This window comes from Vitis riparia, chromosome 4 (assembly GCF_004353265.1).
Source record: "Vitis riparia cultivar Riparia Gloire de Montpellier isolate 1030 chromosome 4, EGFV_Vit.rip_1.0, whole genome shotgun sequence".
Lineage (NCBI taxonomy): Eukaryota > Viridiplantae > Streptophyta > Magnoliopsida > Vitales > Vitaceae > Vitis > Vitis riparia.
Window position 1 is genome coordinate 14644624 of NC_048434.1, and position 60948 is coordinate 14705571.

General features: G+C 35.2%; 2 protein-coding genes and 1 non-coding gene across 3 annotated transcripts; all 3 read left to right on the plus strand.

Moving 5' to 3' along the window:
* The first annotated feature begins 14722 nt into the window (after nt 1-14722).
* TRNAD-GUC lies at nt 14723-14794 on the plus strand. Its single transcript has one exon. It is a non-coding gene; the product is annotated as a tRNA-Asp (tRNA).
* Nucleotides 14795-16685: 1891 nt separating this feature from the next.
* On the plus strand, nt 16686-18688 carry LOC117912282 (GDSL esterase/lipase At5g33370-like). The gene is made up of 5 exons (XM_034826811.1): nt 16686-16968; nt 17048-17175; nt 17265-17507; nt 17826-18078; nt 18265-18688. Exons 1-5 carry the CDS (start codon nt 16719-16721, stop codon nt 18495-18497), a joined length of 1107 nt encoding a protein of 368 aa, XP_034682702.1. The 5' UTR covers nt 16686-16718; the 3' UTR covers nt 18498-18688.
* Nucleotides 18689-40516: 21828 nt separating this feature from the next.
* Nucleotides 40517-60644, plus strand: LOC117913259. Its single transcript, XM_034828215.1, has 6 exons — nt 40517-40607; nt 41087-41321; nt 41577-41672; nt 41760-41869; nt 59659-59915; nt 60471-60644. The coding sequence occupies exons 1-6, from the start codon at nt 40517-40519 to the stop codon at nt 60642-60644; spliced, it is 963 nt and encodes a 320-aa protein (XP_034684106.1).
* The last annotated feature ends 304 nt before the right edge of the window (nt 60645-60948 follow it).

A 60948-nucleotide genomic window follows, 5' to 3' on the forward strand; every position in this document is an offset into this window, starting at 1 on the left:
ATAAATTTCGATATCTATAAGAAAGTCAAAGGAAAAATACAATATTTTTCTAATTGATATCTCGAAATTTGAATCATGGTGAATTTCATTTAAATGTTTGTTAAAATTAGGTCATGTTTGGTTGATAAAATAAGGTAATAGAAATGTGTTAGTTTTTCCTAATGTAAATCTAAAGGACTCATTTCCTTCTACCTTTTGGTGATTCATTTGTATGGGAATGGAAGTCATACATGTTGAAATTTGAAAGATGAATTTTTCAATCCATCAATACCATATGCATCAAATATTAAAATTAATATCTTATATTACAATCCAAATACCATATTAATTAAATGATATCAGTTATTATATGTATCTTTAAAAAATAATGGATTATTTTAAATCCCTCTAATGTTGCATTAATGGCACCCTTAAATATTTAATAAAATTGTAAAGCGAAAAAACAATTAAATCATTTATATTATAAATGAACAAAGAAGTGATATAGAAATTATGATTATCACACGAAAAAAGCATGCTCATTTGAAGTCGTGGCATTAGGGTTTGTTTTTTCTTTTTTGCACAAGTATTGATTAGACTTATGAAATGTTTTTATTTTTTTGTAATTCCGTGTTTCCAAATGGTAATCAACATCAATGTTGGATTTTTCTATTATTCATTTCTAAAGAAAAAAAAAACTATTTTATTTTGAAAAGACACACAATTATGGCATAGTGTTCAATTGCCTCATCCGGGATTGGTCATGTTTGATTAAGATATTGAATATAATTCCTAAAAATTTAGTAGATGTACTTAGAAATGAACTTAGTTTAATTGGAAGCAAACTTGTCTGATAAGATGTATAATTCATTACTAAAATAGTAATGATCAAGACCTAGATGAAAAGAAAGAAAATAGATCTTGTAATGGACTAAACATTATTTAAATATATATAGAGTCTTGCGTAGGTTTCAATATAAACTTGAATAGGATTAATTCTTAGTATAGCTCAATTCCACATATAGAATTCAAGTTCCATACTAAATTTATAGCTTTGATGATTCTTAACCCGGTCAAATATCTACACATAATGGATCAAAATGAATCACCTCACCATACGGAAAACATTCAAAGTGATTTTAAAGAATGAATTATGTCAGATGCAAGAGAGATATGAAGAGATCTTTGAATGGAGAGCCTCCCACCACTATCATCGACTAATTTCTTTTAATAACAACATCATTTATGTATATTTACTTAGAATTTATATTTTTACTTCTAAATTGATAGCCCATATAATCAAGAGCGCATATTTGCCACACATATCACTTCAATGACTACTCTAAATAAGATTTCTAGAGAATCACATAAACAGTTTGTTTATTTATTTATTTGATCTAAGAATAGACAAATATGCAAAGAGTAATGTAAATGATTGGTTCTTCTTAGTGTCTTTTCCTTAGACCTTAAACTGATTCGTCATTCTAGTCATGTATTGGATTTGGACCTGTAGGTGTTTCTCGATATATTTTAAAAGCGTTCGCTCCCATATGACCCTTTATTTTCTGATGTATTAGGTCTGCACCTCCCGAAGATTCTCGATAGATTCCATAAGCTTCACTTTTCATTGGATCCTCAATTCCATGATGTATTGGGTCAGGACCTGCAGGTGATTCTCGAAGATTTCGATGAGCTTGTGAATAGGAACACACAATGAGTGTTAGGAGGACAATAATCAATGGTTTTGGAACTTGCCCCATGGTGTTACTGAAGATTAACTAAATTTGGATTTGAGTGGAATGGTAACAAGTTTCTCTATTTATAAGGCAAATTTAAATGATAATAAAGGGATTTTTATTGAGAATATAAGTTTAGATTTTTAGATTTGACAATTAGATGGGAAACATTAAGAATTAGATCTAAGAATTCAAGTAGAGGATATCTTTGTTCTTCTACTATTTTCTTGTAATTAAATTTTAAATCCCAAAGAATCCTAAGTAATCCATTAGGATTTGGACTTCTATATAATGTAATGTTCCCACATATGAGAGATAATTTGGGAGAAAATCAAAATCTAAGTGATCCTTTTCAATTAAGACCATATGATATGATATGATAAGAAAAGAATTTTAGGGAAGATATTTGCAGGGAATTTTTTTCCTTTTTTTGCTTCAATTATGATATGCCGCTTAATTACATAACAATTGAAGATAAGAATAAAAATGTGATTTTTACAATAAATAAAATAAAATTCCATTTTTCACCATAAGTTTTAAACTAGGCAATTATTTTACCTCTCACACTCGAACAAAATGCAATTAGAAAGTCCCCTTTGGCAAGATATCCCTTCTTTTTTTTTTTTCATTTTTTCCTCCTTGAATACTAATTACTTGATAATCATGATGAGTTATTTCTATAAATTTTGATATCTATAAGAAAGTGAAAGGAAAAATACAATATTTTACTAATTGATATCTCGAAATTTGAATCATGGAGAATTTCATTTAAATGTTTGTTAAAATTAGGTCATGTTTGGTTAATAATATAAGGTAATAGAAATATGTTAGTTTTTCCTAATGTAAATCTAAAGGACTCATTTCCTTCTACCTTTTTGTGACCACGCTGATGCAATGAAAAAGTCTAACATCAATGAATAAATGCTTAAACAAGACTATACATCACATAAACTAATCAAAGAAAAACTAAACTAACAGACTAGACAAATGCTGACCAAGGCTCCAAGTCTGAGATGTAAGCAAAACAAGACACAACATATCAATTATCAACATGAAAAAATCATCACAAATATATCAACAACCTAATAGACCCTGCCGTCATGGAAAATGTTGAACCTAATGTCCAAAGGCATGTGAAAACTCAACCAAAAAGCTCAAGACTAATCTACATCCTCCTCTGATCAAAAGAAATGGATAAAGCCATGTAGGATGATAAAATTTGTGGGCTCAAAAGATATGAGACTCTGACAAGATGGATGCAAGCATAATGGTGCTGAATGTGGGATGTATGAGTGTGTAACAAGGAAAGTGGGTATCTAAGTCGAACCAAGTATGTTGAGAAGTCTGAACCTAAAGTGTCAACGACTCTATGATCCATCAAAAGCAGCGATCATAAATAGGAGGTGGAGTCTCAATGTCAAAATCAACAAGGTGGCTATGCCCCAGTATGAATGCATCCCCTCAAAATGGGTAAGCCCTCAATGCAAGATAATATCCGAAAAACATGTGTCTGGCATAAACCGTCATCTCATAAAATCCATCACCGATGGATGGGCAATGCCTCAATGTAAGCAGCTCCAAAGCAAACATCGATGAGAGGAGTACAACCAATCATACATCATCTAATCAAAATGAATCTCCACTCCTCAAAGTCATCATGGTGGTGTAAAGAGAGTATCTGACCTCATCTAAAGAAATAGCATGTCCCAATATGAAAAAGATCAATCAAAGTGATATGCCTCGACAAAAATGCGCTCTGACATGATCATGCCCAGATGTAAGCTGATATCTCTAAGATCAATCACCAATGAAAGGATTATGCCCCAGTATAATGCAATCTTTGAAATGACTAAACTCCGCTGCATGCTCTCATAAGTGTCAGTGTCTTGATCCAATCATCGCAAACATCTGTCAACAATGATGAGAAGGCTATGCTCCTATAAACACATCCAATCAAAGCACCCAATCATATCTCATACCCCAATGTGAAAGGAATCTAATCACCTCCAAGGAACAGCTACGCCTCAAAAACCAACATCGACAGAGAAATATGCCCCTATGCAAAGTACACCAGATGAAATATACCAATTATGCCTCATGCTCCAATGTGAAAAATGACGTCTGATCTCCTCCGAAGGATGGCCATGACTCAAAAAAATCCAACATCGACTAAGAGAAGTATGCCCTGGCTCTGGCATGATGGCCATTTAAAAAAAATCAAACCTCGACCAAGAAAGGTGTGCCCCAATGCAATGTATCAAACAGAATGGCTGCATACCCGATAAAAAAACCCTCCGAGGTGGCTATGCCCCAGTATAGGGTCATACCACAACTCCTGACCTATCATAATCAAGATGCTCTCCAACCAATCCCAAGTATCGCCCACATGAGAGCTATCAAAACACGATGCATGATATCATGGCCTCAGGGTGGTCTTAAGACCCAGGACGTAACGTAGGCTAAGGTAATAAGGTGAAAGAAATGAAAGGAAACAAGACTCAAATACCCAATGATCATAAACCCATGTCCTCATATATGAAATGCATCATGTACAGTAAATCCCATGAGCCATGGACCTGAGGATGCCTAACGCGAATATGATGTCGATGAGGGGACGAATGGAGCAAAATGAACTGGCAATGATATGTGTAATGATGACGCGAAGAGAATATCAAACTCGAGATGGGTTGCTGTAAGAAAAAAAATAAGAAGTGAAGTGAAAATGATGAATCAGAAGCGAAAGCGAGGATAATGAAAAAAACAAATAACACAAAGAGGAGTAGTGATCAACTCAAATTAGACATGGAGTGAAGTCACATCAACAATGAACGTAATGATGGAAGGGACAATGACCCAGAGCTCCTAAGAGAAGGTCACTCATCTCGCTCTCAAAATATACAATAAGATAAATACAAAGCATGGAGGGCCTCAGAAAGCTCACATATGAACTCCTATCAACAAACATACTCAATCAAGTGACCCTCGAACATCAATATACACACTCAATGATAGAAAATAATACACACATGCATTTTTTTTCTCATTTTTTTCCTTTCTTTTCTTTTCACTTTTTTTTCCTCTTTTTCCTTTATTTTTTTTTATTTTTATTTTTACATATATACAAATGTACACACCCCGAACATGAACAAAATAAGCCCCTAAAGATGATATCAATAATGGATAGACATGCTCTCAAGTGCTAAGGTAACAAAAACTCTCTCTAACAAGATGACCTTTTAAATTGAGGAACCCTGGACCAATGTCCGGGGGATAGATAGTGGAAATGACATGACTACCCTCCATGTAATGAATTGAGGAGGATCACCACTCTGGGTGGGAGAAGATGATGCAAAGCAATCAACGGATAGAATAAAGGAGATGAGACGAATAACACAACCAACGAGATGAGATGAAATGCTATGATGCAGTGATAGGAAAATGTAATGAGAAGAACGTGCCCCTAGGTCCAAGGCTCATGAAACTCCCAAACAATGAATGCATATACTAAAGGGCCCCTATCCGGTGTGAAAAATGTGAGCAAGGCTATAAGAAAGAAAGGTTATAATGCACGTGCGAGGCTCAATGGGCTGGCAACGGACTATACATATCAAAATGGTGAAAGGGTACATGGCTAACCGAAATGAAGGCCACCCATCCTGCAACCACAGTCTCAAACATCGTGCTCTCAAACCCTTAAATGATTGATACTAAATATCAATGTCCATATGATATAACCACATCAACCCTCTAGAATCGTGCGCCGAACCATACTGCAAATTCTCCAAAATAATCTCAAAAGTAATCCTCTCAAAGCAAAGTAAATGACGATCTCATCAAGCATAACTGCTCATCACAAGCTAACTCTCATCATACAAGATCAATCTCTATACTCGTGGCAGAATAAGTGACAGTCTATCAAGTAATCGACCAATCCTCTAGTCGTAAGCCACCCAAAAATCGTAAGCCATCCCTCGCCACGCGAGATCAACCTTGGGCTCAAACTCCTCACACTCTACCTGGTCGGATCAAAGAAATTATATGCAAAGCTAGAACAACTAGGGATGGAAAAGTCATGTAATGGTCTCAAGGGTGATGCTGTGCAAAGCTTGCAATGGGTGGATGTAGTTCAAAGCAAAGTCAAGGTGTGAAAATGAGTAAGGTACTGCTCTGATCATAAGAGGATGGGTCATAGTCTCAAACTCTCTAGGTCAAATTTCTGATCCTAAGCTAATAAACTCAATATTTTCCATGATAGGTCATGCCCCAAGACCACAGTGTGCAAGTGAAAAGATGTCTCAAATCAAAAGTACAACACATCATATGACATATGGTTCTGTGGTAGCAATCTAAAACTGGATAAATGACAAAAACTCTAAAGTCATAGAGGTGTCCACTGTGAGATGGCTACAAATGTGACTAAAGAATCTTTATCAGTAATCTAGAAAATGAATGAGGTGTGAAAAACAATAAAACCCCTAAGAAAAAAAGTATGGCAAACTCAATGAGTGACAGGAAGAAACCAAAATCATACAACAAGGGGTGGTCCAATTGATACTCAAACTCGCACCGATATCTAAGCACTCTCAACTGGAGACCAAAAGATGGAGTATGGGATCCAAACTGTAACTAAAGAGGCTCTAAAGGTCCTCACATGCACCCACGTGTAGGGAAGAAAGTCCTAATCTAAGGATCTAAGGCTTAACCTATAAGGTCAAGGTGGCTCTAAAAAGAAAATTGGTGGACTTTAAAGGATTCCTAGTAGAAGCGATCGTACCCTCCGGTAGTACGTAACCCTCTGCATGCCTTCAAAGAGATGGGACGCTTCCATGCAAGGTGGTCATCACTTCAACACATGCACTACCTCGACATCCCAGAGGGGTTTCCTATGGTGAAACCTCTTGAACTCCCAATGCTCAATGGTCAACTAGAGTGCACAGTGAATGGTGTGGGTGTATCCGAAAAACCCTAGGAAACTAAAACAGAAGAGGAAACACACTGGCCGCACAAATATTCATGAAACATAGCTCAAGGCTATACAGGTCTTCAATGATCGGACTCCAATCAACATCAAAGTGTCGATTATCTCTAGAATGCTCTCAAACATCGATATAGCTCGTCGATAGACCCTACTTCTAATATCTGGCTCGGTCAAAAATAACAAGCACACAGAAGGCCTCACACTTGTAATAGTGAAAACAGGAATGAAAAGAATGATTGAAACCAAGAGAGTTGAAGGTAAGGGGATAGATGTGCGGCCCACATGGACAAGCAACATGAAATCACGCAAAATGAGGGCAATCATGCAACATGCAGTCAAGTAGAGTACAAGATATATCACTCAGGTCCACATACAAACTATGACAATCAGATGAAAAGTGATACAAACATCATGCTCGAAGACGATCAAGATAATATACAAGCAAGTGAATCAATATGTCGAATCAAATGGTATATAACAATGAATCCATACATGCAAGGTGATCAGAACAATCATGGAAAAAATCAAAATCACTATGCTAAGCAAATCAAGATAAGCAATCAATGTAATCAACATGTCAATATCTCAAACAAATATAGCAATGAAGTACTAAAGAAATAGCTACCTCAGAATCCTCAATCAAGACAAAGCAATCATCACAATCAGCATGTCAAATATATCAAACAAATATACCAATGAAGCATAAAGAAAATCACTATATCAAAGTCCTCAACCAAGATAATCAACCAACACGATCAACATGTCAATGTCCCAAGTGAAAACAAACAACCAAGCATGCATCCAATGGTATTGGGAACTCTCAATGTGCAATCAAGAGATAGGTGCCCACTAATCGACTCATCAAACGCCACATTTGCTTCATTTTAAGTTCAAACTTGACCCTCTAAACGATCCCCAGTGGAGTCGCCATTTTGTGGACCCCGCATTTCGGCTCATGCGTTTTCCACTCAATGGCAAGCTCGATTTTTATTTGAAAATGATTTTATTTATTAAAAAAATGACTTGGAGTCACCACTTATTTTTGTTTTATTTTTAAAAGGGTAAACAAAATAAGAAAGAAAACCCTAAGTGTGACTCCTTATTTTAGAAAATGTGGTCTGTGAAAAACCGGATCGGGCTCGGGGGTCAGGTTACTTATCAGGAAGGTACGGTAGAGACCGTAGCACCCCTCTAAGTCCTTAAAGTCGGGTCTCTACTAGTAAAATGAAGCTGACGTGACAATCAATAGGGAAATCAATGGATACTCAAATCGATCATGCACATATGAGAATCAAAACATGCATAGAGAATGACCATAATGGGAATGGATGCGTACCTGGGCCACGAACAAGCAATACGCTATCATAAAAATTGGGTCAGTGTACAATAAAGAGCACAAAACATATCACATGCATCACCAAACAGAAATTAAAAATGTTCGAGGGAAAACTGGATTTTTGAAATTCATTTGAAAATTGGAGTCTTAGAGATTATTGGAAAATTAGATTTTTAGGAATTAAATGTAAGAATGAGAATTTTAGAAATTAAATTTGAAATAAATTGGAATTTTGAAGAATTACTTAGAGACGGAATTTTACACAAATGAATAAGTGAATAAATAAATGAATTGAATAATAATAATGGTGAAATAATAATGATTGGATAAATAATTGCGAAAGTTAGAGTTTTAGAAATTGGAAATTGAATTTAGAGATTGGAAATTCAAAGGATTATTTAGATATGGGATTTTAAATGTATGAATAAGTGAATGAGTGAATGAATGGAATAACAATAATAATAACAGTTGGATAAATAATTGTGAAAATTATAATTCTAGAAATTGGAAATTGAATTTAAAGATTGGAAATTCGAAGGATTATTTAGAGATAGGATTTTAAATATATAAATAAGTGAATAAGTAAATGAATGGAATAATAATAATAACGAAAATAACCATTAAACAAATGAATGTGAATAGTGGGATTTTTTAGATTGAAAATTAGATTTGGAAGTCAGATTTTTGAAGAGTTGAACTTTAATGATTGGAATTTTTAAAAGAAATAAATAAATAAATATAGAATAATAATAAATAATATTTAAACGGATGAAAGTGAATAGTGGAATTTTTTAGATTGAAAATTAAATTAGGAAGTCAAATTTTTGAATAATTGAACTTTAATGATTGGAATTTTTAAAAGGAATGAATAAATAAATAAATGGAATTATAATAATAATGACCAAAATAATATTTAAACGAACGAAAGTGAATAGGGGAATTTTTTAGATTGAAAATTAATTTTGGAAGTCAGATTTTTGAAGAATTAAACTTTAATGATTGAAATTTTTAAAAGAAACTAATAAATAAATATGGAATAATAATAATAGTGATGAAAATAATAATTAAGCGAATGAACGTGAATAGTGGAATTTTAGAGATTGGAAATTTGAAGAACTATTTAGAGATGGAATTTTAAAAATAAATAAATGAAATAATAATAATAATGAAAATAGCGACGATTAAATAAATAAATGCGGAAAATTGAGATTTTGGAAATTGAGACATTGAATTTAGAGCCTAAAAAAAATTTTAACGGTGAAAAGAATTGTGAACTTGAATTATTTAGAAGCCGAATTTTCAATAATCAATTTTTAAAGTTTGTGGGCTTTGGAAATGGGTCAAGAAAGGTGGTCATGCATAAGGGAGAGTTTAGAGAGAGAAATGGGTATGAGGGATGGTTAGGTGTGAATACGTGTATGGGAATGAGAATGAGCTTGCATGGACGGGAATGGGTTTGCAAGGATGAGAGTTTAGAGAAAGAAACGGGTATGAGGAATCATTGGGTGTGAATATGTGTATGGGAATGAGAATGGGTTTGCATGGAAATGAGAATGGGCTTGCATGGATGAGGGTTTAGAGAGAGAAATGAGTATGAGGGATGGTTGGGTGTGAATACGTGCATGGGAATGAGAATGGGTCTGCACGGGAATGAGAATGGGCTTGCATGGACGAGAATGCGTTTGCATGGATGAGGGTTTAGAGAGAGAAACGGGTATGAGGGATGGTTGGGTGTGAATATGTGCATGGGAATGAGAATGGGTTCGCATGGGAATGAGAATGGGCTTGCATGGATGAGGGTTTAGAGAGAGAAACACGTATGAGAGATGGTTGGGTGTGAATATGTGCATGGGAATGAGAATGGGCTTGCATGGACGGGAATGGGTTTGCATGGATGAGGGTTTAGAGAGAGAAACAGGTATGAGGGATGGTTGGGTGTGAATATGTGCATGGGAATGAGAATGGGTTTGCATGGGAATGAGAATGGGCTTGCATGGACGGGAATGGGTTTGCATGGATGAGAGTTTAGAGAGAGAAACGGTGGTAGGCATGGTTTTGGGTATGGTGATGGGAATGGAGTGTGGGAGAGTGGTGAGATGGAATGGGTGAGTTGGATATTAGAAGATGAAGGTATGCATGAATGGTAATGGATGAGCACGTGGTGTAGAGAGAGAAAAGGTGGTGGGCATGGTTTCGGGTATGGTGATGGGAATGTGTCCATGGGGGTGGCCATGCATGCATGATTCCCATGCATGTAGGTAGTAAATGGGTATTGGGAGAAAATGGGTATGAAGGATACAATTATGTGAGGGGATTATGGGTATGATGGTAGAAATGGAATGAGGTGGGGTGACTGTGATAGTGGGTAAGGGAGATATAGAGAGAAAGGATGGTGGTGACATGGTCAGATGGGGGGTGAGGAGTAGTGGAACGTGCATGGGTTTCATGCACACAGGAAATGAGAAATGGGTATAGAGGATGGTGGGCAGAATAGGTACGGGAAGAATGAAGCTTGGGTAGTGAGAAAAATGGCATGAAGAGTGTTGATTCTCAAGGATGAAACGGGTGGTGTGAGAAGCAAGTCCACTAACGAGAGCTTCTATTTTCACTCCATCTATAGCGCAATGGGCATTGAGTCTATGGTATGTGTTCACATGAAATGATGTTCTGATGACATTGTCTTTCTCTAAAGCTTCCTTAATAGCCTCAGTAGACCAGTGTAGGGTAAAATAATTTCTCAGAGCATTACCCTCATCATTGACTGTTCATACTTTCAACCTCCGCGTGGAGTGCTTGTTCATTCAAATGCATTGTTGGCTAAGAAATGAAAGTGACATCGGATGCCTTGTGCAAGCCATGGCTGCATAAAGGATCGGTCCCTAACACACACTGCTTTGATGAGGAATATCCCATTGATATAATATCATGATTTGATATACTCCTATTGGCTAAGCATTCCGATACTTCTCCAAGTATTTCATTTGTTGAACCACATGTCGCTGAAGCAGAGGAGTTCTATTTGGAGTGTGGAGGTTGACAACATCTTCTTCTGCTTAATGAGCAAAATTCGATGGAAGGAGCCTCGTTCTTCAGAATTAAAACAACTTTTACCCAACCAAAAGAACTTCAATAACCTTCAACACCCACAAACTGAGATTTTCTTGCATCAATACCCATGAACTGAGATTTTCTGGCAACAAAGCTCACAACCCATTTTCAGCATTCTCACAATCTAAAGAGTCGTCTCAACCCTTTTTACCCTCAATCCAAATATTTTATGCCTGCGGTGTCCAACTTTCTCAGGTGGAGGGATGTAAATTGATGTGTGATAAGGTAAGACACTAAGAACAGAGGAATATCTAAACAAAAACAAAGCATAAACTGACAAAGCAAAATAAAGCAACCCAAACCATGCTTCGTGTTTTGGTCAACAGATTTAGCTGTAGGTGGGTGAACCTGAGAGCATCTCATAATCCATGAAAACAAAGCAAGACTCCTACATAATGTATGGTAAAGCTAAAACAGAGCGACATTGCTCTCAAAACAACCCAGAGAAGTGAAGAAGATAGCAATAATGAACCCATAACTCAAACATGAACCATGAAACTAAACATATAATCAGATAATCCACAAGAACCGCTAAGAGAAAAATAATGAGACTATATACCGATAAAGTAAGTCCCGGGATCCATGGTTGCCATACCTTTCCTTTCTCCTCTCCCGAGCTCTTTGCCCTCTCTGGATGTCTTTCCTCCTGAAAATCCCTCTTTGCTCTGTTTGTAGCCGAATACCTTCCTCTCATACGCTCCTCCCCTGCAAAAGGAACCCATCGAAAAAAATCTCTGAAGCTCCCAACCTCCTCCCCCCGCCTGCAGCCCGAAAATCCTCTCCTCTTTCATATCTCTCCAAAAACCCTGTTTTTGTCTTCCCCCGCAAGCCAATACCTGCTTTCCTATGCAACCCTCAACAATCTCCATCTCCAACCACCATCATGGGCGAGCTACTGGTGCTCACCACACGTCCGCGCATAGAGCCTCATGGAAGGCGTCCCCTACTTCCAATGAAAACGCTCTCCAACTCCTCCCAGGTGGTCATGAAGTGCCATTTGATTATAAAAAAAAATGGTAATAATAAACCATAGCAACAAACCATTAACACTTGGCTTGAAAAGAGGGGGTGTACAAATACACATCCATCAATAATATCAAAACTATAATGGTTTTGATAATAATGATGTCAATATTTCTAAATAAAAGAGTTTATTTAAATAACAATTATATTTAATAAAATTGTAAATAAATGAATATTAAAAAATAGGAAGTTACTTTTAGGGATAGCAATATGACAGGTTTCATGACGGGTAACCCCCATCCCAACCTCATCCCATTTATTTAAAATAATTTACATTCATATTCTATTAAAAAATAAAACGAGATGGAGTCCAGCGGGCGGGTATATGAATTACCCATACTTGACCCGTCCTATCTCCTTAACTCCTTTGTAGAAAAATTTTTATTTTAAAATTTTTTAATTATATTCAATTAAATATATTTAAATATTATAATTTTTATAACTTATTTTATTAAAAAGTATTTATTATTATTATTATTATTATTATAGAAAAATAAAAATTAAATTAATTTCTAAAATTCATTTTATATTTAATCAGGAAGGAACGGAGCAAGACAAGATAATACCCGAATCCGTCCTTGATTTTTTTTTTTAAATTTCAAATACATCCCAAACCTGTTTATTTTAATTTCAAACCCAGTTTATTAGGTACGGTACATGGTGAGTATCGGAAAAAACTTGTCCCAATGGCAATTGCTAGTTCCTTTTTGTAAGGATGACTTTTCAATAAGAGTTCTGAGAGTTCTGAATGTTGAGGTATGAGCTCTATCTCTAAGTGTATACTACTGTGCACTTCAATAACTTTCAATGTGAAAGACATTTACTTCTTTGCATTATAATAAAGATGACTTTTTGTTCATTGTTCTCATCTAGTCAAATTGTAAGAGCAAAAAAAATACTCGCAATAATATCATAAATATAAATGGAATAAAAGAGGAAGAATTCATAAAAAATATATTTCTTAGAATCATATAATCATACCCTTGAACTCGTTTTCTTGCTTTACAACTAGATGAATCACTATGATCTTGGGATCATATGCATGTGGATGATGTAATTATTGTCTTACTATTGATCGGATGTTTCTTCTTAGTAGTTGAATGTGTATCTTACTGGTTACTTATATGTATATCTTTTTAATTTTTGGGTAGTCACATCTTAATATAATAAAACTTTGATAAATGAATGTTTAATAAATCAATAACTTTGTTTAAATAATAAAAATTTTGGTCTTTTTTATTATTTTTATTTTATTTTATCTTTGAGAGCATTAAGATAGGACATCATATCTCTTCTTTTTAAGATTTTTTTTTTTAAATCTCAACAATTACTAATCATTTTTTTCATTTTTAATTTTTTAATATTTTATTAAGATTTTATGTATTAATTTTCTACCGCATTCATTATTTTTAGATTTAATAGTATGATATATACAAGTACTTTATAGTAGAAGTATAATACTCTTTATGAATTAATAAACATTCATTTATCGATAAACTAATAAATTATTTATATATCAATAAATCAATACTTTTGGTAAGATTATAATTTCTCTTAAAATGTGTCTGGTAAAATTCAATATTTATTATTTAATAACTTAAGTTGATTTTAAGTTAAATTATATTTAAGTTGTTGATTTAAATACTTATTACTTAATTCTTATTTTAAGTATTAAGGTTGTTTGATAAAATTAATTTAAAATTTATTGTAAATCATCAAATTAACATATTTATTATCATAAATTAAAATTAGGATAAAGTAGGTTGAGTAATAATTGAATAGCAAAAGAGATTGTGGAAGTAATTATAGTAAATGAGAGTAAAAAAGTAAAATAAAGATGAAAACTTAAAAATAAGTTAATTCTTTTCACTTATTAATTAAAAGTTATTTTTTATTTTAAATCATATTATTAAGTTATTTTACTAAACATACATAATTTACTTAATAATTTAAATTAAGTTATTAAGTCACTTTAAATTATTAAATTGATTTAACAAATACCCACTTCATCAAAAAAATATTATTTTATAGCAGGTATTTTGTTTTTTGTTTTCTTTCTTTCTTTTCCTTTTGCCTTGAACTTGTAATGTACACTATAGAATGTATAAGTTTGTTTTTTTTTTAAAAAATATATATATATATATATATAAAATTTATCTTTCAGTAGTTTACTTCATATTTTTAGTTTATTAATTTTAAATTTTATAATTAAAAAATTATATTGCATATTTGCTCATGCCAACTCTTAAACTCTATTTAGAGTGATTCCTTTGAAGCCAAAAAATAAATTTAAGTAAAGGTTTTAATTTTATCAAACAACTTATATTTAAAAATGGAACTTTATTAAAAAAAGAAAAAAACAATGTAAAAATGGTATTGCTTTTTAAAAAAAAAAATTTGGGATAAATCAATTTAAATTTAATAAAATTTTCATAATACATTATGACTTTAATTGCAAAGCAGAAATTTTTCGATGACAAAGCCTTTATAAGATTGATTTGTTTTGGAGAAATTATCAACAATTATGAAATATAGAATTATAATGCCAAAAACAATCAATAAGTCGTTGTAGTATAGTGGTGAGTATTCCCGCCTGTCACGCGGGTGACCCGGGTTCGATCCCCGGCAACGGCGACTCTTTTTGCCCCTTTCCGTTCTTTTTTTCCCCTCCTCATTGAAACGGCGTCGTTTGAAAATTTGAATTTCATGCTATTCCACTTTAAAAGCTCATAAAATTGGGCCAAATCAGAGAAGCCCACCTCCGTGGCCTTCTAGTTTGTGATTAAAGCCCAAATCCAGCCATTTGATTCAATCTAAACAATCTCGTTAACATTGCACTCTAAATCTTCACTATAACCAAAAAAAAGAAAAAAAAAAAAAAAAAACCTGCTATAAATCAAATATTCAAAATATTGAAGTTTTCTATTTTTTTTTAGAAAAATTCTAAGGTATACTTCCTTTCCCACCTCATCTTTCTATGATCCAAACAGAATCCTGTCGATGAATCACTTTGAAAGAAAAGCTTTGGCCTAAAGTTACAAATATGCTAACAACCCATTATTATTTTATTCTATACGTATATATTGGTTAATTAGGTGAATTTTTGTACTTGCTACATCACAAGAAAACTGTGAAATAGAAGAATAATTAAAGAGCCTGAAAATACAGGTCTCAAAGAATAATGTTTCATCCATGGGGAACAGTTGATAGTTCAACTGTTTTTCCACCCAACCAATAGCTGCTTTCAGTAGATTTTTATGCCAAAAATGGCAACAGCTTTTATTATTATTTTTATTTTTCTTTGTTACCAATTGTTTTTGGGCCTTTTATATTCTAATTTATAAATTATTTTTATAACTTTCAAAATTGTAAATTTTTTGTAAGATTAAGAATATTTATAATTTATATTCATTGAAAGGGTTGATTTTTTTTTTTAAGAATATGTTTTAATAATTTACTTAAAATTTTTAATTAGATCTCTAATTGGGTGTTTGGTAAATCAATTTAATAACTTAAAGTGACTTAATAACTTAATTTAAATCAATAAGTAAATTAAGTATGTTTAGTAAAATAATTTAATAGTATAACTTTTTATCAAAAATAACTTTAAGTAATAAGTAAAACCAATTAACTTATTCTTAAATCCACATCTTCATTATACATTTTTATCCTTATTTTTCTAGTTACCTCCACGATCTCCTTTGCACCTTTTTACCCTTATTTTCCTAGTTACCTCCATGATTTCCTTTACTATTCTACAACCTCCACCGTTACTCAGCCTCATTTGCCTTAATTATAATTTATTAGAATAAATATATCAATTTGATGATTTAAAATATGTTTTAAATTAATTTTATTAATACTTAAAGTAAAAATTAAGTAATAAATTTTAAGTTAACGATTTAAGTAAATTTAATTTAAAGTCAACTTAAGTCATTAAGTATAAATATTCAATTTTATCAAACAACCCCTAAATTTTTAAAGTAGTATGATTTTTTTTTTTTTTCCCTAAAAATTACTTCAAAATAAATTTAATTCTCATGAAAACTTCTAATTGTTTTGTTCCCTTTTCATTATTTTCTATCCAACCATCAATTTAAGAGAATTGACTGGTAGAAAATTTTAACTCGCTTCTTCAAGTAGCTGCAGTTTTTATTATATCACATAAATTTCTAACAAGTCGACTATGACTCCTATTATTTCTGCCTTCATCTATGTAGTTCTACTCAGCGGGTGAATCAATAAGGGATAAAGCTGTATGTTTCACCAACTACTATTTCACCTCTGAGTTGTTCATATTCATGTACATTAAAAGGCAACCCTATTCTTTATTGCATCAATATGATGATCGTGTGATATAATGAAGGTGGTTGTGTTCAGCAACTACCTCTACTGCTAGCTAGCTTCCTTGTTTCCAAGCTAGCTCTTTGTTGTATCTAGGTACAAAGCCATTAATACAGTCACAAGTGATCAAAACCCTAGCTCAACACTCTGTATATATAAATGGTGAACCCTGTTCTTGATAGTTGCATCAAAACCGATTTCGATCTAGGGTTTCATGGATAAGATCATTTCAATGGCTAACTCATCAGTTTTGGTGATGGTACTCATGGCATTGTTGGGAACCCTAGCTCCTCTCACTGAGGCTCGGGCTTTCTTCGTCTTTGGAGACTCGCTCGTTGACAGTGGCAACAACAACTACTTGGTCACCAGCGCCCGTGCTGATTCGCCACCTTACGGCATTGATTATCCTACTCACCGTGCCACTGGCCGCTTCTCCAATGGCCTTAACATTCCTGATATTATCAGTTAGGTTTCTCATTTGGGCTCTTGGTATTTCTATGTATAGTTGGTTTTTCCATGTTGATGTATAATGTGTATTAACAGGTCAGACAATTAAATCGGAATCTACATTGCCATACCTGAGCCCGCAGCTTACAGGGAAAAAACTACTAGTTGGTGCCAATTTCGCTTCTGCTGGTATCGGAATCCTCAATGACACTGGGATTCAGTTTGTGAGTATTCGTAAATAATGTTTGTGTTCAAAAATAAGAAAAATACGATTTAAAATTTCTGTCTAAATAATTATGGGGCACATTTGCAGCTTAACATAATCAGAATATATAGACAGTTGGAGTACTTCCAACAATACCAGCAAAGGTTGACTGCACTAGTTGGAGCTCAGAAGGCTAGGGGAATTGTAAACCAAGCACTCGTCCTCATCACTCTAGGCGGCAACGACTTCGTCAACAACTACTACTTGGTGCCCAACTCTGCAAGATCTCGCCAATTTGCTCTTCCCAATTATGTTCGCTATCTCATCTCTGAGTACCAAAAAATTCTAATGGTAATTCTCCCCAGCATGTGTTACATTTTGGCCTAATCTGCATAAAATATTCACTATTGAATCTAACGAGGAACTGGGGATGAGTTGAGGGCAAATGCATTATGGTATTGCATATATGATAGTCTATCACAAGAGACTTGTTTTGGTAGGTAGAGCCACTTGTTACATTAGAGCCGTTTCCAGTGCATATAAACTTTATAAATGAGCACTGTTACTATTTTGTGCGTTGGGTTGTCCCATTTTCTAACAAAATACAATGTATTAATGTTGTTATGTATTTTAGTGACTTATATGTATGGTCTAAACTTATGGTTGCAGAGGCTATATAAGCTTGGAGCACGAAGGGTTCTTGTGACGGGCACTGGACCAATGGGGTGTGTACCAGCAGAACGTGCCATGAGGAGCAGAAACGGCGAGTGCGCAGCTGAATTGCAGCAAGCTTCAGCCTTGTTCAACCCACAACTCGTTCAGATGCTACAAGGACTCAATAAAAAGTTTAATGCAGATGTCTTCATCGCTGCCAATACACACAAAATGCATATGGACTTCATCACTGATCCTCAGGCATTTGGTACGTTCGCTTCTATATATGTAACTATATATTGATTCTCTTTTCCTTTTTTTGTTGAAAAAGACTTCCATCATGAAAAGGGTATGCTTGGAATTTAATTAGGCATGCAACAAATTAAAAGATAATTTGTTAATCATGGTAGGACTAAATGTAATGGCATTATTCATGTATGTTATGACTGGACAGGGTTTACAACATCAAAGATAGCATGTTGTGGGCAAGGACCCTACAATGGGCTCGGACTTTGCACGGTGCTCTCAAACCTGTGCCCCAACCGAGGCCAGTATGCGTTTTGGGATGCATTCCATCCATCCGAAAAGGCAAACAGACTGATAGTACAACAGATCATGACCGGCTCAACCATGTACATGAACCCCATGAATCTCAGCACCATCATGGCCTTGGATTCAAGGACTTGATCATTTGGAAAATAACATAGCATGTATGCAGTTGCTCGGTTAATCACTATGTATTAGTTTCCCTGCCTTGCTTTTTGGAGTACCATTGTCATGAAACTGTGGACTGTTATGTTAATTTCAAATTTATGTGTTGGTTGATGAATATCCATGGGTAGATTTATTGATATATAATAACAGCTGGTTTATGGGCAGCCAGGGCATCAGACTACGTATTTACGCTTCTTGTATGTGGAGGAATAATTTGCAAAGAAAGGGTTATGCTAGCTTCTACATTTCATAATATATGAAACATGAAGTGGCAAACCCGTTAGTGATCTTAGCTATTTTCCCAACTCTTTTCTAGTGTTCAGCTCATCTCAATTGCCTCTCCACCATCAAAAGAAAAAAAATTTACAAGGGAAAAACTTTCATTCTCAAATTCAAGTTAAACACGGGCTATGCATGAAGTGATATTGAGAAAAAGAAAATACAAAGAAACTTTTAAACAATATGGTGCTTAGCAGCCAAGGATGAGGACAACTCAGCTGACCATGAAAGAAGGCATTTTACTGCATCTAAAGGCACTTCGCCTCTGATATTAGTAGAAAAATGATTTCCGGTATGTCACCCCCATTTCAGTTTCTCAATTTGTTCCTTTTATCAGATTTGGCTCTCAACATTACCTCAAATCTAGCCATGGCGCCTCTCTTCATTATGTCCCTTCATATCGAAGTGGCAACGATGAGCTAAGATTTCTTCTTGACGGTATTTGTAGAAGATTGGTGTGTTCTATAAGGGGCCTACTATTCAAAGCATTAGCAAATTATCTCAACTAAAAATTTAGTTGTGGAACTTAAAAAGGGTCACATCCAGTAAGCCGAAAAATGGATTTGATTTACTTAAGTTAAGTTGATCATTAGTTGATATGATTCCAATATGTCAGAATTTTATCTTAATTGAACTATTCAAATTCTGTGGTTTTGGATGGTATAAATCAAGTTGACCTGAGAAAAACACCAAGACACAAGATACGATCCATTCACTTGGTTTATGCAAAACTACAACAAATTTTTAATTTTTTTTTTAAATATCGTGTTCCCCAAGCTTTTTCTAAATTAAATAGAGATGATTTGGTGTAAGTAAAATTCCATAGGGATCTTGTATTTTAAAGATATGACTTCAATATAAAATCAAAATTTGTCTTTTGAAGAGACAAGTTCAATGTAAAATCTAAACTTATAAAATTAGAACTCATCTTTTAAAAAGATGGGTTCAATGTAAAATCAGAATTTGTTTTTTGAACAAACGAATTCAATATAAAATTAGAACTAGTCTTTTGAGTAGAAAAATTTGTTATAAAATCAGAATTCATCTTTTCCATAGAGATAAGTCTAATATAAAATCAAAACTTGTCTTTTCAATAGACGATTTCAGTGTAAAATCAAAACACTAACTACAAGTAAAATTAGAATTCATCTTTTGAACGAACAAATTAAATATAAAATCAAAACTAGTTTTTTGAATAGATGAGTAGTTAAGCATAAAATAAGAACTCGTCTTTTCAATAAATGAGTTTAATATAAAATTAGAACACATCTTTTCAACAGACAATTTCAATGTAAAATCAAAACTCATCTTTTGAACAAAAAAGTTTAGAGTAAAATTAGAACAACCAACTGTAATTTCTTAAATATAATATAATTTCTTAGGTTTAATATAACTGAAATTTCTTAATGAGAACCAACTACAGGTTAATTATAAGTTAATATCAATGTTTGAAATCTAAGACTACGTCATAAAAAAATGCAAATGACAAACCTTCAATTTTCATTGAATGTAGATTATTGCTATTTGTCAAAAACAAATTCTTTAGATAGCCTAGTTATACACCTTCATTGCATTACTTTAAAGTTAAGACCAAAGAAGAAAGAAATTTCATGACAGCGTGAGGGTTTTCTTGAAGACGTTTTCTTTGATCTTCTCTCCTAAGTACCAAACAGTATTAAATATATCCTAAACATCAATCAAGTCTTTTTATTAATGTTAGACCAATGAAGCAATTTCCTATGTATTGACCATCTGTTACCTATTTTACAAGACTAATTTCTATGCATACATAAATAATCAAAATTCAACCCATGTATCAAACAATATGCTAACAATTATAAGCAACCTATATATAGAAATAATCAAAATTCAACCTATTATATGTTCAAATCAACATATAGACACAAAAAATTAACTTATAATTTGTTCAAACTGTATTTAGCCCAAAATCAAGATATTTAAACTATAACCCAAAATCAGCATATCCAATCAATCTAAAACAAAGTTTACCTGGACTTTTAAAATCACCTTATATTTACTACCATGAAATATAGAAAAGAAAAGAAAAAGAAAAAAGTCTAATATCAACAAATTACTCCTATCCATGCATTTTAACCAAGTTTGGGAACTTGTAGAAGCGCTTGAAAGGATAAAACCCATAGAGTGCAAGTGGGTTTACAAGAGGAAGAGAGGAGTAGATGAAAAGGTTAAGACATATAATGTTAAGCTTATAGAGAAGGGTTATAATCAAAAACCTAGTTTCGACTATAAGGAAACCTTCTGTCCGATACCCATGCTCAAGTCCATCATAATACTCCTATCCATTGCAATACATCTCGGTTATGAAATATGACAAATGGATGTCAAGACTACATTCTTGAATAAGAATCTTGACGAGTGCACCTATATGATGCAACCAAATGGTTTCATAGCAAAGAGCTAAAAACATATGGTATATATGCAAGTTGCATAAATCCATTATGAATTAAAGCAAGTATCCCACTTAGGGAATAAACATTTTGATCAAGTGGTTAAAACATTTGACTTTTATCAAAATGAGGATGAACCTTGTGTGTACAATGTGTAGGGAAGCATAGTGGTTTTTATGGTTTTGTACATTGATGACATTCTACTCATTGGTAATGATGTAGGGCTATTGTCATCAGTCAAGATCTGGTTGTCTACTCAGTTTCAAATGAAGGATCTGGGTGAAGCACACCATATTCTTAGGATTAAAGTCCTTAAAGATTTCTAGGAAATTGGTGCTATCTCAAGCTACCTATATTGACAAGCTCTTGGTTAAGTATGTGATGTAGGATTTCAAGAAGGGTTTGTTACCCTTCATGCATGGAATTCCTCTTTCCTAGGATTAGTGTCCTGAGACAACTAAAGAAAAAGAGCACATGCAAGTAGTACCTTATGCCTCTACAATGGGTAGTCTTATCTATACAATGCTATGCACTAGGTTAGATATTTGTTTTATAGTAGGTATAGAGAGTAGATATCGGTCAAATCTAGGCCCAGAAAATTGGACAACCATAAAGCATATACTTAAGTTGTTGGGATTGAACCTTAGAAAACATAACATGATGTAATAGATTGAGATTCATTTTTAAATTTATCTATGTTTCTTAGTTTCCCATTTATTATTTCAATGCATTAATTGGTTATTTGAACATACACTCCCACATCACTTGCATTGTACATGACTTGGATGCATTATGAGTTGCATAGGAGATCCAAGTCATGAATTCCTTGCAAAGTGATAAGTCATTCACAGTCGGTTCATGGATTTAGACTGTATATGTAATGCACACTGGACAGGACCTATGGTAAATCATGACGTAAGGCTATTAGTTATCATGATTCACCCAGCTAAGCAAGTTGACAATGCAAAGGCTCTCGATGTATCATATGACAATCCTGAAGATACAAGTGAATGCCATTTCAAATGTTGAAAGACTAAACCTAACCATGTGTACTATGATGAGGCTAACTCTCATCCTCTTGATGTAGGTGTCTTCTTTGTTGACATTCCAATCTCTACTCAACTAATGGAACTTGTTGGTGGAGAGGATTTTTTTTTTTTTTTTTGTATTGATACTAACAAAAATAAATATTTTACCTTAAATGGATGGTGACAACCAACTTGTTGATGAAGATGATGAGACCTGATGTAATGCCCCAAACCCAATTTAGGTGTAAAATCATAATTTAGAAATTATTAATTAATTAAAGTAATTTAATAAGGGTAAAAAAGAAAGTATTTTCATATTTAAAACCCTAGATATAAATTAGATTTTTCTTATTTTCTCTATTCAGAAACCCCATTTACATAGATATCAAAAAGATTAGAGAGCATAGCGTTGAAGATTTGGAGGTTTAGGGTTTGAAGATCAATTTTTCAGGTAAGATTTTTAAACCTTAAATTAATATTTTATATTCGTTAATTAGTTTTGAACACTTTAGATTTTCTTTGGAATATCTCAATTTTGACTAGAGTTTGTTTAATTAATTTCTAGGTCAAAAAGATTAAAAATTTATTAACATAGTTTGATTTATTAATGGAGATTGATAAATTTTGATTACTCAAATGAATAGATCTAGATAATAAAAAAATTATATAGTTTCGAATGTGAAAATTACATAAAATTTGCAAGTATGGAGGTTAAAAGTTTTGAATTTAGAGAGGAAAAAAAATGATGAAAGATGTGTAGGAAGGATTTGGCATGTTGAAAAAAAAAATAATAAATAAATAAATAAAATAAGAGTAGCATGATTTTCTTGAATGGTGAAGAGAAAATAATAATAATGTAGATATGTCATAGTAGAAGGTTTTAAAAAAAAATCCAAGGATGCATGTAGACATCCAAGAAGGAAGAAACAGAAGAAAAAAAAAAGTGTTATTATTATAATAATAATAATGGGTGTAGTTGGTGGCTTGGAGTAATGCTGTTGTTGGGTCTTTGAAAGTAATAATATATATATAATGGGGAGTGGGGGTGGAATTGTGGTTAAGTGACAGTTGGATTATGGGAACAATAATAATAATAATAATAATAATAATAGTTTCATGTATAAGTTTTAATTTAATTTAAGTATATAAAGAAATAAATAGGAAGGGTAAGATTAGAAAAGAAAATGAATTTTACAATAATTTGGAAACTCAGTAAATTAATTTATTATTTTTTAGTAAGTTGAAAACAATATTGGGTAGTAATAATATTAGCATGAGAAATTAATTAGGATCCCTAATACTAAATAAAATATTTTTAGGATTGTCAAATTTTTACCTTTAGATAATTGTGTATGATATTATGTTAGGTGAAGAGTAAATTTGTCAAACTAAATACTTCAAGTTTTTAAGCGCTTCTTCAAGGTAAGGGAAATTAATGCAGATTTTTATAAAAGAAAATAATTTTCTTTTTATATTGTATTTTGAAATGTGTAAAAATATTATTTTTATCTTTACTCATGGATCAAATATGTGTTTTGTATGGAAAGTATATTTGAGAATTTTCTTTGTTTATTAAAAATGAAAAATTTTGGAGATATGATATTTTATTTTGCAAGTTTGAATTAATGAAATAAAGTGTTTGATTCTGGTTCCTATGGCCTTAGTCAAGGGGATATAATTGTTGACATTTCTATGGCCCTAGTCAACGGGTTATAATTGTTGACATTTAGTTTTGTTCATCATAAATGGAACAAATTTGAAACTAGTTACTCAATTGTGAAGTCCTACCTAATTGGGCACCATTTGTCATACAATAACCCGAATAAAGATATTTTGAATGTATTCGATTTGGTTTTGATGAGAAATTGTTTTGAAATGGATATGAGAAAGTTTTGTTGAAAAGTATGAATGTATTAGTATTTTGAACTCAAAAGTTTTTATGAAAATAAGTATATGTTATATCTCTTATTTGCAAGCATGATTGAAAATGTTTGATTCATGAAACTGTATTAATGTTCCTTATTGGGCTTTGAGCTCATCCCCTTTTGTTGATAATCTTTTAGGTAACCTCAGTTTGGGCAAGGAGTGACCGTTAGGAGGGAAATTTGGCTTTATTATGACATTTGTTTAAATTCTCTTTATTTTGGACATTGTTTAGATGTTAAAACTTAATTCTTGTTTGAATTATTTTGAGTTTGGAGTTATTTGGACAATAACACTTTGGTTGATGTATTAGTTTTTTTTTTTTTTAAAGTTGATACTTGGAGATTTTACAATTTTGTCATACTACTCTGAATAGGAATTTTACAATTTGATACTTGGAGATTTTACAATTTCTAGTTACAATACGAATGTTTATGTCATTTCCACTTTGAACCTTTGGGTTTAAGGTGTGAAATGATCTTCATGCCCTTGGAGTGGGTTTTAGGGTGTGACACCTATCCTAAGGATCGGTTTGAAAATCTTGCTGCTACTAGGGAGTCGACGTCCTTTAACTCGACTATGTGACAAAAGAATCCCTTTGTCATCCCATTACCTTTACTTCATTCCCATTTGGGTGATGAAGGTATTACTAACATCTCAAGTGATGTTCTAATCAAATCTCGAGGTTGAAATACCACAATTGGAAATACAACATATAATGAATTGAGACTTTTAACCATTGTAGGTTTAATTGTTGAACAACAATCTTCATACCTTACTACCCTTCCTTTGACTCCTCCTAATCCTACTCACACATTTGGCATGGAACAAATCATCCTTAATGCCCAAAACCAAGCATCACTTATAGCACAACATCAAACGACAAGTATGATAGGAGAATGCATTAAAGAAATGATTTTCAAAACTTCCAATGAGTGTCTTCCATTACTAAAAGGAAAAATGAATGAGTTTTTTAATGTTATTATGAAGATTGGAGTAAACCCTTCACCACTAAAGTCTCAGATTGAGAAGTACATGGCAGGTGTAGATTGCCTCGATATAACACAACGTGCTCACTCTATGGAGACACCTCTGGAAGAATAAAGTGAATGTTTAACTATTTTTGCATCTCAGATTGCTGATACTTTAAACTCTGAGAGCGTAGGAGTGAACCATCCCTAATCATTAAAAGTTAAGTTAATTATTCTTGACGCTAAGCAGGACACACTTAAGAGAGAGTTGGAACAATTAAATATACAAAATGAGTGACTTCATAACTCACTTTTGGAGATTGATGAGAATTTAACTAAAAAGCAAAATGGCCTTTCTCGTTTGAGGAAAGAACGAATCACCATCACCCAGACCCTTGTGCTTACTAATGTCAATGTTAAGACCTTGGAGACACTTCAAGAAGCCTTAGGGACTCAACGTGATGAGCTTACACACTTGGTGTAGATGTAACCATTATGCCTTCTTACTTTGTTTTACTTTTTATTTTTTTCTTTCATTTTTTTATTGAGATATTATAAGTTTAGCATTTGTTAGCCAAACTTATTAATAAAAATGATTATTTATTTATTTATTTTTGTGGTTATGACTGAAGTCGAGTAGTTTCCTTAAGTTGCCTACATACCCTTCAAAGAGGGATGATCAAGTCAAACATAGTTGATTTTTATTTTTTATATTTTTGTGCTCTAACTTTTACTAAAACTAAAAATTAATCTTACGAGATTATGTCATAATTTTTGCCTAAGTTGCCTTTTCAAGTTTCAACTTAGTGTTTATTTATTTATTTATTTATTTTTTATTTTTGTATCGTATACAATTTAAGATCATGTAGACTAGGAGCATAGTGTGACTCAAGTGTAGTAACGCTTTAAGAATTTGTCATTGATGGGGCCAATTCTTAATCCATCTTTAGTGACAATGTACCGTTGGTGTAAACCTTTTGCACTACATAAGGTCCATCCTATTTTGATGTAAATTTTCTTCCAATCTTATGTGTGGTGATTATGGGTCTACGAAGAGCAAGAATTAGATCACCAACTTGAAAGAATCAAAGGCGAACCCTTTTGTTGAAAACACTTGAAAGACGTGCTTGATAATACTCTAAGTGTTGTTGGGCTTCGAGTTGTTTCTCATCTAATGCTTCTAACTCTTGAAGATATAACTTGACATTATCTTCATCAATTAGACCTTCATGTATAACGATCCTTAATGATGGTATTTGACACTCAAGGGGTAGTACAACTTCTACACCATAAACAAGAGAGTAAGGGGTTGCTTGTGTGGGTGTTTGGAATGCTTAGAGTGTTTCTCCTACTCGTTTATGCCAATCCCTTTTTGACTTATCATCAATTTTCCTTAATAAATTGCAAAAGGTCTTGTTAAATGCTTCTACAAGACCGTTGGTTGGTACTTTGTACATTGATGAATTGTGTTCCTTGAAACCAAACCTCTCATAAAGACTATTCATCAATTTGTTGTAAAAAGGTTTCCCATTGTTAGTGATTGTGTACCGTGGTACCTCGTACTAATAAATGATGTTACTGCGAATGAAGTTCACCATAGTTTCTTTCTTCACTTCTTTGAGTGGCATAGTTTCCACCCATTTAGAAAAACAATCTATTGTTGTTAATATGTAAGCATGTTCGGCAAAGGATTTAGAAGTAATGGGTCCAACCATATCAAGTCCCCATGCATTAAATGGCCATAACGCAACTATAAAATGGAGTGGCTCAAGGGGTTGGTGTATAAAGTTTGAATCAAATTGACATGATTGACACTTCTTAGCATATTCCATACAATTCTTAACTATAGTCTGCCAATAATAATCCATACTTTTTATTCAAAAATGAAGCTTTAGGCTTGATTGGTGAGCCTAAAAAAAATCCCAGAATGAGCTTCTTCAATCACTTGATTCAACTTTTCTTCTCTTAGAAATTGAAGTACTCCATTGAATGGGCGACAATAGAGTGTTTCATTGTAGTAAATGAAACATGGAGCTTAACATCATATTTTTGTTCGACGCAAAGTTCATCAATTAACTTTCCTTGCTCATAGTAGTTAATTATTGGTTGTTGCCAATCTTCGGTGTTAATAGTGAGCATCAATGTAGCGTTCACCTCTTCTTGTTGCAATATTGGTAATAGTGGCAGTATCCACCTATGGTAAACATGGACATGTACAATTTCATCCTTAAGTAGCATAAAACTTGTAGCTAAATTAGCTAGAGCATTTGCCATTTAATTCTCTTTTCATGGAATATGAACTAAATAGGTTTGCTCAAACTTTTCAATTAGTTGGGTAGCATATTGGAAGTGAGTAATCAAGTTATCAATTTTAACCTCATACAAAGTTAGAAGTTGATTGATTACCAACTTAGAATCCCCACATATCTCCAAGTTTGTGATTTTCATTTTGATTGCCATTTGTAGCCAATAATTAGGGCTTGGTATTCAACGATGTTGTTAAAACATCGCTCACTAAGAACAAATATGGTAGTATTTGTCTTTATGGTGAGATAAATAGAACACTTGCACCTGTTCCATTATAGCATGTTGGCCCATCAAAGAACATCATCCATGAATAAAAAATGTTAACGTAAAAAATCTCTTTATCAATAAGGTCGTCTGATATTTCCTATGTTGTAAGGATAAGATGATCTGCCAAGAAGTATAGGGTGCTTGTATTTTGATTGCCTTTTTAGGGATGTAGATTATTTCATACTCAGTGAGTAGAAATCCTCTTCTTTCCAATCATCTTGAAAGAACTGGCTTTGATAGCACATACTTAATAGGATCAACACGTGCCATTAAGTGTACCATGTATGCTTGCATGTAATGTCTTAACTTTTTTGCCAAGAAGATTAAATCAAAACAAGTCTTCTATATTGGGAAGTAATTTAATTCTAGTCCCATTAGAGTTCAACTTAAGTAATATAAGGCCATTTCTTTGTTTTCTTTATTTTCTTATGCAAGTAATGCTCCAAGAGAGTGTTCTTATGTGACGATGTAAAGTATCAATAACTTCCTTATCATAGGAGCACCTAAAATTGGTGGATTAGCCAAATACTTCTTGATGTTTTCAAAGGCATTAAGACAAGCTTTGTCGCAAACAAATGGGGCATCTTTATTCGTAAGTCGGTTGATGGTTTGACATCGTCTTACAAGGTTTATATAGACCGTCGAATAAAAGCAAGACATCCTTGAAGGCTTTTGAGCTCTTGAAGATTCCTTGGCTCTGGCATATGGCTGCAATTTTAGATCGATCCACCTCAATGTCGTGGTATCAAACAATATACCCTAGAAACTTATTGGAAGTAAGACTAAAAGCACATTTGAGAGGGTTCATCTTAAGTTGATACCTTCTTAATCTGTCAAACACATTGTGGAGATTTTGTAAGTGGTCTTCTTTTTTTCCTAGACTTTACTACCAAATCATCAATATAGCACTCAACATTCTTATGGAAATGTCATTGAAGATTCTTTGTATGGCACATTGATATGTTGCACCTGCATTCTTTAGTTTAAAAGACATCACTTTGTAAAAGTGAATACCCTTGGCGTGATCCATATTTGATTGTACCTCGATGATCCATCCATGAAAGATAAAGCTTCATGACTAGTAGTTGCATTGACGATGAGCTCAATGATTTGTAAAGGAAAGTAATCTTTTGGGCAAGCATTGTTTAAATCTCTAAAATCCACATATTAATAGAGTTACCCATTCTTTTTCTTAACTAGAACAATGTTTACAATCCAAGTTAGGTGTTTTACCTCCCTAATGAAACTAACTTCAATTAGTTTGTCGATTCCTATTTCTATCTGTGAAACAAGTTTTGGTCAAAATAGTCTTTGGGCTTACTTAATTGGTTGAACATCATACTTCATCATGAGTTGATGCACTGCAATTTTTAGATCAAGATTTGACATTTCTTTGTATGTCCATGCAAAGACATCTTTATATTCAAGTAACAACTCAAAATAATTTTTCTCTTTAGAATGAATTAAAAGCATACTAACATAGATTGGAATTGGGTTCTCATTTGTATCTAAGTTGAGCTTTTTTAACTCATTTACAGTGGCTTGCCCTTCGTCCTCAAATGCTTGAGGAGCTTCCCTTGGTTCATCTTCTTAAGCTACTGAATTAGAGTCAACCTCTACTCTAACATGATAGCTAGTGTTTGTCGAACTTTCTTCAAGATCCTTAAGGCATCCCTTGATTAAGCGCCTGGTGATTACGGTGGTATATTGTTTTACTTTTAATAAACCACTAGTACAGTTTCCCAAGTTGAATGACGTTTCATCCGTGATGGGATTAAACTCCTTGTCTTTGTATCCTCTTTTAGTTCAATATGCCACTTCTTATTAGGATTTTGTTGCCATGACTTTCGGGGTAAAGTTTCAATCCTTTGTTGTGTTGACCTTTGTGGAATATGTGGAAATTGTCTTGAATTACATTTCACTTGGTTATGTTAGGAACCCTGGATTACTCTGTTCCCATGCCCAGGATTGTGTAGGGTGCATGAAAATCTAACCTAGGCTCTTTAAATCTATCGCAGTGGATAAACAAGTATTAAAAAATAATAAGAATACCATATAAAACATAGATTTAGAGAATAAAGTCACATACCTTTGATCTGAATGTTCCCAGATCGATTGCAATCGATGTAGATAACCCCAAAGTCGTAGTAGATCTCGTAAACGCCATGATCTTTCACCCGATGACTTTTCCTTATGTCTAAGTACTGAGATGGTGGAGATCTCAAGGGTGGAGGCTAGGGTTATCTCTCTAGACTGAAAAGGAGAATGGCAAGACATTGAAACCTTAACCTCTAAAAGGGTATTTATATGTTTCCTATTGGGTTTAAGTGACTTAAGCCCACCATGGGTTTAGGTCACTTAATTTAGCCTAAAAAGGTTGTTAATTGATTAATTAACCATACAAGACCCTAATTAATCGATTAAACTAGTCCAAAGATGTCACTCACTTATCCCTATGCAACCTTGTGCAATTACCAAAACACCCTTAAACATAAAAGTGAGCTAAAAACTAATCTAACCCTTATAAACTGTGTCATCAAGGAATATGAGCTTAGAGCGGGAATCATTGGGACCCATAGGAGTACTGGCTCCCTCATAATCAAATTTTGAAATTGATTCAACATCCTACTACAAAGAGTTAATTGCACTCCAGTACCCTATGTAAATTACAATGAGACACTAAGTGCTTAGGTTCGTGACCTACTATCCACTGCATGTAGATTCCTTATGAACTGGTTTTTGTAATCTAATAAGGTAGTACTATCACCTATCAAGATTACCTCTCAAATCCTTGAGTTACAGATCCCACTTATTATGTGATCAATTGACATACTCAAACTCTAAGGAGCATATGTCAAATTCCACTAAAGGAATTACTATACCCATAGATTTCATGATCACATGTCCTTGGATCACCCAAGAGGACACACTGTCTCAATCCCATGAGATATCATGGTGCCTTTATTAAGAATACTTGTTGCCACCAGCCTCCATCAACAGTGACCCAATCCATAGGGATATATAACCACTTTAGGGTCTCACCCATAGATCAAAGCCTTTTGTTGATTTTGGCACAGGCTCAATATCCTTTTAAGGTTGAGAGTCCATACAGAATAGTAGCTTGGTGAATTATGACAATTGATAGCCTTGCATCATGATTCACCGTAGGTCCTATCAAGTGTGCATCACATACACTAGTACTCTCACCATAGGAAACTCATCCTGACGGCCAAGACAAGTTATCTCTTCAATTAAGAGGTGGTGTACTACAGTCTCAACTAAATTACTTAAATCCATGAACCAACTATGGATAACTTATCTACTTATAGGGAATCTATGACTTATACTTTTGTGCAACTCCTAATGCACCTAAGTTATGTACAATTTAAAACACATGGGTTGAATACTCAAATCAATGTCAATATACCAAGGGAATAATAAGAGGATAGTTAAGTCTAACTATGTTACATCATTTCTTGCTTTTTGGGGCTTAATCCTAAAAAACTCCCACTAGCCCTAAAAGCAAACTAGGTGTTGTAGAAAGATTCTACTCCACAGTCATATCACCTCTCTGTACTATCTCACAATAAGGTAACACTTCCTCTTTATGCATTTCCTCTTCCAATGGTACTTCAGTTCTTTATGCTATGTCACTATCCCACTGTTATCACATAACAATATCTTAAACAATATAGCCAAGGGAACTACCCATAAGCTAAAAGGCTTCCTTTGTTGTTACAAAAGCAACAAAAACCACTTACAGTGTACACATACTTAGAGGTAGACTTGCGAGAGTCCTCATTAGACTAAAAATCCAATTTCTCGATACAAAAAGAAATACTAACTCATTGCAAAGACTAATAAACATATAATCCTTCATTCTCCAAAGATACTAGAGTATATGTTTTCCATTTGCCCAAAGCTCTAATTGGGAAATTGACTAATATCCACTCATTATTCTTATTACAAAGCAAATATTTGGTCTAGCACATAGCATCGCATACTTAAGGCCATCCATAGTAGAGGCCTTGGATATCGCCTTAATGAAATCTTTCTCCACAAATATCCAAGGACATTAATCTTAAGAAAAACAACTCCAAATCTAAAGAGCAACAAACTCTTCTTAGAGTTTTGAATCATGTACTTGACCAAAATGTAGGTGACATGACACAATTTTCTTGTTCTTACAATCCTAAAGGACCTTAACCCTAATAATATATTGCACATTTCTCTAGATTTTTACCTAGAACTAAGTAGACTACCAGATCTTGATTAATGACAATATTCCTACATCATCTCCAATGACTAGATTATCATCTACCTGCAAAATCTTATAGCATCACCACGCTTCTGTTGCGCCTTCTTATACATACAAGGCCCTTTGTTATGAATATATTTGGTTGTTATATCTCATAAATGAGACACACTGCAATAGATAGGAGTAATATGATGGATTTGAGTATGACCACTATTGAAAAGGTTTTCCATAGTTGAAACAAAGTTTCAAACTATAATTTTTAGCTATAGTCATAGCTAAATAAAACTCAAGCTTTCCATTTACTCCTATGTTCTTCTTGTAGACCAACTTACACCTATGGGTTTTTATCCCTTTAGGTGCTTTTATAAGAACCCAAACTATGTTAGAATACAAAGATTCTAACTACCTTTTCATAACTCCTTGCCTTAAGTGAGCATAAACATTGCTCACCACTTTATCATAATCTGTGAGATATGAACTTCCCACTAGATGAGGCACTAGTGTACTAGAAATCATAGGAATGGTATGTCTTTAACCTTCTAGACCCATAGTATTCTATGCAATGAGGGACTATCTTCTAATATATCCTCCAATCTGTATCACTCTTTGCCTTATTCCTTATCATATAGTTTTCATAAAAAAATCTTACATTTATATCAACAAATATCTTCTGATGATATTGACTATAAAGGTAATAACCCAAAAATCCTCTTAGATATCCTATAAATTGATATAACTCTTAAGAAAAAGAGGCATTACATAGTTTATAAGACATATGCACAAAATAGTCTAGGAAAAGGAAAAGGCATTACATAGTCTTCTTTCCACCTCTCCATTTTGCAATGGAAACCCTAGTGCACATGACTAGGAAATAATCTAGTGCTCCAATGGAATGAATCAAACTTACTAGACATATCACCTTGATCTAACCAAAGTGACTTGGTATATATACCGAATAGATCATATGATCCTGCCTTAAATTCAATGAAAGTATCCAAGGCATCGAATGTAGACCCTCCATTTTGTCCCTTTAACACATGTCTTTAAGTTCACTTTCCATATTCCACAATGATTCTTTGACGGCCCATTACTAGTCATGTAGCTTACCTTCTCTAAGCTAATTTGGAGACTTTGGTTGAGGGGTTTATCCAGCTCCACATTATGACCTTGGTTGCCCTTCAAGTTTAGGTTAGGTTTCACTTAAGTGCACTTTAGGTTAGACTTAGTTAGCCCCACCTAGTCTCACCTTAGGCCCGTCTAAGTTCACTTAGGCCCTCTTAGGCACACTTGGACTATGAGACCTTTTTTTAACGTTTCTTGCATGACTCACATAGTCGCATGACTTGCATGGCCCGCATATGATTAACCATTTTATTTTATTTTATTTTATTATTTTGTTTTACTTTATTTATTTATTTTATTTTACTTTATTCTTTTATATGTTGCAACATTGCTAACTATTCTTTGGTTTTATTCTTTCTATTTTCGTTTTTATTGTTTGACAAGAGAATGGGGGGCTGTTGTTCAACTCTCACTAAGGCACGTGCACTCGAAGAAGGTAAGAAAAATATTTTTGGAGGGAAAAGAGGGTTAATGTGGCTGCATACATACGGAAAGAGGATACCCTACATAGAAAGAGAGAAACATTCTGATTTTTGGAAAGGAAGGGAAATAAAATAAAGGAAAGTAGATTTCCTTCAGCGGATTGAGTTTTGGGAGGCCGACACAAATACATTAAAAAAAAAAAAAAAAATTGCAAAAAGAAAAAAAAAAAGAAAATGGGATTTTCCTTCTTTTTTTGGAACAGATTTGGGTTTTTTATTTTGGGGCTGATATATATACATAAGAAAGGATGCTTCAAGGAGGGGGATTTTTTAGGGGATTGTCTTAAGGAAAAGCACAAAGACGTGGGAAATGAGTGATTGCAGCCAAGGTTCTTCCAGGTGCGTTCCTGGTTATTCTTGGAATTCTTTCTCATGTTCTATTTCTCCATGTGTTTGTTTCCGAATATTTAACATACTGTTGGTTGATGTGGACGTTAAGGGCCACAAGTTGTTCTGCTGAGATTTGTCATTTGCTTCTTTACCCTATTTTGATTCTGATTATTTTATGTGTCATGGATGCCTTCAGAAATATATAACTCCATGCCTGAATGTGATTATACTCTGTTTTTTCATTTGAATCCTATTTTACATTGTTCCCTCTGTTCTGTTCTTATCCCATGGATTGATACTTGAAGTGGGGGTTATTTATGTTTACTGATCAACATCTTCTGCTCTTTCCTTCTCCAAGTTTTACTTCGTTTTTATTTCATTTTATTTCTTCTCTATTCCTTTTCCTACATGCTGTCCGAATCTTTGTCATTGCATTTGGGCGTATATTGAGGAATGACGAAAGTGTTAACATGAGAGATGAAGTGTGTAACAATCTCACTCAAATATTGGATAGTTGATTCCAAGGTTCTTCCAATGAACTGTAGAAATCTGGAACACGCATCATTGAAATTTGGATCCATCACACACCATCGACCTTGGAAAAATGGGAGAAATTCTGGAAGTTTGATTTTTGTTTCTATTAGAAAATAGGAGTTCATAGATTAAAATGTAGATTTTTAATAAACTCTTTGCTGTCATTTCCCTTTCAGCATGCCTTTTCATCATTTCAACTAATTTTCACGGTTTTTCTTGTTTCCTTCAACAAGCATGAACAAAATTCATGATTCCAAACAATGGAATTCATAAAATCAACTCTTGCAAAATTAATTAGGGCTTTGGAGGGGGCCCGACATTTATGATATTATCTTCGATATTGTTTGTTTGATATTTTATTGATTGCATTTTCTCTTCGTGAATACATGAATTTGTTTTATATTTATTGTTGAGCTACCCTTGTTTCCTATAGAGGTGTGGATGCTCGCTAATCAGGTACACTCTTTCTACCCTCCAACTCTAAAATTCTATGAATGTGTATGTTATCATGAGCCATGTTTGATGCCATACTTGATTGCCTTGATGCTTGTTTGATCATCTTTGATAAAAATGCATGTTATGTGTCATATTTCCAAACTAATCATTGATGTCTTTTGATGGTGCTTAAGAAGCAGTCCAGGTATGCACCAAAACTCTCCTTTATTGTAATTTGATCCTATTTGGCATGTTATTCTTTGAAATCACCTTAGTCTATCTAGGTATCCTCAATTAATCAATTAATTGCCACATTTCCCCCAATTTAGTCAGTAGAGACCTCTTTAGGGCTTAGAGGGATGTTACCTCTTAGAGGTACCTTCCCAATAAGTAACCTGATCCCCGAACCTAGACTCGGGTTTTTCAAAGACACGTTTTTCCAAAAATTATGGAGTCATTTTTTAGGGTTTTATTTCTTGTTTTATTTTTCCTTTAAAATAAAAATAAAATAAGTGGCGACTTCGACTTTTCCAAAAGTTAATTTTTCACAAATAAAAAGCGAGTCTCGTCGATCTAATGGGGGCGCACGTGAAAAATGCGGGTCCACAAATTGGCGACTCCATTGGGGATTTTGTAGATCAAGCTTGAACACTAGTTAAGGAAAATGCGGCGTTTAATTGATAGATTAGAGGGTACCCTTTTTTTTCTAGGCAAGGTGATTCGATTTGCTTGCTTGTTTGGTTTGTTGTCCTAACATGTTTGATTGTCTTGAATGATCACTTGATTGCTTGCTCACTTTAGCATGATTCACTCTCACATATGCTAGATAGGACTTTGTTTGTATGATACTTATCTACTTCGCATGACTGCTTGTTGCATGACAACCCTTTTTCTTGCATGTTTGTATGATTGCTCGTCTTTGTTCACTAGCTCACATTAGATCTTAGGTTTTTCGGATGCACCCACATCCTTCACTGTGCACTTTAGATTATCCCTGAGTGTTGAGATATGAGAGAGCCTTCACCATTAAGAAACCCCCTAGGAAAGCGAGGAAGTGCATGTGTAGAGGTGATGACCACCTTGCACGGAAGCACCCCGTCTCCTTGGAGGCATGTGGAGGGTTGCGTACCGTCGGAGGGTACGATTGCTTCTGCTAGGGATCCTTTAGCCCACCCATTCTATCTTATAGAGCCACTTCAACCTTGTAGGCTAGCCCAAATCCTATTAAGATTTCATTCCTACACGTGGGTGCCTCTTTGGACCTTCAGAGTTGCCTTGGTCATGATTGGGTTCAGTTACTCCTAGTCTCCTTTTGGTGTGATCAAAGATGGGTATCAGATTGAGTACATTTGGGCTATTTTCCTACGCACTTGATTCCTACAGAGTCACATTCGTACTGCACCTTATCCAGTGTTTCCATATTTGTAGGAAGGTTTACTGTGACCAGCCTAGGTTCGCCTTTGTGGATTAGAGTTGGAGGTAGATTGACTAGAATATCAGACCAGTCAAACCAGAGATCAGATCAGGGGGATATGGATTCATAGATAGTTATCGTAGACTAGTTTGCTACAGCTATGGCTTCGATCCAGGAAGCTTTAGCTAGCCTTGGCCAGAGGATAGATAGGTAGCAGGCCCAACAGGTCCCAGTTCAGGAGGATACCCAGTTTGATACTACAGTACCACCACCACCTCCACCTAGTCAGTTAGCACCACAGGCTATACCTTTTACTCTGCATAGTCAAACCGAGGTTGCTCCGCCTCCTGTCACATTGCTTATCCCAACCTCAGAGGAACCACATACACGTATGGATAGACTCGACCAAAGATTGAGACAAATGAGGGCTTCAGACGGAGTTATTACTTAGGAGGATTTTGATGGAGCACCAATGGCCAATTTACCGGCCAAGTTCAGGATGCCTGAGATTGAGAGATACACGGGTATAGGCTGTCCTCGCATCCATTTGAACCTCTATAGTACAGTTATGAGGGCCCACGGACTGGATGAGGCCCATATGGTTATGCTTTTCCCTATGTCCCTGAGTGGTGCGGCACAGCGTTGGTTCACTTCATTGGATGTATCACGCCGTAGGACTTGGGATGATATAGCCCAGGAGTTTTTGAGACAGTTTGCATTTAACACTATCATTGGTGTTTCGAGGAGAGAGTTAGAGGCTTTAAGACAGAGGCCAGATGAGTTAGTCACTTCACTCATCTCCCGTTGGAAGGAGAAGATTTCACAGATTATTGATCGTCCTTGAGAGAATGATCAAATTAGCATGATTTTGAGGAACTTGCAGCCTAGATTTGCTAGACATTTGATGGGATTTCCCCATACGAATTTTGAATCTTTGGTATAGGCTTTGTATGGTATAGAGGAGGGCATTGCTAGAGGATTGTGGCCTGAGTCTTCCCCTACTAATTCTAAGGGGAAGAAGCCTTCAGGAGGATAGAGATCAGGAGATGTTGGTGTTATCAGTTCAGCAGGGATGAGACCTCCTAGACACTATCAGACAGTTGGGCAGACTTCTAGATTCTACTATCCACCATCACCCTATGTGCAGTATAGGCCACCTTCTCCCTTCAGACCCATGACTCCTACTTATCTACATCTAGTCTCACAACCCATTTTTGCTGCACATGTCATAGAGAGACCTCCTGCCCTATACACCCGTCCTTGAGCTCCGCAAACCACTACTTATGTGCAGAGACCACCACGTCAGTTTGCTCAGTTGGGTATGCCTTTAAGTCGAGCTTTTCAGAAGCTCATAGAGGGTGGATTATTGACTCCATTGGCACCCAAGCCGGTACCTCAGCCAGTACCACCTTGCTTCAGATTAGACATATACTGTTCTTATCATCAAGAACCAGGACATGACACGGATCACTGCAACACTTTGAGACATGATATTCAGGATTTGATAGACCAGGGTTTGGTTAACTTGGGACAGCCAAGTGTAACCACTAACCCTCTTCCTGCCCATTCTACACACGTAGCGCCTTCACGTCCAGGAGATATTCATCACATGGACCTTATAGAGGATGACAGTATACATATGTTGAGTTGGGATGATGGATTACCCGAGCCGATTGTTTTGCATGACAGTTATGAGATTGATGGGGTTTCATTGGGTCCTCAAGCTCCTACACCATTCAGTTTGATCCTAGACAAGGCATTCTTCCAGCTGACTCATTCTACACCATTGGTTATCGGATGTGAATATACTTTTGTCCCATTCACCTTATGGCCAGAGAATGATGATTCGGAGGGGAGAGAGATACAGATTGTGACTCGTAGTGGGAGGATAGCTCAGCCACCACCACTAGCAGTCAGACCATTTGAGGGTGCAGCCTCTCATGAGGAGGTTAGGAGAGAGGATGATGAGGTTTTGAGACAGCTACAAAGCACTCAGGCTCGTATTTCCATTTGGAGTTTATTAGCATCATCCAATACTCAGACAACCAGAGCATATGATAGCACCAAGAAAGAGGTTATGGGTACCTTGGTGATTGATTTACAAATTGGTCCAACCACATTCTCTACTTTGTTCCAGGTTTTGAGGGTTCCTATATCCTTTAACCTGCTACTAGGCCGACCATGGATTCATAGAGCTTGAGTTATTCCTTATTCCTTTCATCAGAAAGTGAAGTTCATTCATGATGGGCAGGTCATCACAGTATGGTCTACCAGAGATATGTTTGCCTCTTCTAAGCCAGTACTTCAGATCAGTCACAATGAGGATGACCTATTTTTGACTGGGTTTACTTTTGATGAGATACAGACTCTTGAGATTAAGGATTTTTGTAGAGATTTTGTAGTTATGTCTTTTGATCAGCATAGCAGTACAGTGGTTCTTGATATAATGAGGGGTATGACTTTTCTACCTGACATGGGGTTATAACGACATTAGCAGGGACCCAACGAGTTTATAGTTGCCATTGACCATGATACGACATTTGGACTTGGGTTCATTCCTACTAGGGTCGATTACCTTTACATGGCGCGGCTGTGCAAGGAGATGGTGAGGGCCCGTTTATCCCACACACCATTTGATTATCCTTTTTGACCCTATAGGATAAGTTTGGCCGACTACTTTGTCAGAGGGTCAGAGATTCGACATCGTCTAGAGAAGATTGATAGTGTGGTTCATATAGATAAAGAGACCGAGTTTCAACATCTATTTCACCAGTTACAGTTGAGTGATGGGGCTCCCGACATTTCTTTTCCTATGGTGATTACTCCCACGTCTCCGGATCGAGATAGCCTGTTGTCCCTATGTTTTCCAGAGGAGATCATTGATGATGGAGTGATTGTTGATCCTATTGAGATGATTGATGGATTTGTTCCCCATGATGAGTACCGGGATGAGATGGACATGATGACCGTGAGCCAGATTACCAGCATTATTTAGCTTCAACCTATTTCACCATTTGATATGTTTGGCGCGTCTACCATTGAGGTTCTTGAGAGAACCCAAACTATTCCTGTTCCAGAGCTTCTAGAGAATGATAGTAGTTTGTTTGAGGGCACTGTTAGCCCAGTTGAGGGAGCGTCCGACCTTGTGGACCCATCTCTTTCTTTTGATGTTTTATCGGGATTTGTCTCCTGCTCTGATGATGTTTCTATTGCTTCATTTATGGATATGAGTCTTTTTGAGTATTCGCCTGCCTCTTGTGATAACATCTCTATATATGTACCTCACTCACCCACTTCACAGATATTTGATATAGATAATGAGATTGCACAACCCGATTCAGATAGGAACTCTTTCCATCATGACTCCGATCCCATAGACGAGAGAGTTTCACCTGCTACAGGGGATGTTGAGACTGTTGATTTTGGCACAAAGGATAAGCCTAGAGAGCTGAAGATTAGTTCACCCCTATCTACAGATGAGAGAGATAGACTTATTCATTTACTCAAGTCAGACTTGGATGTCTTTACATGGTCTTATGAGGACATGCTTGGTCTTGATCCCTTTATAGTTCAGCACCACTTACCTATCTTACCACATTCCAGACCAGTTAAGCAAAAATTGAAACGATTGCATCCACGTTGGAGTTTCCAAGTGAAAAAGGAGATTCAAAAACAACTCAGTATTGGATTCATATCAGTGGTTGAGTATCCAGAGTGGTTGGCTAACGTCGTCCCTGTTCCTAAAAAGGATGGCAAAGTTAGAGTTTGTGTTAACTTCAGAGATCTTAATAAAGCCAGCCCTAAAGATGACTTTCCCCTCCCACACATTGATTTGTTGGTCGATAGCATCGCAGGCCATTCGATGTTGTCTTTCATGGATGGGTTTTTAGGGTATAATCAGATTTTGATGGCTCTAGAGGATATGGAGAAGACAGCCTTTATTATTGAGTGGGGTACCTACTGTTACAAGGTTATGTCATTTGGGTTGAAAAACGCAGGAACCACTTATTAGAGGACCGCTACTACTTTGTTTCATGACATGATGCATAGGGATGTTGAAGTTTATGTGGATGATATGATTTTGAAATCCCAAGGCAGAGCAGATCACCTAAAGGCTCTAGAGAGATTCTTTGAGAGGATCCAGAAGTTTATATTAAGGCTGAATACCAAAAAGTGCACTTTTAGAGTGACTTCTGGGAAATTATTGGGACATATGGTTACTGAGCGAGGCATAGAGGTTGACCTAGATAAAATCAAAGTCATACTTGACATGCCTGTGCCAAGGACTGAGAAAGAGGTCAGAGGTTTTCTGGGCAAATTACAGTACATTAGTCGTTTCATAGCCAAATTGACAAACATATGTGAACCCATCTTTTGTCTTTTAAGGAAGAACCAACCAACAGTACATCTACTTCTTCTATATTTGAGAAGATTAAAGAGTATTTGCTTTCTCCTTCTGTTTTAGTGCCTCATACACCAGGACGTCCACTTTTTCTATATTTGTCAATTTCATACATGGCCTTGGGGTGTATGTTAGGTCAGAATGATGACTCAGGGAATGAACGAGCTATTTACTATTTGAGTAAGAGGATGTTGGAGTATGAGATGAGATATGTTATGATTGAGCGCCTTTGCTTAGCGCTAGTTTGGGCTACCAAGAGATTGAGGCATTACATGATAGAGTATTCAGTGCATTTGATATCCCGTCTAGATCCGTTGAGATACTTATTTGACAAACCTACATTGACTGGTAGACTGATGAGATGGCTTCTACTTTTAACAGAGTTCGATATCCAGTATGTTTCTCTGAAGTTTATCAAGGGAAGTATTGTTGCCGATCACTTAGCCTTACTACCGACATCTAAGGAAAGACCAATTGATGATGATTTTCCAGATGAGGAGTTTGTTGCTATGACTAGCTTATCAGGATGGTGCATGTACTTCGATGGTGCGGCCAATCAGTCAAGGTATGGGATAGGTGTTCTGTTGGTATCCCCTCAGAGTGATCATATTCCGAGGTCTGTTCGTTTGACATTCTCTGATCGACATCCTATCACAAATAATATAGTTGAGTATGAGGCTTGTATCCTTGGTTTAGAGACTGTATTGGAGCTTGGCATTAGACATATGAAGGTATTTGGTGACTCCAATCTAGTACTCAGATAGATTCAGGGGGATTGGAAGACTAGGGATGTGAAGCTTAGGCCGTATCACGCCTATTTGGAGTTGCTAGTTGTGAGAGTTGATGATTTGAGATATGTTCACCTAACTAGAGCGCAGAACCGGTTTGCTAATGCCTTGGCTACCCTAGCTTTTTCTGTGGACATTCCGATTGATGTAGTTGTACGTCCATTGCTGATTGAGTTGAGGTCTGCACCTGCATACTGTTGTTTGATTGGAGAAACAGAGGTCTAGGATGATCTACCTTGGTATCATGACATTTATCAATTTCTTAGATCTGGCACATTCCCTAAGGTAGCCACTACCAAGGATCGGAGAGCACTGAGGCATTTGGCCACTAGATTTATGATTTGTGGAGATACCTTATACAGGCGATCAGCTGATGGTATGCTTCTATTGTGTTTAGATCAAACCTCTATAGATCGAGTGATGAGAGAGGTTCATGCAGGAGTTTGTGGTCCGCATATGGGAAGACACATGCTGGCTCGTAAGATTATGAGGACAGGTTATTTCTAGTTGACTATAGAGACAGATTATTGTTAATTTGTTCAGAAATGCCCAGAGTGTCAGATTCATGGTGATCTCATTCATGCACCGCCATTAGAGTTACACGTTTTGACCTCGCCATGGCCATTTTCAGTATGGGGTATTGATATTATTGGGAAGGTTTCACCAAAATCTTCCAGTGGTCATGAGTTCATCCTAGTTGCCATAGATTATTTCACCAAGTGGGTGGAAGCCGCATCATATGCGAGATTGACATCTGCTAGGGTTGCCAGTTTCATCAAGTCACACATCATTTGTCGCTATGGGGTTCCTCATGAGTTGATTTCAGACAGAGGGGTGCACTTCCGAGCTGAGGTAGATACTTTGTTACAGAAGTACAACATCAGACATCATAGATCTTTTGCATATAGGCCACAAACCAATGGGGTAGTGGAGGCTGCAAATAAGAATATTTAGAGAATTTTGAGGAAAATGGTTGAAATTTCTCGATATTGGTCAGAGAAACTCCATTTTGCATTGTGGGCGTACCGTACCTCTTTTCGCACCTCTATAGGAGCTACACCTTACTCTCTAGTGTATGGTATAGAGGTTTTCTTTCCAGTTGAGACAAAGATGGGTTCATTGAGAGTAGTCCTTGAGCAGAAAATTTCTGAGACAGAGTGGGCTTAGGCTCGATTTGATCAGCTTAACCTTTTAGATGAGAGGAGATTGAGAGCAGCTAATCATGTTCAGGCCTATCAAAGGAAGATGGCTCGTGCCTTTAGGAAGCAGGTTAAGCCTAGACCATTACAGAAAGATGATTTAGTTTTGAGGATTCTTAGAGGTTTGATTGGAGATCCTAGAGGAAGTTTCAGACCTAGTTGGAATGACCCTTATGTTATTTGAGAGTTGACTCCAGAAGGGGCTGCATGGTTGACTGACTTAGATGGAAACCAGTTTTCAGAGCCTACCAATGTGGATCAGTTGAAGAAGTATTATATTTGAGATTATGGTCGCATGATGGGTGGCCATCATTTCGATTAGCCTCACACCTTATCACTTTTATTGATATATTAGACCATTGCTAGCCCATTGAGCCTCACGTGGTATGTTATAGCCTTATTTCTTTCTTATAGACTTGATTACCATTTCTATACCCGGGTTGGGACCCTTTGGTGTATATGCATGCTTTGCTAGGAAAGTCTCATGAGCTTTAGACTTATAGGCATATCTTCTCATTCTTGCCATCATCTCCTTATCACCCCATTTGTTCTATTTTGCTATCATCACATTTCCATTCTCTTTCTTGCTTTTATCATTATTTGCGTCATCTTATCTCTTCTCTTTCTTAGGTTGATGATTCTTCACATCTTAGTACAAAGAGGGTTGTCATATCACTCCATTCATCCCATCATTTGGCATTGATTCAGAGATTTTAGTTTGAGAGGTTGTATCATGGGTTAGAGTTCATGTATTCATTAATAATTTGAGAAAGTTCGTACATTCCTTATATCTTTCCTACTGGAGTTCGATTTATTGATGATCAGAGCATGCGCAAAAAAAAAAAAAAAAAAAAAAAAAAAAAAAACACAATGACATGTTTGTGTATGATATCTTGCTCCATTAGGCACTTATATCACCTTTTGAGGTCTGTTTACTCGGTATATTTATCATTATGGGTTCTTGTGAGATTTTTATATGAGTTTTCACTCCTTGAGCCACTCTTGTTATGCATTTGGAGTGTTAGGAGTTCATGTGAGAGTTCTATGAGATCCTCTGCTTCTTAAATCATGGTTGACATGTATTAGGTATGAGAGATGAGTAATCTTTTTACTAGGGTCTCCGGATCATTGTCTTACCCACCATTCCATCATTAGTGATATGAATTTCCTTTATTGTACTAACATGGGTTGATCATCATCCATTCTACTTTCTCATTGCCTTCTTTTGTATCCCATTACCTCTTTCCAGATATTCATTCCACTTTTTATCCATTTCCTACATATTGATACACATTTCTGATTCGATACCTTCTTCAAATCATTCACATGTTTCATTGATGGTTTAACGACTCATCATTTCTCTCATTTTGCCATCGACATTTCCTTTGGTTACCTTTAGGTCCAAGGCTCATGAGATTATTTTTTCTATGCATTACATCTTATACACAAGGGTATGGGTTCGATCATTGGGTATTTGAGCCTAGTTTCCATTTATTTCTTCCAACCTATCACCTTGGCCTACGTTACGTCCCGTGTCTTAAGACCACCCTGAGGCCATGAGATCAGACGTTATCTTTGACAGTCTTCACTTGGACAAGCTTTTGTAGATTGGTTGAAGTATAGTAGTTACTATGTTCTCTTTTATGGAAGATACTTTTGGAAGCATTTGGTCTCTCTCTTGCTTGGCATGATGATGTTTGATGGATTTTTGAGTTTGGAGACAATTCACTGATGATATTGGATTCATCCTTTTGCCGTGCATCAGACATCCATACTGGGGCATATTTCCCATTTTCTCTGAGGTTCCTAGTTGTTATTGGATGGTATGACTATTCCTATCTATGGTTATAAAGATGTTTGATTGATTTTGACAGATTCTTTATTATACATCAGATATCCATACTGGGGCATACTCCCCTATCCTTGGTGAGATTGTGTTCGGGCAGCAATACATAGATGGATAATCATTGTTGGTTGTTTACCTCACAACTTCAACATCAGATATCATACTGGGGCCAATCCCCTCTCCTTGGCGAGATTGTGTTCGGGCTACAATACATAGATGGATGATCATTGTTGGTTAGTTATCTCATGACTTCGACATCAAATCTTATACTAGGGCATATTTCCCTATTTTCTTTTAGTATCCTTGAGATTGAGACAGTGGCTAGTTTGGCTTTAGATTGAGTACTAACCCAGAGCTTCCGACAATTGACTGTATCAGGATCTCCCTACATGGATTTATCGAGGTAGAGATGGATCACATCAGGTTTCACCCAAGGAGCATGGGTGGATTCTCTAGCCAGATGTTCATGAGATGGATTCGCTTTCGTCATTATTACCTTGTAGATTGGATTATCTAGATAAGCAGTATTTTATGCACTTTGAGATTTACCTTTTGAGATTCTTTGACAAAGCAGCTCTTCAGATACAGAGATTTCTTTCAGTCTAGACTCTTTAGAGGTTTTTCATGGTGCATCAGTTTTTGACCCACTAATTTCAACAGACGATTGATTTACTAGTTGTTTCAGCAATGTGAGCACCCTGGATACTAGGGCATATTTTCCTTATTGAGTTTAGCAGTTCGACCCTTGGCATTTGAGTATATGGCTTTGAGCGAATTTACTTCCTATCCACTTTCGAGTTGATCTTCTTTACCCACTCCTTCTAGACCCTAAGTCTTATAGCCCTGAGCTATCCATTCCTTCTAGACCCTGAGTCTTATAGCCTTGAGTTATCTACTCCTTCCAGGCCCTGAGTCTTATAGCCTAGAGCTATCCTTTTCCTCTTAGGCTTTGAGCCTCGTAGCCATGAGCTATCCTTTTCCTCTTAGGCCCTGAGCCTCATAGCCCTAAGTTATCATTTCTTATTTGAGACCTAGAGTCTTTCTAGCCCTGAGCTGAGCCTTCATCATTTGGTCGCCCATGAGTGGTATGACCTGGAGTTTGTGTATCGCACTCTCTTTCTAGCCGATCAGTCATAGAGCCCGAAGCTCATAACCTTGAGCTATTCATCGTAACCCCGAGTTACTCATTGCATCATGACCCAGAGTCATTCATGTCATCCATAGCCCTGAGCTATTCATCGTAACCCTGAATTACTTATTGCATCATGACCCAGAGTCATTCATGCCATCCATAGCCTTGAGCTATTCATCGTAGCCCTAAGTTACCCATTGCATCATGACCCAGAGTCATCCATAACATCCCGAGCCCTGAGCTCACGACCTAGAGTCGTTTGCGTCCTTCATATCCCAGAGATGTTTTGTTTTCATCATCATAACCACTTGTGAGTGGCCTCGACCCGGCACCATGAGTCAGAAAGCATCCTAATTGGCTATCCATTTAGAGCCCTGAGCTCACGACCCAGAGTCATTCTTCTTATTTATGACCTAGAGTCACTCTTTCTATTTAGAGTCATGAGCCCACGACCCAAAGTCGTTTTTCTCATTTATGACCTAGAGTCATTCTTTCCATTTAGAGCCCTGAGCTCATGACCCGGAGTCATTCACTTCATCTATGACCCAAAGTCATTCTTAGCATTTATAGCCCTAAGCTCACGACCCAAAGTCGTTTATCCTATTTACGACCTAGAGTCATTTATCCTATTTTCGACTCAGAGTCGTTTATCCTATTTTTGACTAAGCGTCGTTCATCTTGTCCATGACCCAGATTCATTCATCTCATCCATGAATTTGAGTCATCCTTTTCACCTCTTTCCATCTTTGTGTTACTCATCACATACTTTTCTCTCTTTACTGCAATTCCTCCCCACGTAAAGTTGTTCCATCCTTGTCATTGTAGTCATGTGTTCTGATCTTACTCCCGTCATGCGCTAGGACAAAATCTCCGGTCCTTCTTTAGATCTTTGGTACAGTTCACGTCGCTTCACTCATTATTCGTATTTCAACTCACATTCCCTACACTCGTGATATATACCGAAGAGGGGCATATTTGTAGACCCTCCATTTTGTCCCTTTAACACATGTCTTTAAGTTAACTTCCAATATTCCACAGTGATTCTTTGATGGCCCATTACTACTCATGTAGCTTACCTTCTCTGAGCTACTTTGGAGACTTTGGTTGAGGGGTTTATCCGGCTCCACATTATGACCTTGGTTGCCCTTCAAGTTTAGGTTAGGTTTCACTTAGGTGCACTTTAGGTTAGACTTAGTTAGGACCACCTAGTCTCTTATTAAGCCCGTCTAGGTTCACTTAGGCCCTCATAGGCACACTTGGCCTATGAGACCTTTTTTTAACATTTCTTGCACAACTCACATAGTTGCATGACTTGCATGGCCCGCATATGATTGACCATTTTATTTTATTTTATTTTATTATTTTGTTTTACATTATTTATTTATTTTATTTTACTTTATTCTTTTATATGTTGCAACATTGCTAACTCTTCTTTGGTTTTATTCTTTCTATTTTCGTTTTTATTGTTTGACAAGAGAATGGGGGGCTACTGTTCAACTCTCACTAAGGCACGTGCACTCGAAGAAGGTAAGAGAAATATTTTTGGAGGGAAAAGAGGATTAATGTGGCTGCATACATATGGAAAGAGGAGATCCTACATAGAAAGAGAGAAACATTATGATTTTCGAAAATGAAGGGAAATAAAATAAAGGAAATTAGATTTCCTTCAGCAGATTGAGTTTTGGGAGGCTGACACAAATACATAAAAATAAAAAATAAAAAATAAAAATTGCAAAAATGAAGAAAAGAAAAAAAAAAAAAAAAAAAAAAGGAAAGGGGAATTTTCCTTCTTTTTTTGGAACAGATTTGGGTTTTTTATTTTAGGGCTGATATATTTACGTAAGAGAGGATGCTTCAAGGAGGAGGATTTTTTAGGAGATTGTCTTGAGGAAAAGCACAGAGAAGCGGGAAAGGAGTGATTGCAGCAAAGGTTCTTCCAAGTGAGTTCCTGGTTATTCTCGGAATTCTTTCTCATGTTCAATTTCTCCATGAGTTTGTTTCTGAATATTTAACATATTGTTGGTTAGTGTGGACGTTAAGGGCCACAAGTTGTTCTGCTGAGATTTGTTGTTTACTTCTTTACCCTATTTTGATTTTGATTATTCTATGTGTCATGGATGCCTTTAGAAATATATAACTCCATGCCTGAATGTGATTATACTCTGTTTTTTCGTTTGAATCCTATTTTACATTGTTCCCTCTATTCTATTCTTATCCCATGGATTAATACTTGAAGTGGGGGTTATTCATGTTTATTGATCAACATCTTCTGCTCTTTCCTTCTCCGAGTTTTACTTCGTTTTTTTTTTCATTTTATTTCTTCTCTATCCATTTTCCTGCATACTGTCTGAATCTTTGTCATTGCATTTGGGCATATATTGAGGAATGACGGAAATGTTAACATGAGAGATGAAGTGTGCAACAATCTCACTCAAATATTGGATAGTTGATTCCAAGGTTCTTCTAGTGACCTGCAGAAATCTGGAACACGCATCATTGAAATTTGGATCCATCACACACCACCGACCTTGGAAAAATGGGAGAAATTCTAAAAGTTTGATTTTTGTTTCTATTAGAAAATAGGAGTTCATAGACATTAAAATGTAGATTTTTAATAAACTCTTTGCTGTCATTTCCCTTTCAGCATGCCTTTTCATCATTTTCGACTAATTTTCACAGTTTTTCTCATTTCCTTCAACATGCATGAACAAAATTCATGATTCCAAACAATGGAATTCATAAAATCAACTCTTGCAAAATTGATTAGGGCTTTGGAAGGGGCCTGACATTTATGATATTATCTTCGATATTGTTTGTTTGATATTTTATTGATTGCATTTCCTCTTCGTGAATACATGAATTTGTTTTATATTTATTGTTGAGCTACCCTTGTTTCCTATAGAGGTGTGGATGCTCGCTAATCAGGTACACTCTTTCTATCTTCCAACTCTAAAATTCTATGAATGTGTATGTTATCATGAGCCATGTTTGATGTCATACTTGATTGCCTTGATGCTTGTTTGATCATCTTTGATAAAAATGCATGTCATGTGTCATATTTCCAAACTAATCATTGATGTCTTTTGATGGTGCTTAAGAAGCAGTCCAGGTATGCACCATAACTCTCCTTTATTGTAATTTGATCCTATTTGGCATGTTATTTTTTGAAATCACCTTAGTCTATCTAGGTATCCTCAATTAATCAATTAAATGCCACATTTCCCCCAATTTAGTCAGTTGAGACCTCTTTAGAGCTTAGAGGGGTGCTACCTCCTAGAGGTACCGTCCCAATAAGTAACCTGATCCCCGGACCTAAACTCGGGTTTTTCAAAGACACACTTTTCCAAAAATTACGGAGTCATTTTTTAGGGTTTTATTTCTTGTTTTATTTTCCCTTTAAAATATAAATAAAATAAGTGGCGACTCCGACTTTTCCAAAAATAAATTTTTCACAAATAAAAAGCGAGTCTCGCCGATCGAGTGGGAGTGCACGTGAAAAATGCGGGTCCACATTGGATCTCCTATGTACATATCCAAACCTAGAGTAATCATCACTAAAAGTGATGAAATACTCATACCTTCCCCATGCATAGACACTAAAAGTTTCATGCATTTTAGTATGTACTAACTCCAAACATTCCTTGGCTTTAGTTCTCTTGGTTATTTTACCATCTAGATAGGACTCATAGACTGAAAGATCTTATGGAATCAAAAATTCCAGACTTTATTAGTATTTGGATCCCATTTAGATTAATATAACCTAGGTTTAGAAACCAAATGTTTAATTAGTGCTAGGTTTAATCCTGAGATCTAACTATTCTTATCACTTGGTAAAGTGATAATGGAATACATATAAAAGAAAAAAATATTCCCTCCCACTTACCTGCATACCTAACCTTGCATTTAAAGCTAAAGAAAGTATAATCCCATCATTTAACCTTCTCACTTGTTGAATATCCTATAAGGACTTATAGATAGTGGGTCTGGAATCTATCCACTATAAATAGTGAAATCCATCACTAAATACTCAACAAAGAGAAAATGATGTATGTTTTCGTTTGTCCTTCAGCTAAACTGGGCATTCCTTTTCGAGTGTCTTAAAAGGTCACAAAGGAGTCACTTATCCCTGAGTTTGCTCTCTTATTCCTTATCTTGAACTTTCCTTATTTGGTGTTGTTTTTCTTCTTCTTGGTAGAAGAACTTGAAGAACCTTTGACTTCCATATGGACACCCTATAATCTTTGAGAATCTCCTTAGCCATCCCAAAGGAAAATGGCAAAATCTTTAAGATCATATGAATATTGGTGTTCATAACGGTCCTAAGAGTAGTTTGTCAAAGCTGACTTACCCTTATCACCAAATAACCATTGCAAACTTGAAAAAGAATATCAATAGTAATAGGAATGTGTTGCTATTGCAACACATTATCCAAAGATCTAAGTATTAGACACTTGGTCTTATGATCTGTGTAATACCTCTTTGATATTCTACTCTTTCCATTTGCTAGGTTAGTTCATAAGGAATAATTAGCTCTACCTAAACTAGCTTGTCTGCAAATAGTTACTATATCTAGAATAAAATTAGTCCAATTAATTGGTTAGACTTAGCCTATTGTGAGAAAGAGAGTGATAATAAAACCAACATGATATCTATAACAAAGAATATAATCAAGCATATGACATAATTGAACATTTAAGGCATCTAGTAATTAATTTAGCAAAAATATAATGCTCTCAAACTACATATCATTTTGCAAGGTATCTTAGTATCATAAGAATCAAGCCTATGTGGGGCATATCATGACCTTATTACTAGTTAGAGACCCTCTCAGATTGATCTCCTTGTCTTAGCCATAAAGGTACTTAAAGGCAAGATCAACATACCTTTTATTTAGCCCATGGACTTGCAAGTAGGACCACATGGGGCGATTTATCACTTCATATCCAATGTCAAGTGTATAACCATTGTCCTTGAACTGTCACCAAGTAAGGAACCCCACTGTGGGGGTGGTCGTTCCCACTACAGACATATCTAGTCTCATCCATGTGGAGAGTCCATATCTCCTTATTCTTAAGGCTAACCCACTGTGGGGGTGGTGATGAACCCAAATCAAGATGGGCTCGACAATGGAGATCGTGGGTTTGCCTAAGGCCCTCTCCCACTTAATCTTTTGAGATAAATAAGAGCATTTTAAAACCATTCGTAATTTCCTTAATGAATAAATTGTCTACTTGAAAAATTTACAAAAATATTTATTTCCTAATTGGAAACCTAATGTAATAGGAGAATACCAACATGAAAATTTTAAATTTTCCATGAGAGTAATTGTCAAAAAGAATTTTCATAAAATATCCACTTTAAAAAAAAATTAAAAACTATTTTCATACAATTCTACTTATATACACAATTCCAATTAATAAATATTTGATCTAGGAAATGTTTCAAAGAAATTTATTTTCATCAAATTACTAAGCCTTTTGGTAATAACATTTTAATGATAAATTATCTCTAATGAAAATTTCCAAAATATTTATTTTCTAAATTGGAGACTCTTGTGTAATAAGGATTACTTTGTTTTCATACCCAAGATTGTGTAGGGTGCATGCAAATCTATCCAAGGCTCTCTAAATCTATCGCAGCGGATAAACAGGTATTAAAAAAATAATAAGAATACCATAGAAAACATAGATCTAGAGAATAAAGTCACATACCTTTGATTTGAATGTTCTTATATCGATCAATCGATGTAGATAACCCCAAAGTCATAGTAGATCTCGTAAACGCCATGATCTTTTGCCCGATGACTCTTCATTATGTTTAAGAATTAAGATGGTGGATATCTCAAGGGTGGACGCTAGGGTTCTCTCTCTAGACTGAAGGGGAGAATGACAAGACACTAAAACCCTAACCTCTAAAGGGGTATTTATAGGCTTCCTACTAGGCTTAAGTGACTCAAGCCCACCATGGGCTTGAGTCACTTAATCTAACCCAAAAAGGTTGCTAATTGATTAATTAACCATACAAGGCCCTAATTAATCAATTAGTCCAGTCCAAAGAAGCCATTCTCACTTATCCCTATGCAACTTTGCATAATTATTGAAACACCCTTATGCACAAAAGTGAACTAAAAATCCATCCAACCTTCATAAATCGTGACATCAAGGAATATGAGCTTAGAGTGGGGACCATTGGGACCCATAGGAGTATTGGCTCCCTCAATCAAATTCTAAAATTGACTCAACGTCCCACTACAAAGAGTCAATTGCACTCCAATACCCTATGTAATTAACATAGAGATACCAAGTGCTTAGGTCCATGTCCTACTATCCACTGCATGCATATGCCCTATGAACTGCTATCTGTAATCTAACAAGGTAGTGCTATCACATATTAAGATTACCTCTCAAATCCTAGAGTTACATATTCCACTTATTATGTAATCAACTGACATACTTTAACTCTAAGGAGCATATGTTAAATTCCACTAAAGGAATTACTATGTCCACAGATTTCATGATTACATGTCCTTTAGATCACCTAATAGGACACACTATCTCAATCCCATGAGATATCATGGTGCCGTTATTGAGAATACATGTTGTCATCAGCCTCCATCAATAGTGACCCAATCCATAGGGATATATGACCACTTTAGGGTCTCACCCGTAAGTCAAAGCCTCCTATTGATTTTAGCACATGATCAATATCTTCTCAAGGTTGAGAGTCCATGCAGTATAGTAGCTTGGTGAATCATGATCATTAATAGCCTTACTTCATGATTCACCATAGTTCCTGTCCAGTGTGCATCACATATACTAGCACACTCACCATAGGAAACCCATCCTGATGACTAAGACAAACCATCCCTTCAATTAGGATATAGTGCACTACAATCTCAACTAGATTTCCTAAATCCATGAACCAACTATGGACAACTTATCTACTTATAGGGAACCCATGTCTTGTATCTTCTGTGCAACTCCTAATGCACCTAAGTCATGAACAATGTAAGAAACATGGGTTGAATGCTCAAATCAATGTCAATATACCAAGGGGATAGCAAGAGGATAGTTAAGTCTAACTTTGTTATATCATGTCTTACTTTTTAGGGCTCAATCCCAACTGGTTAAAACTGTCCAAACTAGTGAACACTAAAGCTTGTGTAGTTTGAGCCACAATTTGATTGACCCACTACTTTCCTCCATGTCTTCCATAGTGATATGTTGTGTACTTACCTTAATCTTTTTAATCTTAGCTAAAATCTTGATGGGCTTGGACAACACAAATCCTAAATTTTCCTTGAAAAGTTTGATTGCATACCCTTGTTGTTTTAACTTCTTTTGAGTTTTGTTAAGACCATGCATCTTTTCATCTATGGTATCAGAGCTAAGTTCTCCTAATCGTGATGACAAAGTGAAGTCATACCCTACCTAGGTTAATAACATGTAAGCCTTAGGGCCAAACTCCTCATATGTTCTTTTATCTAGAAAAAAATCCTTTTTCTATTTGATTTCTTGAGGATTTAATGGATTTTTGTCTCATCCCTAAAGATACGTTGTAAGTTTGGAAGAAGAATGATGGCATCTTCTTTCAAGACATGAAAATCCCCATTTCCCAACCTTCGAGGTTCTAAATCGTTTCTATCTTCTATGAAAGGTGGTTGACCCTTACTTTGTCAAGATCTCGGGACATACCTAAAAACAAAGGGAGTAGTGACTCTTCCTAAGTCCGACATCAATCTTTTGGAGGATTTTGTTTGCCTTTAATTAGAGTCATCCATGGCTATGAACTGTCTCCTATTAATGTTGGCTCAAAATGCTCAATCTTTTTTCTTGAGTTTAGTTTTTCAAGTAAAAGGAATAGTTATAGAAGAACTTCTTGTATGACATCATTTTGTGTAGAATTCAGCATTGATGAAGTAAGACGTGACTTCTGTAAATGGCTTAGTGTCAACCTCAACTTTTTTCACTTCTCTTTTGTATAACCTAAAGCATTGGCAAAGTCTTAAAGGTATTACCCCATTCTCATGAATCCATGGCCACCCAAGTAACACATTATATGATGTTTTTGCATCGATTACACGAAAAATGTTTTTGAAATTAATTCACCAATAATAAGCTCTAGATGAATCATACCAATAGCTCTTTGTCCTCCTTGATTAAAGCCTTGGATCATTAGGCGACTTCATACTAATTCTTTTGTGGCAATTCCAAGTCATTTCATTGTCACCTTAGGCATGATATTTACTGCAAATCCTCCATTAATTAATATGCAAGTGACTTTATGTTCTTGCATATATCAAGTAACAAATAGGGGTTAATTGTATGGCTTTAACTCTAACTGAAGGTTTTCATTAGTGAAGGTGATGTCCACATAACATGTTGCACAATTATGGCTTTCATTATCAAGTCTTTTACCCTCTTTATTTTGGTGGCATAAAGTGTTGGATTCCTAAGTGTTTGAGTCAATGCACTTCACATCTTATTTGGAAGTTGTAGCATTACATAGATACTAGAAAGCGAGGATAAGTATTGTAAGCTTGCTATTACCTCCCCTTCTTCCTTGGTTTTGCTTAGCTCTACAACAAGAATCTCTTCTTCATTTTTAGTTGACTCATTTTTTTTGAAGGCTTGTTGCAAGAGACCATACCAATTGATATTGTCACTCTTTTATCAAAGACCCCTGGAGGGAAGTATTCTCCCAAGATGATAGGGTTGATGAATTTCTTGACCAAGAGGTCATTTACTTGTACAATCGCTTATTTTCTTTCAAGATTTTTTTTTCTTTCTTTCTTCTTTGGATGTTGATGGGTATTCCACTCATGTCATTCCCTCCTAGGAAGTTTTGGGTATGGATCAAATACTTGCTTCTTGCAAGGTCTTCGTTGTGTTACCAATGTCCAACCTTCTTCACTATATGACAATGATTAATTAGTAAAGCAAAATTGAAAATAGGTGTCCTGACATGACAATTATGTTTGCTTTGGTTTTAGTGACTAGCATTAAATAGTATTGGCACATACCCCTAATGTCTTAGGTGGAACATGTGATGGAATGGGATGGAAATAGCCAAATGCGATTGTAGCATGATTTGACTCTACTACTTCATCCAAATCCAAACGAATTCTTCTTTGTTTCGTAAGTTTCATTATGAGATCTTTTAAGTTGAAACATTTCTCCATTGGATGACTTATGATTTAATGGTAATAATAGTAGTTCGAATCATTAACACAACCCATCTCTTCCAAATGTTTGCACTTAGATAGCTCAATAACCTTTTTCTGAAGCAGATCTTCCAACATGTTAGGCACATCATAATCAGGAAAATGATATTTGTTCTCTTTTAATTCCTTCAAGGTGAACCGACATCTCTCATTTTCCTAGGTTGGTCCAACCTCTTTTACTTCTTTCTTTTTATCTTGTACTAAGATTTTAATGGGAGTCGTATTTACTACCATCGACTCTTTGATGAGTTTCTTTGAGATCTTATCACATTTTTTTTCATCATGTCTTTCTCTTTTTCAATCAACGATTAGGTCCTTCTTAGCACCATGGTTGGCTATGTTGAGCTACATGTCATGTGCTCAAGTAGCTAACTCTACAAAGGTGCAAGGTCATATCTCTTGGAGGATGTACAAAAGACCCCAATGCATTCTTTGTATGCACATCTCCACGGTTAATACCTCGGATAATCTATCATTGCAGTCAAGGCTTAAGGACTGCCAACGATTTATGTAGTCCATGGCCGATTAGTCTTTCCATTTCTTAATATTAGTAAGCTCCATCATGCTTACAATTCATTAGGTACTTAGAAATGGTTAAGGAACTCATACTCCATTTGGTCCCAATTTTTTATGCACTCAGACACAAGGCCTATATACCAATCAAAAGTGTTCTCTCCGAGAGAACGAACAAATTGTTTAACTAATAGGTCATCATTTGTACCTACATTGTTGCAAGTTTTAATGAAATGGGTGACACGTTATTTTAAATTTCTATTTTTGTAAAATAATTGAAACTTTAGATATTGATAACCCACAGGCATACGTAGGTTATTAGTTTTTCAATCTAAGGCTTAGAGTCTATGAGTGTACTCTGTGAGGGTCCACCATATTGTGTTCTAATGATGTTAGTTATCATGTCTTGAAGTTGTTAAACATATAATGACGCCACTAAGATAGATTCCACCATTTCTTTCCCAACTTGCTCTATTCTAGACGCATGTGGTGCATCATCTAATTAGGGATGGCTGGTCTTGGCTATTGGGATGGGTTTCCCATAATGAGTGCACTAATGTGTATGGTTACACATTGGACAGGACCTATGGTGAGTTATGATTTAAGGCGATCAAGTAGTCATGCCTCCACCAAGCTACTTCTTTGTGTCAACCTTGAGAAATATTAAGCTTGTGCTAAAATTAGCGGTGGCTTTGACCTACGGGTGAAATCGTAAGCTGATCATATATTCCCTATGGATTGGATCACTGTTGATGGAAACTAGTAGTAATAGGTATTCTCAATAAAGGCACAATAATATCTCTTAGGATTGAGATAGAGTGTCTTTTTGGGTGATCCTAAGGAGGTGTGTTTATGGAAACTATGGTCATAGTAGTTCCTTAAGTGGAACTTGGCATAAGTTCTTTAAAAGCTAAGATATGTCAATTGAACACACAATACGAGGATTTGTAACTCAAGGATGGTAAAGGTAGACTTGAGGGTTGGATTGACTTTAGGTTCACTTTTATGCATAAGGGCGTTTTAGTAATTATGCAAGGTTGTATAGGGGTAAGTGAACAAGGTCTCTGGATTGAGTTAATTGATTAATTAGTAGGCCTTATTGGATTAATTAATCAATTAAAACTCATTTTGGGCTAGATTAAGTGACCCAAGCCCATGTGGGCTCAAGTCACTTAAGCCCATGAGGTGTGGTTTTTGTTAGCACTTTTTGAATCCTTTTAAAGTATAATTTTATTTTTTTTCATTGTGCATAGGATTTAGAAAAAGCTTAAGATAGTTATGCATATTCTTAACCTGATTCGGACTAGGGAAACAAAGAGATCCGAGTTTTTTCCTTTCAAGGAATTATCCCCAAACTCCTTTAGTGCTTAAAGGAGTTTTTCCTACTATGAGGTTTGTGGATTTTTTCCCACAAAGAGACCAAGGTGATGAATGGTTGGTGCTCATCACGTGTTCTTACTAGTTTTAGAAAACAAGTAGGCTCGTTTTTTTTATTTCATTGAAAGTGTATATGTTGATTTTGCTTTGCTACGATTCATGGGGCCCATAGTGGTATTGTGTGTCGATTGAGCAATGACAATCTTGTCATTTCCCTTGTTGACATACGTGACTTGAGTCTTTTTAGATGTCATCTACATAATAGTGATCAATCTTTTAACTAAAGAGATGAGAGGTAGAAAAGTCCCATTGGGCATGCTAGAAATTTGTATACACAAAATTTTGCAAAAGTCCTAAAAAATTAGCAAAACTATAGAAAAATAATGCAGACTAAAACTTTATTAAAAATTATGTTTGTGGGATACAATCACAGATATAATATTCTTTACAAAAGAATATTTTCCCTCTAATTTTTTCATTTTGATCACAATTCAAAGAACAATTGCGAAATTATTTTCTTGGATTTGAATATCAATCAAGGGCCTAGACCGGCTTTTCCCTTAATAAACTTGTTGAATGGTGAAGAACGCAAGTGTAGGCAGTTTACCAAACTTGTAGGGAGATTTTAAGAAGCTCTTTTTTCTTTTTGTGAAGTTTTTTTTCTTGTATGAAATCGCTTTGTAGATCTCATTTTCTTTATCTAAATTTTTTTTATCTCCTTTGGATTCGTCACCCTCCCTCTTGAAGGAAGTCATCTCTATTTATAGGAGAAGGTAGGAAATTGAATTTTGAATTCCTGGATTTTAGTTGTTTAATTCAAGGGATTTGGTTCTTTGATTTAGCAACTTTTCTTCTTTCAAAGGTTTTAGCAACAAGATAATTATAATAATAATATTTTTTTATTATTATTATTGTTATTATCCTTTTTATAGTTGGAGATTAATTTCCCTTTTTTTAGGAAATTTATCCATAAGAGGATATCTATTTTTTTTTAAAAGACCATATTAGTGGTAATTTAATCCACTAATTTTTTTTTTATGTCTACAACATTCCTATGGTAAGATTTATGATGACCTTCCACAAATGATATGATGTGAATGATAGTTGCAAGTTTTTCAACAAATGAGTGGGTAGATTGGACAAGCACGATGAATTTGATCCAATTAAAACTTTAATTTCAAAATTGTTACAATATATATATATATAATTTAAAAAAAAAACCTCTTAATACCTTATTATAATAGCTTAACCTATAATCTAAAGCTCAATGTGGCTATGAATAGAAAGAGGCCTAAAATAAGGGCTCAGCCTTTGAGCTCCCTAAGCCCAATTGAAAGGCCTAAGTGACCAATACCCCTTATAGACCTAGGATGAGCACTACCGAAACCACTTATGCTTAAGCCTTAACTATCGACATTTTTAAATGATATGATATGAAAGATATTTTCAAGTTTTTCAACAAATGAGTAAGTAGATTGGACAAGCTTCATGAATTTGATTCAATTAAAACTTTAATTTCAAAATATCTAACAAAAAAAAACTATTAAAAAAACTCCTAATACCTTTTTATAATAGCTTAGTCTATAATCCAAAGCTCAAAGCGGCTATGAATAGAAGCGGGCCTAAACTATGGCCTCTACCTTTCATTTCCTATGAGCCCAACCTAGAGGCTTAAGCAAACAATACCCTTTTTAGAGTTAAGATAAGCATTGCCTAAGCCACTTAAGCTTGAGCTTTAATTATCAACATTTTTGTACTTCTTTTAAGGAGTTATATCCCTTCCATCTTTAATCTTTAATTCATCATTTTCATATTACATTTTTTTATGGCCTAACTAGATCCCAACATAAAAAGTAGAATGGGTTTGAGCTTGAACCCTATCTTTTAGGTTAACCAGACCTAACCCAAGGACTTAAGATAATCTACTTCTAGCAAACCTAAGCATATTTAACCAAATCCCAGCCAATAGGTTTAAGTCATTCAGTTTCCGCCCCTAGATTAAATAACTTCTTCTCGAAGTCTATCGCATTAAAGATGTCCAAATCCAAAAGTAGATTTAGCAAAGCCACTAGTATCTCTAGATTATAATTTTACGTCTAAATGTAAAAAGATATTTACAGAGTTGTCAGAACTTTTTAGAATATGAGATTCTCTAGATTTTCTTGCACCTAAGCGTATTTACTAAAGAAGGGAAATGTTCAAAATAATGGATTTTATTTTTAAGTCTAATTTTAAGTAACACCAAACCAAGGCTAAACGACAACTTGCGTATCCTAGTGGATGTTGTCTTAAATACATGCTTGAGAAACTCTTTTCCTCCCCTATATATTAAACCCCAAGAACTAATTTTAAGTATCAAGCAAAAGAGTTTCCTTGTTTATTCAAACTCTTCATTTCTCTGAGTGTTATCTTTGCCAAGAAATTCAAGGTGATAAATTTGGTGTTTACTAATAGAGTGAAATTTTAAGTTTTGTTCTACTTCTATGTTTGTCACAAATTCTTTTATGTTTAATTTATATCATTATAATTTCATTCATTTGATTTACTATATGAATTTTGAGTTTTTTCGAGTCAATACAATGATTATCATTTTCTTAATTACCAAAGAGCTTCACACATTTATGTCAGCAAACTCATATATCTACCATAGGAGATTTATGCATATTCTATATAGAGATTGTTTTATTTATTCCTACAAGCTCACATTTTAGAAAAGCAAAGTTCCTATTTATGATATATTATTTATGGAGTTACATGATCTATGTTAATGCTCAAAATGAAACAACAAATGATATGTTTCCTATAAATCTATACTAAGAATGTATGCAACATACATCTATCTAGCTAAAATAAAAATATTGGTTTGTTTATGCAGAAGAAAAAATGGGATTTGGAAAGGCTACATCGAGCTCAAAGGCCATGAAAATCATTGACACTGAAAAGAAGATCTCTGTTCTCATTGTAGAGGATGATCCTCTTATTCAAAAAATCCATAAAGTGATGATGACTAAATTTGGAACTGAAGTCCAGGTTGTGGCAAATGGTAAAGAAGCCGTTGACCTGTACCGCTCAGGCGCATCTTTTGATCTCATCCTTATGGATTTCGAAATGCCTATTATGGATGGATTTGAAGTAAGTTCTTAAACATATTTTTCAACTTGTTTTATTGAAGAATATGTAATAAAATACATACAAAGAGTTAGGGCCAAATTGGTGGCTATCCCCAAAAGGTAAGAGAGCATCATTTGGTCTAAAAACAAGTCAAAACCATTTTTCTAGCCTAATTTTATGTTTTAATTTTAAAATAAGATGAGTATTCCTCTCACAGAACAAAACCAAATTGCACTATATTTCTATAAAATAATTGTTACAAAGGGTTCTTTTACAATCTTATTAAGAGTAGTCTATTAATCTTATATTCACATGTTTAATTTCATTTTGCAGTATTCAATTTTTTTTATTAAAAAATATGATTTTATATTATAATACTAATGTTCATAACAAATGTTCATCATTTACATCAGAAAATAAAAATAAGGAAATTTCTATAAATAAATATGTAATATAAATTTTAAAAGGTAAATTCATCATTCACATTTTCAAAGAAAAAAAAAATCAAACAAATTCTACTTATTATATTACTTTCCCCAAATTCTTATGTGATATTAAACTATAATACTTTGATAGGCAACCAAGGAGCTCCGCTCAATGGGTGTTACGGGCATGATTGTAGGAGTGACATCTCGTAGCCAAGACTCAGAGATACAAGCTTTCATGAAGTCTGGTCTAAATGCTTGCTATGTGAAGCCCCTCAATGCCGAAAAGGTCACTGCTGTGCTCAATGAGCTTAAGAACAACTGAAGTCTAAGAAGGTCATCTACATTGAAGATCTAGTTTTTAAGTTATCTAACACAAGTAAATCATGACATTAAGTCATGTGCTTCATGTTTTAGCCTGTTTTAGTCTCCTTTATGAGAGACATGTTGTTAGTGAACCTATGGAGTTGATGTATCCTCCTTTAAGTTTGATTATGAATAAAATTGGCTTTATATTTCCATAAATATAAGCATGTTTATTAGTTATGATTATGTAATTCTTCTTTACTTTCATTATTAGAACCATAATGGTTTTATGATTATATGGAAAAAATCTCATATTTTCTATA

Bases quoted from the DNA above. Each gene is read 5' to 3' on its own strand.
- LOC117913259 (XM_034828215.1), top strand. From the start codon at position 40,517: ATGGTTACTGAGCGAGGCATAGAGGTTGACCTAGATAAAATCAAAGTC. The intron at 41,322-41,576 runs GTCTGTTCGTTT...TCACCTAACTAG, and splicing joins CAGAGTGATCATATTCCGAG to AGCGCAGAACCGGTTTGCTA. The intron at 41,870-59,658 runs GTATGCTTCTAT...TTGTTTATGCAG, and splicing joins ATACAGGCGATCAGCTGATG to AAGAAAAAATGGGATTTGGA.
- LOC117912282 (XM_034826811.1), top strand. From the start codon at position 16,719: ATGGATAAGATCATTTCAATGGCTAACTCATCAGTTTTGGTGATGGTA. The intron at 16,969-17,047 runs GTTAGGTTTCTC...GTGTATTAACAG, and splicing joins TAACATTCCTGATATTATCA to GTCAGACAATTAAATCGGAA. The intron at 17,508-17,825 runs GTAATTCTCCCC...TTATGGTTGCAG, and splicing joins AGTACCAAAAAATTCTAATG to AGGCTATATAAGCTTGGAGC.